Below are 71768 nucleotides of genomic sequence, written 5' to 3'. Positions count from 1 at the left end.
CACAAGCACCGACACATGCACACACATCACATAGATACTTTAGATGTATGGCTAGGATATGCATGTTTAGATGTATGTTTAGGATTGAATGTTTAGATGAATGCTTAGGCTTTACACTTATGAAAATCATTTTCCAAAAACGACTTGAACAACATCACTCAAATCATTTTCACAATAAACCTTGGGATCCAAAATCCCATTGCTTTTCTCTTTTATTTTCTTAATCAAATTTCAATGAAAATTAATCATACTTGACTCTTTTTTCCAAAATCACTAATCAAACCTCTCAATTTCACAATCTCATGCCCTTGAGGCCTCTCTCTCTCATTCTTCAAAACTCCAATTTTCAAACTTAAAATCAATCAACAAAAACAAAAACATTTTTTGGAAGAGAACTACGGTGGATATGATCCCTTAAAAGGGTACGTAGGCAAGGAACAATATTCCTTCAATTCAAATAAAATAAAAATCCAAACATCTTCTCCCTCCAATTCTTCACTTAGTAAACTCTTAGGTGTAAATGTCATTTTCCAAATAACATTTAAAAATAAAGCGCGCGCGTAGAAAGTAAAGATGGTTCCTATAGGTTACTATAGTCGTTATGGGTGCCTAACACCTTCCCTTAGCGAAAACAACTCCCGGACCTCGATTCTCAAGGGTTTTGCTTACTTTTTCCCTTCCCAAGAAAAAATGAGATATCACCGGTTAAAAAGGTTCAAACGTAATCAATGTTTGACACCCGAAAACCAAGATAAAACAACCGGTTTACCCATAGCCGAAGGGACGCCTTTTGCGGGACTTGAGCATCCTCCTACTCCATTGGATATTGCCCGTGATCTTCATCTCAAGACCACTGACGTCTCCAAGAATCTTGTCACTAAGGCTCGCATCCGAGGGTTCACTTCAAAGTATCTACTTGAGAAAGCCAATCTCAAGACTACTTGTCAGGACACTCTTGAGGCTATTCTTGCACTACTCATCTATGGGCTTATCCTTTTTCCAAATCTTGATGACTTCGTGGATATGAATGCTATTATGATCTTCCGCTCCAAGAATCCGGTTCCTACTTTGCTGGCTGACACATACCATGCTATTCACGATCGATCTGGCAAGGGTCGTGGATGCATTCTTTGCTGTGTACCTCTCATCTATAGGTGGTTTATTTCACACCTTCCGAAGTCTTTCCATGATAATCCAGAGAATTGGACTATTTCACAGATGATCATGGCTCTCACCCCTAATGAAGTGGTTTGGCTCACTCCCGCTGCTAGAGTCAAAGAAATTATCTTCGGTGGTGGGAAGTTTCTTAATGTACCTCTTCTTGGTACCCGAGGTGGAATCAACTATAACCCGGAGCTTGCCTTGCGACAATTTGGTTTCCCGATGAAAGAGAAGCCCATCCACCTTGCTACATATCCTTACTTCTTCCATTACTCTAATGCTCCCACAGGAATAAGAGAAGATTTCATAGAGGCTTGGTCCAAACTTCGGAAGAAAGAGGTGAAGCATATGGGTGTGAGGTCTGGTATTGCTCATGAGGCCTATACTCAGTGGGTGATAAACCAGGCTGAGAAGATTGGGATGCCTTACCCCACCATGAGATATGTGTCTGCATCTATTCCAACCATGCCTTTGCCTCTACTACCACCTACTCAGGAGATGTATCAGGAGCATCTAGCCATGGAGAGTCAAGAGAAGCATCAGTGGAAGACTAGATACTATGAGGCTGAGAATTTGAACATGACTTTGGATGGAAAAGATGAGCAGAAAACTCATGAGGTTTTGACATTGAAGAAGGAGTTGGCTAAAGCTAGAAAAGAAATTGAAGAGAAAGATAAGTTGCTTATGAGGGATTCCAAGAGGGCTAGGGGTGCCCGTAACTTCTATGCCCGATACTGCAGCTATGAGTCTGAGTCTGAGGATGGTCCTTCCACTCCCTATGCTTGAGGATTTCTGTTTCCCATTGTTATTTCCAGTTGTTATTGTTGTTTTACATTTCAAAGTCTATCCCTTGGCTTAGTATTTCAAAGGGAGTTATCTTGTAAGACCTTGTGATGTTTGAATGTTTCAGTTTGTTTAGTAATGTTTACAAATTTCAAATTTGTCTAAAACCCTTCGATAATACAAAAAGAGTTTTTTTTTTGCATATGCATTTACACTTCTCATGCATCATATACATTCATTGGTCACAAAAAACTTCCCTGGTACTCATTGCCTCCTGGTTTTTCCGCCGCAGTCTGAAAGGTGGCTCGTGCTCGTAAGGTTTACCAACCAGCTAGAATTCATCAAACAAGATTGTACAAGAGAAGAAACATGGCTAACTTTGAAGAAGAGAATGCTCAGCTCCGTGCCGAATTGGCTGCTATGAAAGAAGACTTGGCTAAGGCTCATGACCCTATGTCCACTATGATGGCTGCACAAGAACAACCAGCCACATCTGTTCCAGCTTCTACTGAAATGATTCCATCTATCCCACTGTCTACTGTGGTTTCTGATGCTCGGTTTGTTATGCCCAATGGACGCCCTTATGGACTCTCAGCTTTCTATGCTCCCAACACTGCGGCTGGTATTTCTGGTATTGGCAATCAAGGACAGATTCCTGTGACAACTTTTGCTTCCACAAGTACCTCTATGCCTCAAGTAATTACTGTTGTTACCGACCCTGTTGTGCACACTGCGCGACAGGTAATCGATGTTGATACTCCGCGTGGACAAGACCCTATAATGGAAGCTATGAGAAAACAGTTAAGAGAGCTAGCTGGAGAACTCCAGGAGGTCAAGGCTAGTCGTGGGAACGGTGTTTCTGCCAAGGCTCATGATCTATGCCTGGTATCCCGATTTGAGGTTCCTAAGAAGTTCAAAGTGCCAGATTTTGACAAGTACAACGGATCTTCTTGTCCACATAGCCATGTCATTCGGTACGTCCGAAAGATGGCCAACTACGCAGATAATGATGCACTGATGATCCACTCCTTCCAGGATAGCTTGATGGAAGATGCGGCAGACTGGTACACTGGTTTGAGCAAAGACAATATCCATACTTTTGAGGAACTCGCTGCTGCTTTTGAAAATCATTATGAGTTTAACACCCGCTTGAAGCCGAATAGGGATTCTCTTAAGTCTTTGTCTCAGAAGTCAGATGAAACCTTCCGTGAATATGCTCAGAGATGGAGAGGGGCAGCTGCCCATGTTTCTCCTCGGCTTGATGAGGAAGAACTGACACAGACATTCTTGAAAACTTTGAAGAAGGAATATGTTGAAAGAATGATAGTCTCTGTTCCAAATAATTTCTCCGACATGGTTACTATGGGAACTCGTCTAGAGGAGGCCGTCAGAGAAGGTATCATTGTTCTTGAAAAGGGTGAGTCCTCAGCTAGCGCGCCAAAGAAGTATGGTAATGGCCACCATAAGAAGAAATAATCTGAAGTAGGGATGGTATCTGGTAACCAGGCTACAGCTGCTGCTCAGTTACCTCTGCCCTACCAATATATGCAGTACTCTCAACATCCTTTCTTCCCACCATTCTACCAGCAATATCCTTTGCCACCGGGTCAACCACCAGTGCCCGTTAATGCCATTGCTCAGCAGGTACAACAGCAGCCTCCTGCTCAACAGCAACAGCAGCAACAACAGGGTCCTCGGCCCAAAACTTATTTTCCACCAATACCAATGCGGTATGCGGATCTGCTCCCATCTCTACTCGCTAAAGGCCACTGCGTCACCAGACCAGGCAAGCCTCCGCCTACGCCATTGCCTCCCAGGTTCCGACAGGATCTCACATGTGAATTCCATCAGGGCGCTCAAGGCCACGATGTTGAGGGTTGTTATACTCTGAAGTATGTTGTAAAGGATCTGATAGACAAGGGACGGTTGACTTTTGAAAATAGTGTCCCTTATGTTCTTGACAATCCACTTCCAAACAATGCTGCCGTTAACATGATCGAGGCTTTCGAAAGAGTTCGTGTTCCTTGAGAGGCTCCCACTTTAGATGTCCGTAATGTTGCTACTCCTTTGGTGCCGCTACATGTCAAACTTTGCCAAGCTTCTTTGTTTAATCACGATCATGCTTCCTGTTCAGAATGTCTTCAAAATCCTATGGGTTGTTGTGTGGTGCAAGGTGATATACAAAGCCTAATGGATAGCAAACACTTTATTGCCAGTGATGTTTGTGTCATTGTGCCAGTGTTTCATGATTCTCCTACTGGGAGTGGGCCCCAGGCAAGGAATGTTGAACCCTTAGTAATCAGGTTACCTGGCCCGATATCTTAAGCCTCTACTAAAGCAATCCCCTACAAGTATGATGCAACTATGATTGAGAATGGGGTAGAAGTGCCTCTGGTATCCCCAGCTACAGTTGATAACGTTGCTGGAGAAATTACAACTCTGAGAAGCGGAAAGGTCCGTCCACCCTTGTTCCAAAAGAAGGTGGTTACACATGTTGCCACAATAACTCCACCAGTTGCTCCTCCTATTGACAAGAACGCCGGCCCATCAGGCCAGTCTATTGAAGAGTCTAATCTGGACGAAATTCTGAGGCTTATTAAAAAGAGCGATTATAAGATTGTAGACCAGCTGCTGCAAACTACGTCAAAAATATCCATTTTGTCTCTGCTCATGAGCTTAGAAGCTCACAGGAAAGTGTTAATGAAGGTACTGGAACAGGCCTATGTTGATCATGAAGTCTCCGTGGATCAGTTCAATGGAATAATGGGTAACATTACTGCTTGCAATAACTTGGGATTTGGTGACGATGAGCTCCCCGAAGCAGGGAAATACCACAACTTAGCTTTGCACATCTCAGTGCACTGTAAGTCTGACATGATATCCAATGTGCTGGTGGACACTGGATCGTCCTTAAATGTCATGCCTGAGTCTACATTCAGACAGTTGGGTCATCATGGAATTTCTCTAAGGGGAAGCAGCTATTTGGTCAAGGCGTTTGACGGATCTCGTAAAGATGTTCTTGGAGAAGTATATTTGTCAATTACCATTGGTCCTGAGACATTCCAGATCACTTTCCAGGTCATGGACATCAATGCTTCTTACAGTTGTCTCCTCGGAAGACCGTGGATTCACGACGCTGGGGCAGTAACTTCTACTCTGCACCAGAAGCTCAAGTTTGTGAGGAATGGTAAGCTTGTCACTGTGCATGGTAAAGAAGCGTATCTGGTTAGCCAAGTGTCATCTTTCTCTTGTGTTGAAGCAGGGTCCGCTGAAGGGACGTCATTTCAAGGCTTGGCTGTTGAAGGTGCAGAGCCCCGGAGAGCTAGTGCTAGTATGGCTTCATTGAAAGACGCCCAGAAAGCTGTTCAAGAAGGGCAAGCTGCTGGCTGGGGCAAAGTGATACAGATTTTGGAGAACAAGCGTAAAGAGGGCCTTGGGTTCTCCCTGACCTCAGGCGTTTCAACAGGAACTTTCTATAGTGCTGGGTTTATTAATGCTATTGCTGAAGATGCTGCTGAAAGTAGTTATGTGCCTACGTTTGTTGTACCAGGAGGCACCGTGAGAAATTGGGAGGCCATTGATGTTCCTTTAGTCATGCATGCTTCCATGTAATGTGTCTTGTTGCTCATGCTTTTCTTTCAAAATAACAATCCTTTCGCTCTGCCCGAGGCAAAAGTGATGACCTTGTAAGGGCATGTTTGTTTCGGAATTGCCGTTATCAATAAAAGTTGTCGTCTTTTCCGCGACTCTTTGTTTTTGTACTTTTTAGTGCCTTTTTCTTGGAAATAATGGTAATGCCAGAAAAAACCAAAACATCTGTATTTTCTTATTAATTTCAAAAATCTGCATGAAAAACATTTTTCTAAAATCATCCCAATCATATTATACAGATTGAACCATAATAAACCCGTTGAACACAGTGACCCTATGGTTCCTCCAAATTTTGAATTCCCTGTATATGAAGCTGAAGATGAGGAAGATGATGAAGAGATACCGTATGAGATCACTCGATTGCTTGAGCAAGAAAGAAGAGCCATTCGGCCTCACCAGGAAGAGATTGAGCTTATCAATCTGGGTACTGAAGAGAACAAGCGAGAGATCAAGATTGGTGCTGCACTTGAGCCAGAAGTGAAAAAGAATATTACTCAGCTTCTCCATGATTATCCAGATGTCTTTGCATGGTCCTATGAAGATATGCCGGGTCTAGATCCCAAGATTGTGGAGCATCGGATACCGAAAAGACCTGAATGTCCTCCTGTCAAACAGAAATTGAGAAGGACCCGTCCAGACATGACTCTTAAGATCAAGGCTGAGGTGCAAAAGCAAAGTGATGCGGGTTTCCTCATGACAGTCGAATATCCTAAATGGATTGCCAACATTGTACCAGTACCAAAGAAAGATGGGAAAGTTCGGATGTGTGTTGATTACAGAGATCTAAATAAAGCCAGTTTAAAAGATAACTTCCCATTGCCTCATATCGATGTGCTCGTTGATAGTACTGCTCAATCCAAAGTGTTCTCTTTTATGGATGGTTTCTCTGGCTATAACCAGATATGGATGTCGCCTGAAGATAGAGAAAAGACGTCCTTCATCACTCCATGGGGAACGTTCTGTTATAAAGTGATGTCATTTGGCTTGATAAATGCTGGTGCTACCTATCAAAGGGGTATGACTACTCTGTTTCATGATATGATTCACAAAGAGATTGAAGTATATGTTGATGACATGATTGTGAAATCAAGTGATGAAGAGCAACATGTCGTGTATTTGAAAAAGATGTTTGAAAGATTGAGAAAGTACAAGATGCGGTTGAATCCTAACAAGTGCACATTTGGTGTAAGATCTGGAAAGTTGCTACGCTTCATTGTCAGTCAAAGAGGCATTGAAGTTGATCCTGACAAAGTCCGAGCCATCAGAGAGATGCCGGTCCCTCAAACTGAAACGCAAGTCAGAGGTTTCCTCGGACGCCTGAATTACATTTCAAGATTTATATCTCACATGACTACTACCTGTGGACCAATTTTCAAATTGCTCAGAAAGAATCAACCTGTTGTGTGGAATGATGAATGCCAGGAAGCTTTTGATAGCATTAAAGAATACTTGTTGGAACCACATATCCTTGTCCCGCCAGTGGAAGGAAGGCCTTTGATTATGTACCTGTCAGTGTTAGATGATTTCGTGGGTTGTGTTCTCGGTCAACAAGACGAGACTGGAAAGAAGGAACATGCTATCTACTATCTGAGCAAGAAGTTCACCGACTGTGAAACTCGGTATACAATGCTTGAAAAGACTTGTTGTGCTTTAGCTTGGGCTGCCAAACGCCTACGTCATTATATGGTGAATCATACAACATGGTTGATATCCCGAATGGATCCAATCAAGAACATCTTTGAGAAGCCTGCTGTTACTGGAAAGATTGCACGTTGGCAAATGTTGTTGTCTGAATATGACATTGTGTACAAAGCTCAGAAAGCAATCAAAGGAAGTATCCTTGCTGAGCATCTTGCTTGTCAACCTCTTGATGATTACCAGCCGATCAAGTTTGATTTCCCTGATGAAGAGATATGTATCTAAAGGCAAAGGACTATGAAGAACCACTGATCAATGAAGGGCCAGATCCCAATAGCAAGTGGGGATTAGTCTTCGATGGTGCTGTCAATGCTTATGGTAAAGGGGTTGGGGCCATTATTGTAACTCCGCAAGGGCACCACATTCCTTTCACTGCACAAATAACTTTTGAATGCACGAACAACGTGGCTGAATATGAAGCATGCATCTTGGGCGTTGAAGAAGCCATTGATATGAGAATTAAACACCTTGACATCTATGGAGATTCTGCACTCGTCATCAATCAGATAAAAGGTGAGTGGGAGACTCATCATGAGAAGCTGATCCCTTACCGTGACTATGCAAGACGTCTGTTGACATACTTTACCAAGGTTGAGTTGCACCATATCCCTCGGGATGAAAACCAGATGACGGATGCCCTTGCTACTCTGTCTTCCATGTTTCGTGTGAATCACTGGAATGACGTGCATGTAATCAAGGTACAGCGTCTTGATAGACCCGCTCATGTGTTTACTATTGAAGATATGCCAGATCGGGCTGATGAAGATGTGAATGATGGAAAACCTTGGTATTATAATATCAAACAGTTCTTGCAGAATCATGAATATCCACCCGGTGCTACCAATAGGGATAAAAAGACTTTGAGGAGATGGGCTAGTAGATTCCTTCTGGACAGAGAAATCCTATACAAGAGGAACTATGATATGGTCTTATTGAGGTGTGTTGATGAACAAGAAGCTGAGAAATTGATGCACGATGTACATGACGGCACCTTTGGGACCCATGCTACAGGTCACACTATGTCAAGAAAACTGTTAAGAACCGGCTATTACTGGATGACTATGGAGCGTGACTGCTATAGACATGCCAAGAGATGCCACAAGTGTCAAATCTATGCTGATAAGATTCATGTGCCTCCACATGCCCTCAACGTTATATCTTCCCCATGACCTTTCTCTATGTGGGGCTTTGACATGATCGGAAGAATTGAGCCAAAAGCTTCCAATGGACATCGTTTCATTCTAGTGGCGATTGACTATTTCACCAAGTGGGTTGAAGCTGCTTCCTATGCAAATGTGACCAAGCAAGTGGTAGTGAAGTTTATCAAGAATAACATCATCTGTCGATATGGTGTTCCCAACAAGATCATCACTGACAATGGTTCCAATCTGAACAATAGCATGATGCAAGCTTTATGTGAAGAATTCAAGATTGAACATCACAACTCTTCTCCTTATAGGCCTCAGATGAATGGGGCAGTTGAGGCCGCTAACAAGAACATCAAGAAGATTGTTCAGAAGATGGTCACTACTTACAAAGACTGGCATGAGATGCTACCTTTCGCATTGCATGGTTACCGTACTACAGTGCGCAGTTCAACCGGGGCAACACCTTTCTCTCTGGTGTATGGCATGGAAGCAGTTCTCCCTCTGGAAGTGGAGATTCCGTCTCTTCGAGTGATTATGGAAGCAAAATTAACTGAGGCTGAATGGTGTCAAAGTCGGTATGATCAGTTGAATTTGATAGAAGAGAAACGCATGGATGCTATGGCTCATGGACAGTTGTATCAAGTACGAATGAAGAATGCTTTTGACAAGAAAGTCCGGCCTCGTGAATTCAAGGAAGGCGAACTTGTATTGAAAAGAAGGATAAGTCAGCAACCCGACCCAAGGGGCAAGTGGACGCCTAACTACGAAGGTCCTTATGTTGTCAAGAAGGCTTTCTCTGGTGGTGCTTTGATCCTTACACACATGGATGGTGTTGAACTTCCGAATCCTGTAAATGCCGATATAGTCAAGAAATACTTTGTCTAAAAATATGAAAAGAACAGCGTGGTAGGTCGAAAACCCGAAAGGGCGGCCTAGGCAAAAAAGCGCTTCCCGGTGGATCGAAAACCCGAAAGGGCGATCCAGGCAAAAGTTAGGGACGAAAAAAATGAATATGAAAAAGCTCGCTGAGATTGTACGCAACTCAGGCAAAAATGAGCGTCTCGATGAACCGAAAAACCGAAAGGGCGGTTCATGCAAAAATGAGATTGATAATAAAAGACAAGTAACTATATCTGGCAAATCACCATCACCCCTTGGGGCATCTGCAACTGTCAATGATCGTCTTTATCAGAAGCTTCTGTACTTGTGAATTCAAAATTTCTATGAAATGTAGTGGTCGTCGTGTTCAATGTACCACCAACCGATAAAATTACCATTTTCCAAGCTTTGTAAATCCGTGGAGTTATGCCTTTGGCTGACTTTCACCCTTCTACATCAATTTGAGCCTGTGCTTTTGTTTGAAATTCTATTTTTCTTTCTATTTTCAATGCTATATACAAAATATTTTCTTTCTATTTGAAAATGTCAACGTCTGAATCAAACATTTTTGAAAATTGAAAAAAAATATTTTCCGTCTATTTTGAAAGCAAACCTGAGCAATAGGGTACATTCCAGTGAAACATGCATGAATAAATGTGTGTCAATGTCTATTCCAATATATGTTACAAGCAGGTTGTTCCCCAGGATGATCTGTGGTCAATGGCAAGAATGAAAAAACAGAATGAAAATGAAAGAAAAATGGAAAAAATGCAAATGAAAAGCTCGCTAAGTTGAAAACCCGAAAGGGCGGCTTAGGCAAAAATGAGCACCCCGCTGATTGACAACCTATGAAGGCAATTTAGGAAAAAATGGGGCAATGAAAAGAATTTATTCCCGGTGAATCGAAAACCCGAAAGGGCAGTTAAGGCAAAATTGGATTGAAGAATGAATCTATCAAAGAATCTTCCAAGGTCCCTCTTCTACAGGTTTTGTATATGTAATGTGATGATATTGCCCTCAGCCATGGTTTCGATACGTCTCTCAACGACGGTCTTTCCAAAGAGGATTTCTGTGTGTATATGTTATAGCATGCGCCACTACGTGCCCAATTTTCCAATGCTTTGTCTGTCTCTGTGAAACTTTCTTGCCAAACTCTAAACCAATCATGCATTTCCAAGCATTCATACATGCATAATCATGCATTTTATGTGCTCATACATTTGATAATATTGTTATACCATACATACATGTTGCATTTCCAATCTCAATTTCAATTTAACTCAATCTCAAATTCCAATTCAATTTCAATTTCAACTCTCAATCCAATGTCTATGTCTATGCCTATGTCTACGTCTATGTCTCTGTTAAACTCTCAATTCAATACCATGTCTATGTCTATGTCTCTGACTATTTTCAACTTCCAATGTCTCTTTCAATGTCAACTTTCAATTCAATTCAAATCAATGCTAATTCACTCTCAATTTGCTTTTGGGCCAACAATAATGGTCATGTCTATCTTCAAATCAAGTCAATGTTGGTCTACCCTCAATTTGTATCTTGTTAAATCAAAACTCCAATGTATCTTGCTATATGTCTTGTTATTGGTCAAGTGGCTAGTTCGATCCAAAGAACAGCTTGCACCTACTTATATGCCTGTGTTTCCGGTCAAATGACGAGTTCGATCCAAAGAACAGTTTGTACCCGGCTTATGTTTTGCTATCGGTCAAACGACAAGTTCGATCCAAAGAACAGTTTGCACCTGCCTATATGTTGTGATAGTGATCAAGCAGCAAGTTCGATCCAAAGAACAGCTTGTATCAGCCTTTTGTCTATGTCTCCAGGCCAAACGACAAGTTCGATCCAAAGAACAGTTTGTACCTGCCTATCTGTTTGTGTTTTCAACCAACTAGCAAGTTCGATCCAAAGAACAGCTTGTATCTACCTATATGTCTATGTTTCCGGTCAAGTTACAAGTTCAATCCAAAGAACAGCTTGTACCTGTCCTGTATTTCTATTCCCACTCAAGCAGCGAGTTCGATCCACAGAACAACTTGTACTCACCTCCTGTTTGTATTACATGGTCAAGTGGCTAGTTCGATCCAAAGAACAGCTTGTACCTACCTTTTGTCCCCTGGTTTGTCTACCCTGTCAATGTCTACCAAGGTCCCCAGTGATATGACATGCTTTGTAGACTCCAGTTGTTTGTCTTGCATTCATAATCGAAATGCTGCATGGCATTCATGTTTTTGAAAATGTGAGAGCGTATTTTTATGTCCAAAAACAGTGCAAATGTTAATATTTAAGTATCTTCGTCCCGTCAAATCAAAGACTTCGTCTCTTGACCCTCCGGACAAAGAAACTTAAATAGGGGCAGCTGTTATACCCTAATTTTGGACCTAAAAATACTTGCTCAAAATGTTTTTTTCTCTGACATGTGTCTATTACTATTGAATGATTGCCAATTTGATACTCTGATATTTTACTATGTTCTAGCTGCATGTTTTACTGTCTTTGCTTTGAAGAAATATTCAATTGTGACTTTGTCTATGTTTTCTTGCATTTTGAACCATCCAAAGGGTCTTTCTTGCATTCCAAGTCATTTGAAATTGTCTCTGATCAATTGCATATTTCTCTGCATCTTATTTCAATGTTATTTGCAAAAACTCATAAAAAGGGCATTTTAGTCATTTCATGCATCCAAATTCATTTCAGTCCTTGAAAATTGTCTCTGAGCCTTTTCAATTTGTTTATATAAATCTATGTTTCATTTCTATGTTAAAATCCATTCCAAAATTGCATCTGAGTCACTTTGAGTCAATTTAGTCCCTAGGGGCATTTTGGTCATTTCACATAAAATTTTGACAGAGAGAGGTTACTTTGAAGTACCTCATTTGTGTAGTTGGTTCATTTTAGTCCTTTTTGTGTTTTTTATTTGGTTTCACTTTACGTTGTTTTCAATTTACATTTTTTACCCAATTTTATTTTTAATTGCATTTTAGTCCTTCAAAGTTTTGAAAATTGCATTTAAGTCCTTTTGGTTTCAAATTTGTTTTTTAGTCCTTTTTCTAAAATTGCAGTCCAGTCCCTTATTGTTTTAAAGTCTGTTTTTTAGTCCTTTTACTAAAATTGCAGATTGGTCCCAAAGTTCCAAAAATTGCAGAGAGGTCCCTAAGGCAAGAAACTCAGCAAGGCCGAGCCATTTAGTCCAAGTACACATGTCACAAGCTCATTGGTTCAGATATCACACTTGGCATATAAATATAAGCCAACTCATCAATGCACAGTAACAATACCATTCATTCAGTGCCAAATCATCACAAATTGTTTCTCTCTCCATTCAGTTACGATCAAAGCACAAAAAATTCCAAGAACACAAAGAACATTCATCAAACCCTAATTTTTTCCAGAATCACAAATTGAACCAAATTGAAGTGAATTTCGTACTAGTTCTCAGTGATTCTCTGCGAAAATCATCATCATCGAACTGTATTTTTTTCCTCTTCTTGCAATTCAAGCTCAAGGCGATCACAAGAAGTAGATTGAAGAAGAGAGGAAGAAGAATCGAAGCAAGTTTTGAACCAGTGAAGAAGAAGAAGAGAAGAACACTGATTTATTTTCGGTTCAAACTTACCAGAAGAATCTGAAGCGTTCTTGAGACTCTTTTCGTTCGAATCTCCAATTAAAACTAGGTAATCACCAAAAACTTCTTCGTTTTCATCGCAATAGCTCATCGAAGATCCATAGGAACAGATAAACGGTGAATCAAGGTAGATAAATAAGTTTCAAGACTTGTTCCTTCGAAAACTTTACAAAAAAATGAAAACTGAACCCTAAAATGTAAATCTACGAAGATTCGCCGTTTATTTTGTAAATCCAAGCTCATATTCATGATCAGTGTAGAAAATAGTTTAGATTAGGGTTTCATTTCAAGAAGTTCTGAAAAGATTTGAAAATGTTGAAGCCGTGAGATTCAAGTGTAGATCTGTTCATATCTAGGCTTTATTTCAAAAAACTAGTTCCAGAATCATAAAGAGGAGACTCAGACGAACACAACGATGTGAAAATTTCCAGAAAAAGTATTCAGGTATGGCGGCGCCACCGGCGGACCACCGTACCTCCGCCGTTGTGTTCGTCGGAGAAGATGATCGGAGAAGAAGAGAGTTGCAGAGCTTCTCTCACTAGGAGAGAAGTTAGAGAGAGAAAGAAGGGAGGAAATGAGGACAATGGTGGAGCAAGGCTTATATAAGCCTCAGGGATGCTTCCTCACCGTTAGATCTAGGTTTAGATGGAGCTGGACCAATCCAACGCTCCTGATGCGTTTGGATAGTCCAGATCCATCAAGGACCTTGGGCCTGGGCTTCTTTGTACTGGATTTCGTTTTCTTGCTTTGGTTTTGCTATTTCAACACTGATTCTTGCTGTTTGAACCCCTACATGCTTGTTTTTGTACTATAGAATTCCTAAACAAATTTTTTCAATATTTTCTTGTTATTTTCAATGAATTTTGATGTGTTTTACATATTAATCTTGATGAAAATACATGAAAATAATTTGTTCTTTGTTAATTCAATTCTTTTTTCATTCTTTGTTAAAAATCTTATTAAAACTTCTAAAAATTTTGGGAATTTTCTTGCAACTATTTTGACACTTGAAACTTGTTTCTCATGATATTTTGGCATGTTGAAAATTGATAAAAAAATATATGTGGAATTTTCTTGTGATTTTGTGTTGTTTTTTTTTCTTGTCTTTGTCAAATTTTGTGGAGTTTCTTGCATGTTTTGATTCCAATTCTTTTACTCATAATAATTGTTGCTTGTTGAGTAATTTTGAGGTTTTGTTTGTTGTTCAATTTGGAATATTTGGTGTTGTTTGTGATATATGATAATTGGTTTCTTATATGGCAAGTTACTTGAATTTTAATATGTGAATTAGTGTAAAATAGACTTAAGAATATACCATAACTCTTTGGCTTGTGATTTTCTTGTAACTCTCATATTAGGGCTGAACCTAAAACTCTTTGAAAAATGTCATAATGTGAGGGTTATGAGCCTTTTGTTTGCTTGGGGTTTTGGGTATTTTGCTAAGTGTATTTTGTCACTTTTTCTTGCCATTTTACCATGTTGTTATGCCTTTTTCCTTGCCTATTTTTCTATCATTCTATACCTATTATTACTAACCACTTTATTCATTGTTTCATAAGCATCCCTCATCATCTTCACCTCACTTTCCATTTCTTTTCTATTGCACTTTATTTTTGGCTTTAATTCATTTTATGTGAGATTAAGTTCTCACAAGAGAAGTAGTTTGTATTTAGGCAAATGATGTAAAGGACAATGGACTCTAATGATGTACACCGACACAAGCACCAACACATGCACACACATCACATGGATACTTTAGATGTATGCCTAGGGAATGTATGCTTTAGATGTATGCTTAGGGATCACGATACCTAGAAAATTTCTCTTTTCCAAAAAACATGAACAACTTCACTCAAATAATTTTCCAAAGAAACTTTGGGATCAAAATCCCAATGAATTTTCCCTTTATTTTCTTAAACAAAAAAACCTTAATGAATTCTTAATCATACTTGGACTTTCTTTTGCAAAATAACTAATCACACCTCACATTTTTCAAATCTTATGCCCTTGAGCCCTCTCTCTCTTATTCTTCAAAATTCCATTTTCAAAATTAAAATCAACCAACAAAAACAAAAACATTTTTTTGGAAGAGAACTACATGGAGTTTGATCCCTTAAAAGGGTATGTAGGCAAGAAGTCAAAACTTCTCCAAGTCCAATAAAACAAAATTCAAACACTTTCCTCTCCTTCCAATTCTTGACTTAGTAAACTCTTAGGTGTAAATATCATTTTTCAAATAGCATTTAAAAATAAAGCGCGCGCGTAGAAAGTAAAGACGGTTCCTATAGGATACTATAGTCGTTATGGGTGCCTAACACCTTCCCGTAGCGAAAACAACTCCCGGACCTCGATTCTCAAGGGTTTTTCTTATTTTTGCCTTCCCAAGAAAAAAATGAGATATCAAAGGTTAAAAAGGTTCAAACTTAATCAATGTTTGACACCCGAAAAACCAAGATAAAACAGATGGCTTGTGATTTCTTGGATTGTAGAGAAGCTAATCTTCCGTTCAAATACTTGGGCCTTCTTGTTGGAGGGAGTGCGAGGAAAGTTTCTACTTGGGATCCGATGTTGGAGGTTCTAAGTGGGAGGTTGAACTCTTGGAACCATCGATATATTAGCTTGGGAGGGATAATTGTGCTTTTCAACTCGGTGTTAAATTCGATTCCGATTTTCTATCTCTCTTTCTTGAAAATGATGTTGAAGGTGTGGAAGATTATTGTGAAAATTCAAAGAGAATTTCTTTGGTGTGGTGCGGGAGGAGGTAAGAAGATTAGTTGGGTGAAGTGGAAGTCGGTTTGTCAAGATAAGAAGAATGAGGGTCTTGGTGTTAAAGATGTAAGGTTGGTTAACGTAAGCCTATTGACAAAGTGGCATTGGAGATTGTTAGACGGAGAAAATACCTTATGGAAAGAGCTGCTAAGGGAGAAATATGGTACTTGTTTTGTTAGTTTGTTGGAGGGGGGTGAGGTGGTGGTCCCCAATAATGCTTCATTGTGGTGGAAGGAGATAATGAGATTAGATGATTTTGGTGGTCAAGGTTGGTTTACTTTGGAGCTCAAGAGAAGCCCTGGGAATGGGTTAAGCTTTAGCTAGCGCTTTGAAAGCGCTACTATAAATGCCGCTGGTAAAAGTAATATAGCACTTTTTTCTGTATAAGCGCTACCTAAAGCAGTATTTACATAGCGCTTTTTGACAAAAAGCGCTAGCAAAGATTAACCTTAGATAGCTCTTTCAATAAAAAACGCCATCTAAAAGGCGTTTAAAATAATGCATTCCCTAGTATAACATAGCGCTTTTGTTTTAAAAAGCTATGTAACACTAGGTTTAGATAGCGCTTTTTCTCAAAAAGCGCTAGCAAAGATCATCCTTAGATAGCGCTTACAATAATAAACGCCATCTAAAAGGTTTTTAAAATAACGCTTTCACTAGTAAAAAATAGCGTTTTTTGTTTTAAAACGCTAGGTAACACTAGGTTTAGATAGCGCTTTATGCATGAAAAAAGTGCTAGGAAAAACATTAATATGTTTTTTTTTTGGACAAATTTTTATTTTTATTTTTACAGATACTATAATATATATATATATATATATATATATATATATATATATATATATATATATATATCTAAGGGAAATATATATATTTTTGGCACATTAAAATTGAGACTATTATTTATCAAAAAAAACTTAAACATATAATAAAAAATGTATGTATATATATATATATATATATATATATATATATATATATATATTTATATATATATATATATATAGCATAAAAGTTTGAAATGTATAGCCACTAAAATGGTAACATGGATATCTCTAAGTTACAACTAATTAGTTAACATAAAGATCAAAATCTTCTATGGCAGCATGTGTCTTCATCTATCTTCTTGGTCGTCTCAACATTTTTATTCAAAAAAAGCAGGCAAATCATTATTCATTTCCAAATTTCGTTCACTCTCCACACCTGCGTATATATAGCATAAAACCCCATTAAGCAATAAGCAACCATATTATATTAGAGACAAATTCAAAGTACTACTGATCATAGTACAAATTAAAGCAAGATTATAAATTAAAATCACCAACACTTCTAGCAAATATATTTAGAAACATGAAACTCACCTTATCATAAAAATATCACATAACCAAAAGGCTCATCGTGAACTGACACCATTCTTCTTGGATTTCTCTTATTTTATCTTTTGAGTATGTCACACACTTAAAACCCTCAATGTACTGCATATATTATAACCAAAATATAACCATGTTACTTAATAAACTTAAATAGTATATACAAATATTTATACTTTAATATAAAAAATAACATATACTAGCTTTGGAATCTCATTTAAATTTGAAATGAGAATCTCTTTCATAAACCTCATCACAAAGTACCCGCAATCTATACCATTTTCTTGGCGAGGACACTACAAAATATAAAATAAGTTTGTATAAATAAAATTATTTATATTATATTCATACAGTAATTGTTTAAGGTTGTTATATGTTATATTATCAAACCTGTACTCGGACCCATGATATGTTGTTAAATTTATTCTTTGATACTTGAGCGTCCCTTGCAGAGCGAAATACCTTTAGAACTCTACAAATTATAAATGTAAACTTTAGATTACATACAACTGACCATATATATATAGTTTTCATATACGACAACTGACCATAAATATATGTATATATATACTTACGTGTCAAACATACTCTTCACTTTTGGGTAATTCATATAGTCATTGAGTAATGGATCCATATAATATATGATTTCCGATATGGGATTAATGACAAATAACACCCAATGTGCACTACACAAATGTCAAAGTTAATTAGAAAATCTTCTATAAACGATGGTAAAAAGTGAGGAAAAAATATTCAAAAACAAAGTTTCAAAGAAAATCTTACATAGGCTGATGTATATAAAATGGTAGAATAAATAACTTGCGCTCATCTTTATATTTCAAGAATTCCTTAACCATGTATGCTTTGACCAATTCTTGTTCTGCTTCAATTAACACCAAGGATATTCGATGGGGGGATAAGAAGGAGAATTTCCTTGGGAAATCAGTGTCGCGCACAAACTTCTCATACAAGTACCTAGAATGAAAATGTAATATTAGATACTATATATTAAATGTTATACAAATAAAATAATTTGTTCGGTCAATTTAAAGTTATTCGGAGTACCTGATATATACGCAGACAACAGAGACACCTGTTTCTATATTTTCAAAAAACTCATACATTTGTTCTTTGGTAATGTTTTCATCATACTGTTCTTCACCAAAAATACCTTCCTCCATAGTTATCTGACGCGTATCTAAGTTTTTCATTTGCACTTCCACCAGTGATTTAAAAGCTGACACCCATGATGGACGACACTTTGTAGAGTTAGGCTTTTGATGTTTGGTTTTTGCAATATCTTGTTTTTGTTTTGTGATTGGAATATTGCTATGTCTACCCTTATTAGTGACTTCTTTCAACTTTTGTGCTTGAGACATATTTCTTGGTTTATCCTTCATGATTTTAGTGCCTTCATGCAATTTTTGTGTTTGAATCTAAAATATTACTTGTATAGTTAATTTAGTTAATGATTAACAAATGATTGAATAGTAAAATGAACATTTCTTGTGTATATCAATATACTTGTTTTTTTGAAGTGACCGACTCGTCACCCCTCCTAATCCCGTCATTACCATTGCCTTTATATGTTGCAGGAATCTATGTGAAATTGATTCAGTCAGTGATCAATTTATTTTTTGCACATGAGTGGAGAAATAAAGGCTATCTTTGATTAGACACAGTATCACAACTTCATAGAAGTACAAATTCTACCCTCATTTCAAAGAATCACAAACTATACTTATCAGTACAAACAATAAATGAGACTAGCAAGCTAGTTACTAACTAAAATTCTTTTTGAAACCTACTAAGAGAAATAAGTTTGTTTCAAGTAGATAGCACTACACCTAAAATTGCAACACACAGAGAAATAAATTGCAATCCGAATTGCACAGTAATTCATGATGTAGAAGTAAAATCATTGAACATAACTAATTCGAAAAAGGAAAATATCACAACCATGTACGTTGCTAAATGAAAGCAAGAGAAATTTACTTTACCTCAAGATTAAGGGAAATGAGGTTTCTTTGCCATGCCACATATGTTCCTATTGCATCTCTAACCAACCTTATATCAGCAACATCATCAGGTATGGGCAACTCTGCATCCTGTTCTAAAGCAACATCAATTGATACTTTCAAATACCCATCAGGGAGTGGCTTATGGTGAAGTTTATCTCCCAAGATGTTGTTTACCATTCCCTTAGCGACTATGCGATAAGTAGGAGACAACAAGTACAATGAACAAGGTGATATACCCTAAACCAATAGTCAACATAAAGCTATTAACAAATATAATTAGCAAACTACTAAATGAAATATATACAAGTAATTAATTAAATACCTTGGGAATATTCTTCAAAACATCAATGTTGGTACTCTCTTTGTCACTAGGGATATGCATATCCTGTTGAATTCTTGAGATATCTTTTCCCCTTTCCTTTTTCAATTGATCAAGGTCAGATGATAGGTTTTGAATAATGGCCAATAATTCTCTAGTACTGGGATTTTTTTCACTTTTCTTTTGACCTTTATTAAGAACTGTTTGAGTGACCCCTAACCCCATACCCCTTACACGACCAGAATACTCACAGACATTTAATGCTTTGCTAAGTATGTCCCTACAGCTAGAAGTTTGAGAAGATTGAGATAGAGTCACCTGGAATAATATATGGTAGTACAGAAAAAATAAGATCGTCATAAAAATAATACTTACAAGTTTTATATGAAGTAACAATAAATTTTCAGAATCAAATTAAATAAAAATAATACTTACACATTCTTCATATACTTTCTGGACACTTTCATCAACCGTTCCATCCTTCTTCACACGCCCTTCCCTCCACCTTAAACATTCATCAATGTCTTCTTCTTTAGAGTTAGTCTCTGCTAGCTACAAAATGACAAAAAATGCTTACCAATTAGAAGTATTGTTACAATCTAAAACGTCATGGTATGGTTTTTGATTAGATATACTCACTATTTTTTGTGTTAAGCGAGCATATTCCATACGCCCCCTGATGTATGGGTATTGGGGGTTTAACGCTCTCTTTCTATTTGTTTCACTCAATTCCTGTACATACAAGTAGCATTATCAAAACATGGTATTCAAAATTATATATATATATATATATATATATATAATATAATATAATATAATATAATATGATATAATATCATAATAAACACTTGTCAATAAATTATTCTAACTTTAAATTCAACAGTATTCCATTTAGCTTTAAAAGTCCCCCATTCCTCCGGAGATATCAAGCTTTCGTAAAGTGCTTGACGATCGGCATCTACAAAATTTCCATCAGCATCTTTGAGATACTTTGTTGTTAAATAAGATCGAAAACATCTATGTAATTTTCCAGCAAGTTGAAGTACATATTTCTTGCGTGATTCATCAACATTAAGGAAATAACTCTACAAAATAAAAATAAAAAAATGTATAAGTAAAAGCACTTATATGCAGTCAAACGTCAACTACTATTTGATACCTGTATGTCCTTAAAAAGGAACTCTTTGTGGGGATTCATTGATTTGTCTTTGGGGTTCCAATGATCACAAGTGATTGGAATGTGTCTACGAACATCGGCACCAACGAAACTTGCAAACGATGCGGACTAAGCCCCAATTGGTTGATTACGAATATTCCATGACACCTAATAATTTCATAAAACAACTGTAGGTATGTCTAGAAGAAAGAAACCACATATAATTTAATTTTAAACAAATTGTTGAACAACCTCATATTTGACTCCTTTATCTCTTGCGCGGATGATATTTTTCATAAGGGTTATCCCACGCGTGATCTCACGCTCAATAGAGTTGCTTCCATCATTTTGGGAGTCACTTTCATCATTGTCACTTTCCACATTGTCAGGATCATAGTCCTTGTCTTCATCATAATACTCCATTGATCTGCAATAAGAAAATATAAAAAAATTACACAAATGCGTTCATGGTTTAATGAACATTCATAATAGAAATACATTCATAATCATGGTTTAATGAACATTTATAACAGAAATACGTTCTTCAAACAAAAGTAGAAAATAGAAGGGTGGGCATACTTTAATCACAACAAATTACCAAGGTTTAATGATCATTCAATAAGAAACAATGAATACAATGAATTTTATTACACAAAGAAGCTACTAATTAGAAGAGTATGAAGAAATATTATCTTCAATAACAACTGTAGAACTTAAGAGTTTTTGGATCTCTTTCTTTTTTTTGTGGCAATACGTTTTTTTTTTGCTTGACTACGTGGAATGATGGATCGATGGAAATTCCCTCATCATGATCATCTCTCACATACAAATCATCATCTATAGTAGGACCAATTTCAGGTGATCGTGGATTTGCTAAGAAAGGATCATCCTCAACGTCCTCATCATCTTGATTTGTATTGTTATCATCTCTAACTTTGTTGGTCAAAAGTACCATAGACCATTTTACATTAGCGGGATCAGTGACATAGAACACTTGTTTAGCTTGTGATGCTAAAATGAAAGGCTCATCTTCGTACCCCACTCTACTAAGATCCACCTTCAAAAAACCAGACTCATCACTCCGAACACCATTTTTATTATCAACCCACGTACACCCAAATACAGGAACTCGAAACATTGTGTAATCGAACTCACGAATGCACTTGATAACCCCAAAATATGACAGATTTGTGTATGCTGGGTTTGTCTCCTCGGCACTTGAGATGTGCATCGACTCAGCTACTAGGGTGACACCACTATTTTGCATTGTGCTTTTATCATCTTGTTCTTTGGTATAAAATGTGTAGCCGTTAATTGCATATCCAGTGTAAGAATGACATGTGAATTTGGACCACGTGATAAGAATGCCAAACGTTCTGAAACTGAAGCAGGATCTTCAGACAACTTTGAATAAATATGATTTTTAAACCATGTTACAAAATTTCTATTATGTTCCCGTGCTATCCAATTTTCACTTCTATTTGGGTTCAAAGTATTCAGTACATCCTTGTGTTTTTTAACAAACGGCTCAACCTCATCATCATTGTGCAAAATATACAATTGTACTTGCTCCAATTCAGTCTTCGATATCGTCACTAGTTTTTTCCAAGTAACCCTTTTCCAGTTATTCTTTCTGACGTATGATACGTATTAGGAAGTCCAATGGATTCAACGTTGGACAAATATTCAGTGTGAAATTCAATAGCTTCTTCAACGATGTACCGTTCAACAATACAACCTTCTGGCCGACTTCAATTTTTCACATAGCCTTTTAATATTTTCATATAACGCTCAGTAGGGTACATCCATCTCATATAAGCCAGTCCACACATTTGTGTCTCTTTCACTAGATGAATAGTTAGATGAACCATAATGTCAAAAAATGAGGGTGGGAAGTACATCTCAAGCTCACACAAAGTAACACTAATTTCTCTTTGCAATGTTTGTAAGCTCTCTGGATTGATCACTTTACTACAAATCGCCCTGAAGAAAAAAAAAATTTAGTGATTGCACTTCTAACGTTTTCAGGCAAAATGGAACGTATACCTATTGGTAACATGTGTTCCATCAAAACATGGCAATCATGAGACTTCAAACCCCTTATCTTGAGGTCTTTCATAGATACCAAATTACTAATGTTTGATGAGTACCCTTCTGGAACTTTAACTTCATGAAGAAACTGACACAATACTTTTTTCTCCTATCTTGATAAAGTATGAGCCGCAGGTGGTAAAAATGTACGCTTTCCGTCTTTCACGGGTGCCAATTCAGTTCTAATTCCCATATCGATTAAGTCCAACCTCGCATTAATGCCATCCTTCGACTTTCCAAGTACATTTAGTAGCGTACCAATAATGCTATCAAATACGTTTTTTTCAATATGCATCACATCAAGGAAATGTCTTACATACAATGACTTCCAATATGGGAGTTCAAAGAAAATTGACTTCTTCTTCCACCCGCTTTTAACAAGATCTTTTGCAGAAGGTTTGCCAAATTTATTGCTCATATCCTTCACCTTTTCAAATAGTTGATCACCCGTCAATGCAACTGGAGCTACACCTTTTTCTGGTTTTCCATTGAATGCTTTTTTCCACCCACGGTAGCGATGATTAGAAGGCAAGAATTTACGATGACCGAGAAAGATATTCTTCTGACAATCCTCCAACCGCAGCGTATCAGTTTCCTCTTCACAAACAGGACACGCTTTCTGACCTTTAACACTATATCCTGATAGATTTCCATATGCTGGGAAATCATTAATGGTGTCAAACAACATCGCCCTCAAATTGAAGTTTTCTTTCTTATATCCATCATAAACCTCCACTCCTGTCTCCCACAAATGCTTCAAATCATCAATTAAAGGTGCCAAGTACACGTCTATATCATTCCCTGGTTGATTGCGCCCATAAATTAACATAGACAACATAATGAACTTACGCTTCATACATAGCCATGGAGGCAAGTTATAAATCACCAAAATCACAGGCCATACGGTGTTTGGGATACTTTGAAAACCATCTGGGTTCATTCCATCAGTAGACAGTGCCAAGCGTAGATTTCTTCCTTCTTTGCCAAAATCAGGATAATCATGATCAATTTTAGCCCACTGTGGCGAATCTACAGGGTGTCGAAACTTCCCATCTCTAATTCTATCATATTTGTGCCATGTCAAATGTTTTGCATCAACTTCACTACTAAACATGCGCCTGAATCTCGGTATTATAGGAAGATACCATACGACTTTCGTAGGAATAGATTGTTTCTTATATCGAGAGACATTACATTTAGGACACTCATTTAACGATGCGTATTCATTTCGAAACAAAATGCAATCGTTAGGACAAGTGTGTATCTTTTCATAACTCATGCCAATCGAGCACAACATTTTTTTGGCTTCATAGTTTCTACTGGGAAGAACATTATCCTTTGGCAACATATCTATTAGAAGGGTTAACAAGTCTGTGAAGCTTTTATCAGACCATCCATTTCTCGCTTTTATATTGTACAACTTCAATACTGCAGACATTCTTGTGAATTTGCTGCAACCATCATATAACGGTTTCTCTGAATCACTAACCAATCTCTCAAACATTTCAGGACAATCCCGAAGATCTTCTTCAACTACATCTAGCATTTCGTCAACTCGATCACCGTCAAATGTATTTGTGTCAAATTCATTTGATTCAGATGTCTCATTATTCCCCAAATCAACGCTATTGTTACTCATCTCACCATGCATCGTCCAACATGTGTAGCTTCGATCAATTCCGTTCCCTAGTAAATGATTTCGCAGCACATCCCCATTACCCCTTTTTCCATAACACCAACCTAAGCAAGGACAGATGATTCGATTGCGGTCAGTGGCATGTTTCACGGCAAACTTAACAAACTCTTCTACTCCACTTTCATATTCCTTTGAAAATCGGTTGGCAAACATCCATTTTTTATCCATTGTTTCTTAAAGTTAATTTAAGAAACAATTGATTTTTCAATCTACAAAAGGGTTACAAAACTATTACGCCTACAATATCAACATCTTATGCCATATATAACAACACATGAATATATTCTACACGTTGTCCCAATTCATGTAATTAACTAAAATAATCAAAGCACAACACTAAAACCATATACAATTCAAACTTGTTAATTTTAATTTTTTATCAATCAGAAAATAGAACAGAATACAGCGCAAATTCCTCTCAAATTCCATAACTTTCAAATAAGAATCTCAAGTCTAGGCAGCATGGCACATAACAACCAAGGTCGGATTAAACAAGTACTTCAGAAAAAGTAATTTCTAGCTAGCATTGTGACATGAAACAACATCTATTAAACAGGTAATTCTATATCATAAAAAATTATTACAAAAATTTATAAATTCAGAAGCTGTGACAAAAATGAATAAAACCCATAACAAAAAGAGAGAAATTACAAAAAGAGAGAGATACCTGGAGAAATTACTGGAGAAAGAGAGAAAGAGCCGTCAGGTAGAGAGCTGTGATGGAGAGAGTCGTGAGAAAGAGAGATGTAAGGGAGAGAGCCGTGAGAGAGAACCTACGGAGAGAGAGGTAGCTGTTAGAGGAGTGAGAGTCAACCAAGCAAATTATGTTTCTTTCAGACACCATGTTTTCCACGTCCAATTAACCTTAATACACAGTATATAGTTTTATGATAAGCATAATGATACTCATGTGATATAGTGGATTATGCACCACTCATTCAATCATTCAATCATTAGGGTATTTGTCTGCTAAAAAAATAAAAAATGTAGCAGCTTTGCATTGAAAATATATTTTTTTAACTTTTAAAAGGTTGAATTTATCACTTTTCAACATGATATTTCTATTTTTGTTTCCTTAATCAATGCTCCAAGGACATTCTTTAACATTTTCCTTAAAATAAATATAAATGTTAAACAATTTTTGCATAGGATACAATACAAACACACAGATGAAAAAAGGGATTTCTCTAATCTATGGAAAAGCCCGGCTCCCTCCAAGGTGATAGCTTTCTCTTGGAAGCTATTCCTTAACCGGGTGCCAACTAGAGATAATCTTAGTATTCGGAATGTGCTACCGGTGGATGTTCCTAATTCTTGTGTTATGTGTGATAGGGTGGTTGAATCGGCTTGTCACCTATTTATTCATTGTGATGTGGCCATGGAGGTTTGGTGTGAATTGATGAGGTGGTTTGGGAACACTTTTATAACTCCGCCGGATTTTTTCATACATTGGGAGCGTTGGAGTGGTTTGGAAAAAAAACAAAAAAAATTTGAAGGGTCTTTGGCTAGTTTGGCATACTAATATGTGGGTTTTGTGGAGAGCAAGAAATGATAAAATTTTCAATAACTTGACTTGGGACGTTGGGGAAGTTATAGAAAAGATTAAAGTTTTGTCTTGGCGATGGCTGTTGAATCGGATTAAATCTTCGATTTGTATGCTTTATGAATGGAAGTGGAATCTGAAGGCTTGCCTTCTAAGGTAACTTTGGGATGGGGGCGTGGTGTGATGGAAGTGCAGCTGGCTCAGTTTAAGAGTTTTTTGGTGCTACTGTGTGGTCAGTTTCGCCTGCTGCAGGTGCCTGCTATGTGCCCGTGTAGCAGCTGCTCTCTGGCCTGTGGGGGAATTTTTTGCTTTTTGCACTGCTTGCTGTTTTTTCGGTTCCCTGCTGCCTGCCTTTTGGGGTTCCATTTAGCCATGTTTTGGTAGGATGGGATTTGATGGTGCTGTTCTATCTTTGTTGGATTTTAGGGTGCTGTTGCGCCACTTAGCCATCTAGTGGTGTTGGGCTGTGTTTTTTATTTCGTAGAGGTTCCACATATATACGTTCCTACCTGGGTTAGGTGTTTCGCATATATACGGCACCTTTGTATTCCTTTCCCTTTAGTCCTTGATTTAGTGATTCTTTCACTTGGCGTAATAAATTTTGGTGTTTAAAATGAAAAACAAAAACCACTCCAGAAATTACAGAACCAAAACAACGTGAAGAAGAAGAATCCAGCTTTAGAGAGAAAGAGCAAAGCTTCAAAATTGCAGAATTTGCCCAACAAATAGAATAGGTAGCATTGTTTAAGTTTTATTACAAAATTTGCTCACATAAGCAAGAAGTGTATCATGGATCGGTTAAGTTTTATGAGGAAAAAGGAGTGATGTTGTTAGGTTTAAAATCACCCATGTCAGTTGAAAGAGAGTAGCACTGCTATAGAGTTAGTGTGAAGAAATATAAGATTTCACTAAAAACTTTTGTTTCGCGAGATATATAGCACCGTTGTTTATAATTTTGGATCTTTTAATCTCATGGCAACGATCATAATCATTTATATATAATTAATTTAGTGATTGTATAACTATCATGCGAGTAGTTCGATCTCAGATTAAATGCCATTAAACTAAGTAAACACTGTATCAACTGTAATATTTTGGTTTTTGCACGGGAGTTACATACATCGTTTGATCAAACTACGATTTTATCGTATATGGATGTGTAACTTAGTACGTTAGTTTATGGAACCAAAATAAACTCATATTATTTATTTATTTTTTTTACAAAAAAATAAACTTGAAATTATGGCGCGTTAGCTTCCAGATGTTCTATATGATGTTCCAACACTAGACACAAAATACAAATGTTGAATGTAATGTTTAGAACATCGTGCTAGCAGAATTAAACAAAAGATGCAAACGAAAAAGACAAGAAAGTAAATGGCACAGGTGAATTGTTAACGCAATTCGGTGACAAACACACCTACTCTGGGGGCTACCAAGCCAGGAAGGAAATCCACTAGTGTAGTCCTTATTCTAAGTTCTCAGCAAACTCCAAGTTTACAACTTAAAGACCTAGGACCTACCCGTATTGACTTCAACCTAGGAACTCCTAGATCTGAGATACCATCTCACTTTCGCTCAATCAATCACAACCCCTGTAATTATTTGAACACAAACAAGAAGGATCACACTCCAATAAACAGAACCTACTCTTTGCTTAAAAGCTTTAGAGCCATTCACAAATACAACTCAATAAACACATTCCTAAACTTGTACCAAGGAGACACAAGAAAGGCTCACAATTAACACAGACTCAAAACCTTGAAAACTCAATATGACGGCTTCCATGAAGAATTAAGTTTTGCGTCCTTCCTTATATAGTCTGAAGCAGTACGGGCTTGACCTTCTTATTGAGCTTCAAAAAACAATGTTGGTCCATCAAAATATCTGCTCACAAGGATCAGAACCAAATCACAACTTTCCTAAAGTGTTGGAGCATCTTTAGGAAATAAACAAAGTCTCCTAAAATGTTGGCACATCTTTAGGAACAACAAATACACATCCAAAGTTTCCTAAAATGTTGTCACTACTTTAGGAACAAATCGCACAGCTGATTCTGGACATAAAGCACGCGTCTTGGCCGACAAGTAGATAGACGTGGATTCCTTAAATAGATAAAGCGCACGTAAATCTTGCCATATAAACAGGGCACACTAAATCGTGCTAGGATGTTGGAACATCGTATCCAACATCATGTATGAATATTTGTTTTAGCAAAAGTGACGGCAATACATAAAGAGCAATGCTATTTAGTGGGAAAGAAAACACAGCGAATGCTTCCCGACACAATATTAACCAATGACAGTTTGTTCTTTGGCGGAATACAAGGAGGTAGTTGCTGAAAAAATGGAAATCAAAAAACAATCCTCCCTATCCAATGGCTATAAAAGATTCGCTATGTTTCACGAAATTTTCTTTCGCTGTATTTAGCTTTATCCATACATAAATATCCAACAAAACTCATATATATGGAGTGTGATTCTACTAACTATTTATAGAAAAAAGAAATAACTCAAATAGTCGTATATGGAGTGTACACCAAAAAATAGTGTCAAGTATTTTGAAACATTGAAGGCTTCCCAAGCATAAATACTTTTTTAAAAATTTCTTTGACAAACTTTTGACATGGTAGTTATGAGACAATTTGACTTTTCGACTGACTTCACGAATGCTTATCTTCGAGTCCATCTATACTGGTCTTTGAAGATGCTCTTCGATTTCTTCTACTAGAAGTAGAGAAAGATGCTCGGAATCGCACTTTTCAGGAATAGCCTTAGATGTTCTTGGTCTTCAAAACGTAACTTGTTTTATCACCAACTTGTTGCAGTGAATGTTTCTAATATACAATGAGAAATGTCTTTTTTATCATTGGATCAAAAATGCTTTTTAAACATGAAGAAGTGTCTTTTTTATCATTGGATCAAAAAAGTCAAATCATATCTCATTTAATTTAATGGTGAGATTTATTGATTCACGATGAAAACTATGTTGTATTTTTGAGTTGATATTATATTTCAAAAGTTATTAAAATTGTTCATTATTTGTTGTTGATTTAATTTAACCATGTGATATTTACTTAGTCAAAAGGCTTACTTGTCAAATGTATTTTATATTTATTTTTGTAACAGTTGATGCTTGACGGTTTAGTCAGAGGCTTAAATCTCATTCCCAATTATTATGCCTCATTTTCCTTAATATAAGGAACAACTAACCACAACTCTCACAGATATATCCTTCATTTTCTTCTACAAATAAGCCTCACGTAACTTACTACTGTACATAGTAATTGCCATTGCAGAAAAAATATTCGCATATAGTATACACATACACACTCTCTCACTTTATGTTTCTCTATACACAATTATTTTCTATCATCCAAAATATTGAGTTTCTAGGTTACATCTTCTGTTATCTTTGAGATAAATTTGAGTTGTTATGTCACCTCAGGTTGTGATTCATAACGGGAAGATATGTCCTTATGAGGCGGATAAAATCTTCTAGGAATGTGACTAAATCATGCCTCAGGTTACATAACCGTGTGTTGTTTTGCAGGTTTCCTCTAATTTGATTTGTGAAGATTTTGATGAAGTCGTGTCGGCAACCAAATTCGATAAGTTCCGTTTGCTTTATTTCACTTTAGTCATATTTATTTGTTATGATATTTCTCTTTAATTTCTTATATGTTGTAATCCAGCATCTAATTTTCCAACAAACTAGCATGTGCATGATGCAAAATTTGCCTCACTTATACACTATAGAATTGATCTAGGATTTTTATTGCCCTCTGATCGGTGTTCATTTGTTACTTTTTTAGGTGTTTGTTGGGGATTTATGGCGGACAACTTTTGGTGTGCATTTTCTCTCTGTACATTCGTTATTCATTTTCTTATATATATTTGTCATTAAAAAAATTAAGCTAATAGTAAGTAATAGTTATTGCTACCATATCTTGACCACCACAATTTCCTATTCTACTTCAAAACAAAGGACCTTTTAGTTTATAATTTCTTGATACAATTGATAACCCCTGAAATCTACTTATGTTAGTTTTCATGACAAAATTACTTCTCTCCATGTCTATTTTCACTTCATGTGATATCTTTTTGTTCTAACTTCAATCTCTTTAAATTGTAAGAACCCAAATCCAAATATAACTTGTTAGGCACGGATCTACGTTGTGGTAATTGGGCGTTGTTGACCCCACTTGTTCATTATTTTGTAACCAATAGCTATGTAAATTTAGATGATCCTATATACAATTTCGTATTGCCTCCACAAAAACTTGTTTAGTGCACTAAAGACAAGTAATTACACCATGATACTACTTAGTATTAAAGGTGAGGGAAGTGTCTTTGTTTTAAAGGAAAGAAAGTGATGAGGAGAGAAAGGTGAGGGAAAGAATGACTTTCTTTTGTTTGGAACTCCCTAAAAAGGGGTAGGAAAGAAAGAATATATGTGGGACCCACCTCTGAAACCTTTCCACACATAAGGACAGAAAGTTTGAGAAACACAAACATTATATTTGAAATGTCCAAAATACCCCAACTTTTATTATTTATTTTTTGCTAACATATTATTTTTGTTTAAGGGTATTTATGATAATTACTAAATTTAGGTTTTTTTTTCCTCCAACTTTCTACTCCACTTTCTCTTGTACCAAACAACCAAAACAATCCTCTCACTTTTTACTCTTTTTCATTCCTTAGACAATCTTTCCTTTCTCATTCTTTCCTTTCACTTTCTTTGTGCATCCAAACAAAGCCTTAAAAGCTAAGGAAAATGTGGATTGAGTTCCCGATAAAGAAAAGTTGATGAAATGGTAAGTGAGAAAAGTTTACGTTAGCATCTGACTCTAATATCTTTTAATTTTGGTGTCTTGTTAACAAGTGTTTATGAGACAATTTTTAAACATTTTAAATTAAAAAGTATTTATTAAAAGAGTCAAACATTATAATTTCCAAAGTATGTACACAAATTTCTATATTTTTTTGTCAAATAGATAAATCCCTACTCTTAGAGATAAGGATAACAAACAAACCTTTTTTTTTTTGAAGGAAAGGATAACAAACAAACCTTAAACTATCGAAAAAATGAATAAGAAATCAACGAGCTTTGTCAACAAAAAGAAAATCTATGAGTATTAAAAAGCTTAATCAACCATGCGGCCGCCCCTAGCATTATCAAAAGCAACTTTAAGCACTTAAAGTTGCTGTTGAGTTAGACATTAAGTGTTAATCTTAGTTTAATTAAATTAAACTTTCCCTCACCTATGCTTTTGTATTAAAAACTAACCAAAAACGAGTAGTTATTTTTCAGATAATAGTAATCCAAAATTGGTTGACCTATGAGGCCATCACAACCGCAAGCTTTCGAGCTTTATGCTCCAACAGCACCTTTTTCTTCAAATTATTTTTCTTTATATTATACTTTCCCACTAATAAGGACACGTGTCTTTATGTTGACATGGTCACTGAAAAATAATCAACAGTTAACATGAGCTTTTTTTAAAGGAAAAAAAAAGCTCATGTTAATCGTTGATTTTAAAAACTCATGAGCTTTTAAAAACAAACTTAAATATGCAAAATGTCCTATAAATATTAAGCGTTTTGGTTTTAATCTTTGTAAAATTTATTCAGTTTGGATTTGATCCTTTAAATAAGTAGATTATTTGATTTAACCTCCCAAAATAAAGACTCAAATGAAAATTATAGAAAACAATTTCAATATGACCCAAACAAAATATTTCTATATTTGCATGTGTTTTCTATATTTGCGTTGTTTTGTTTTGTTTTGATGATGTCTTTTGCCCTCAAAATGTTGTAATGGTGTTGTAGCATTTTAGGAAACCTAAGTAATTTTTTTTGGCAGGGTTACAAAGTAAAAAAAAATTAGAAAAGAAAGAAAAAATATAAACGGAAGGAAATTTAAGTTTCAAGCTTGTCTCTTAAAATGAGTGATTCCATGCTTGATGGGGGACGGTCCCAACAAACGGTTGAAGTCGAATGAAAGCCTTCTTTAGCCATAATGTCTGCAGTCTGCACTCGTATTTTGCTCAGGCAAACTATGCACTAAACAAAAGTAAAATTCTCTTCTTGTTGTAAGGCCTTTGAGATTTGAAGAATGGTTGAAGCATGAACATGTAAGTTATGGCTACTGAAACCAATGAAGATATTCACTGCTTCCAAGCAATCATTTTCAGAAATCACATTGTGTAGCCTCGATTATGAAATATGCCAATCGCTATTTGTTTCGCACACAACTCAGCCAATAGAGCATCCACACCAACCTAAGTATTACCTTCGTCCCTAATTATAGGGCCCTTTTGAAAAAATAACGGGAATTAAGAAAATTAAAATGGTAATAAATTTGTTTGTAATTGTTATTGTTTTTACAATTTTATCCTCGAAGAGATAGGGTTAGTGTATGTTTTCAACATAGTATTTAATGATGATTGTAGAAAAAGATATAAAATAAATAGGGGTGTGTTGGTAAAAAAATTAATTAATATACTTGGAAATATCAAAGGGGTCTTGATTCCCTAACTGTTTGTATCGTTTGAAGTTACCACATGTCCTGATTATCATTTATACTTAAATTATTAAATTGTTTTTAATATTAACATTGCTAAGCAATCATTGTGAGAATAATATTAATTGATAACTTTTGTGACAACTTTCTCTTTCATACTTTCATTATGATTTTACTTTCTCTTTATTACTTTGGTTTTTGTATCAATACTTCATTTTCTCAAAAGTTGTCATATAAATGAATATTCAAATATGCTTCAATAGGTCTATGTTGAATGCTATCACTTATTTTATCAAAGAAGAATGATTAGAAAGACATACCTTACTAATGACCTCTTACACTTCACAATACTATCAAGTTGGAATCATGTATCGGAAAACACTACTGAATTTGATGGAAACTATTTTAACCTAATTTTTAGAACAACTAGTAACAAAAGATTAAATAAGAAAACAAAAAAGAAAGACAATGAACATACGATATTTGTTAAAAGAAAGACAATGAACATACGATATTTGTTAATACAGTTCGACCAATTCTGCATACCTCTACAGCTATAGAGAAGATAAAGTTCCGTTTCTATTACTGTGATGAGAATTAAGGTTTTAGTGTTACAAGTAATACGAGGGAGTATTTCTTTTATAACATCACAAAAATATCAAATCTACCATACACTCTATTTCTATTTCTATTTTGATTTATACCCCTCTTTTTCCTATCTTTTATGGTAAAAAACCTATCAGCATTGTCTCCTTGGACGCTGTCATTCACAACATAGCCAATCAACTTGCACCACGTTACCCAAAATTCCACTAAACACCAGTAAAAAACACACAAAAAACCAAAAGAAGTTGACGTGTCATTGCCACAAGTAGGGTACACGAAAAGTTATATGCAACTTAGAGAATCTTGAAAAAAAATGTTTGAAAAAGAAAATCTATTACAAGCCACAAAAACTTGTGGCCAAGAATCAAAGACCAACGCTGACGTGTCACACAGCTTTTAGCTTAAACGGATCAAAATCCAATTCGTCGTGCACTCATTTCATTGCCAACATTTTTCCTCGAAAAAACCGAAACATCTTTCTTCAAAACAAACATAAACCTTAACTAATAACTGTCTCGCGCGTTTTTTTAACTTCCTTTTGTTTTTGTTTCGTTGTGTATGTTTGGATCTTTAAGAAAAAATGATTGAAACTAAGGACCCTGAAATTAAGCTCTTTGGGAAAAAGATTCTTTTTCCTGGGGAAGGTGAAGCTCTTATCACTGCTGGTGAGGAAAATGTTTCGCCGGTGGCGGCGATGGATGTAGAAGAAGAAAGAGATGAATATTATAGTGAGTCTGAGAATGAAGATGAAGAAGAAGAAATCGAGAAGGTACAATTTTTTTTTTATAAATTAAAGTATGATATTGCACGCAATTAATTGTAGATACTAAAGATTTTTATATGATTAAGGAGACCTTTTTGTTTTCTGTATCGTGCATGTTTGATATCACGGTGGTTTTGTCAAAATCATAGACTGCAACGACTGTGATACTAAACATGCACCACGAGTATCTATTTGTTGTGTTTATTGAAAAAGTCAATATGATTGGAGATGTCTTGTTTGTATGATTTTTTTTTTTTTACATGATTGTTTGTATGATCTTATTATAGGTTATTTTCTTATCTCGAGCTTTATCTCTTTAAGATGTCAAAATTAAATAAATTTGAGCATAGGGTAATGGATTGGTTTTTCTTTATCCTTTTTTACAATTTTTTCTATATGGTTTTGATTTTTTCATGTTCTGAAATTTACCCCTTTTTGAAAATCTTTGTAGTAGTATTTAGATTTTTAGGGAATTTTCAATTTTTACAAGTTTTTTGATTAAAAAAATTTAGGATCGTGTTTTCTAGTTCAATTTTCTTACTTACTTCCGAAACAGAGTTTTGGAAAAAGACTTGATTAGTTTTTTCTTTTTAATTTTTACATGAAGTTGGTAAGGACTTGAAATAAAGTTTTTGATTTTTTTTTTATGTTTTGGTTAATTTTATTTTTCATTTAATCACCGATTAAAACCAGACAACAAACAATTTCAGTCAAATATACTGAGACAGCAGGTATTTATTTTACATTAAAATAAATTGACTAGACCTTCCTATGAGCAGTATATAGTTGAAAAGTTCTACTTCTACTTAAGTCTTTTTGTTTATAAACTCATTTATACTTTTACTTAGTCTGAATATCTAATTTATGTTTATATACCTCAATTGATGCAATATATATTTTTCAATTATAATATTCAGTCACACAGAAATTATATATATCTAATTCATATGAGTTACTAAATTTAAATTATTTTCATACTTTGATATACTTTTATTATTTAATAAGCATGTTAAATGTAACCAAAAAAATAAGCATGTTAAATTTCTTCAACCTTTTCTTGATGTTCTTTTTGTTTGAGTTATAATCTAATTTGAATTTATAAAATTGCAAATTATGCACTTATGCTCTTGGATATGCAGGACTAATACTTCAGATTTGGAAAAATGTTTGGTGTCTGACTTTGACACCACAGCGACACATACAATAGTTACATTAAATCATTTATATTGTCTCAAATAATTAGCGGTGTCAACATGTTAGTGTTGATGCTGTGTCTCATGTTCATCATTAATCTTTAATGAAAACATTGTGTCAAATTAATAGGATCCTGAAGCAGATAAAGATGCTGAGAAAAAGAAAGAAGCTGATCCTCCACCAGATGCCGCAGAGATCAAGAACGACAACAACAATTCCGCAGCAACATTGGGTATTCAGAACCCGAAAACACCTTCCATAGATGAAGAAACTTCAAAATCCGAAAATGAACAAAGTGATACAACACCAAACAACAACAACGCTCAAGAGAAAACACTAAAGAAACCAGACAAATTACTCCCGTGTCCACGCTGCAACAGCGCGGACACAAAATTCTGTTACTACAATAATTACAACGTCAATCAGCCGCGCTATTTTTGCAAGGCGTGTCAAAGATATTGGACTGCAGGCGGAACCATGAGAAATGTTCCGGTCGGTGCAGGGAGAAGAAAAAATAAGAACAACTCTTCCTCACATTATCGCCACATCACCATCTCTGAGGCTCTTGATGCAGCAAGAATTATTTCTCCTAATGGAACTCATCATCTTCAAAATTTGAAAACCAATGGTAGAGTTCTCAGCTTTGGGTTGGATCATCCACATATCTATGATTCATTGTCAAATGATCTCAATCCTGCAGAGAAAAAGGTTCTCAACGACAATCGAAATAATGGTGATTGTTTTTCGAGTGCATCTTCTGATACAATTTCAAAATCTATGGAGGAAAGTGGTAAAAACATGTCACAAGAATCATTGCCAAGCCAAAATAATGGTTTCATTCCTCAAGTTCCATGTATGACTAGTGCTCCTTGGCCTTATACTTGGAGTTCCGGCGCAATTCCCTCGCCACAAACTTTGTGTCCTCCGGGATTTCCCATGTCATTTTACCCTGCTCCTTTTTGGAATGTTCCTTGGTTTCCGGCTCATGCTCCCGCGGCAACTCCAAAGTCTAGTCCGAAATCTCCAACACTCGGGAAACACTCGAGGGATGATGATAACAACAACGACGAAATTGCTGCTAAACAAGACCATTTGCAAACAGAAGAATCACCAAAACAAAGAAATGGGTGTGTTTTGGTTCCTAAAACATTGAGAATTGATGATCCAAATGAAGCTGCAAAGAGTTCAATTTGGGAAACACTTGGAATTAAGAATGAAGGTTTGAGTAGAGGTGGTATGATTAAGGCTTTTCAATCAAAGAAAGATGGTAAAAACCATGTTCAAACCTCTCCAATGTTGATGGCTAACCCTGCAGCTTTAGCTAGATCACTTAATTTCCATGAGAACTCTTAAATAAGAAATAATCCTTTTTGTATTGTGTTTGAGAATTGAGGTTAGTCACTTCTTCTCTTGAGACGGTGACCATCTTTCTCACCAATGTGCATTTGATTGGACTTGTTGACCTTGGTTGGTAATCTCAGCACAAGAAAGGAGAACTAATTTTGTCTCTTTTTGTGTAACCCTATGAATAGGTGTTTATATTTTATGTGCTTAGCTTGTTGGGTATGAGTTGTTGTACATATAAATATATGTGAAAAAACTTTCTAGTTATGGGAAAGATCTTTACTAAGTATAAGCTCTTCACTCTTGAGATGTTTACTGCAGAAGAATCAATGCATGCTCTAGGTAATTCACAATTTCTCTAAACATGAACATCACAAGAGGAATCTCCTTTTTCCATGATATATGATTGAAAAAGAAGTCCAAAACTAGAATATAACCACACACAATGAACACATAATTAGTGGATAATGGATACTCTTGTCATATTCATGTCTCTTGTGCACTTACAAATCTACATAATGAGGGAATCATCAATTTGATCCTTAAATTTGGATGATGGTAGTTTGATCCAATAACTAAAATAAATTCAAGGAGAATTTAAGGAATTGAAAATTGTAATTTATTTTAGCACAAAATCTCAATTTTTTCAATTTTATGTGATACGTTAAGGACTAATTTGTTATTTTATGATTAAACTTTTAAAAATTACTGTTTTCTATATAACTCGGATATCCTTCGGCTTTGCACACAACTGCAGAGACTAATATTTCATGTTAGGTAAAACCTCGATGAACGGCAAAACTCTTAAAAAGATTTCCTTAATAAATTACTGAATTCTAAACAACAAAAGGAAGCATTTTGTTTTGTTTTTATCCTAAGGAATTAATTATTCCAAGAAATGCCCTTGGTAAAAGAAGGGTAGAATTGTGTGGGATTTATATATTGTAGTATTGAAGACTCACAAAGGTCTCCTTGGAGACTTGAGAGGATAAACTAGTTCCTAAACTTTGCCAGCTAGCTCTCCTTTTTCTTCACCCAAGGATCTAAACAACTAGCATAAAAGCAGGACCACTAGAATAAATTTTCTTTATGTTTTCCATTTCTTTCCCCCTACCCCCACTGAAGTGTTTTCAGGGTGGAAGATATTGCCACCTGTTTTAATATATGGTTAAATTAATATAATTATTTATCCAATTTTATTAAAATTAAAAAGAAGCTTCATATTTTCAATAAAGGCTGTATAAAATAATTCTACACCATTGATTCCCTCAAAAATAATTTTACACCATTGATAATGAAAGATTGATTATTTTAAGATAACATAAGGTGTCAAAGATAACGACTCCTCCTAGTCTTCCATACACACGGCAATTGAAGGTTCAAACAAAACATATTTTGTCAATAAATAATGTTATTTGAACACCCATCTACTTAACAACTTATAAAATAACTATAAATTTTCAAAGAAATGTAGTGATTGACACGAAAACCAAAACAATATAGAGAGAAAGTTAAAACATTATATAAGTATAAGAGATAAAGTTGTTACAAAAATTGTCATAAATTGGTTATACAAATATCATTTCTCTTTCTCTATATAATAAAAACAAAATATCATTGTACCGAAAAAAAAAAAAACACAATACTATCATATTTTATCAACAAAGCTAAAAACATAAAGTCGTATACTTCCAAATCCAAATGATTACAACTCGCGAAATAATGTCAAATTGGGGTTTTTTTTCCTTGAAATAAAATTTGGCTTACTATCTAAGTAATACTTAGAATATTTATTTGTATATTTTAATACTACTTTTTACACAATCTTGAAAAAATTGTTTTTTAATAAAGTCTCGTACAAGATCATAAGGATTTGATAAATTATTATATAATAATTAAACACTTGTATATTTAAAATATTTTCAAAAACCTTTTTATCTACAAATTATTGAATATTCTTCAATGTATACACACCACGTATTGAAATTATATTAAAATATAGGGTAACGTTAACCAGTGCCCCTGGAGCACTGGTTAAGGGAGTAAATATAGTAATATGACCTTGGAACTTGTGCAGTCAACTCATTCAATGTTTAAAAAATATTATTTTTAATTTAAAACTTTCTTTTTCTGGTTTTTTTAACCAGTGCCCCGGGCACCGGTTAACATAACCCTAAAATATATAGACTAAAAAGTTATATTAAAATATGTTAGATATTACAACTAAAATTGTCTCACAACTTTGGTGGTGGATCCATCAAAACCAGCTCAACTTGTGTCGATAACCAGTCAGGCATATGAAAGGATAGATATTTTCTCTGCTTCAATTAAATCCAAGCCACAAATTGTGAATAAGAGGAGTTGGGATGGGTCCCTTAAACGCAAAAACAGGACACATTGACATTACATCCTCTTCCTCTTGTCATTGCACCCTTTGTTACTTTTGTCTTTTTGGTTCTCTTCCTTTTTGCCCTTTTCTTTTTCTAAAAGAAAGCAACCATTCATTTATTTTTCTTGATATGATGTACTCCCTCCGTTTTAAAATATAAGTAAAATTTATTTTTTAGATTCATTCATTTAATGATGTATGTAATACATATTATGGACCACATACATCATTAAATGAATGAACCTAAAAAGTAAATTTTGCTTATATTTTGAAACGGATGGAGTATATGTCAAATTTTCATTATTAGGGAGGCAAAATAGTTTGTTAAAGCATCCACAATTGAGACATTTAATTTTGAGGTTTTAAACAAGTCTCATGTGTATATATCACTATTTTATAAGTTTTTATAATAATAGTATCTAATAAGCATTCAATCACTCTAATGGAGACCTCTAACAAAAGGTCTAAATGGATCACACTAATAACTATTTATCATTTGAATTTTAACAAATAACAATACAATAATATTTTAATAAAAAGTATTGCGAGGTCCACTTAAGAACGAGGGTCTTAAGTGAGACCTTAGGTTTTAGAAGACCCAAAAAAAACTCCCCAATGGGGGTACCTATTAGGTACCGATTCTTAAATGGTGAAGACCTCACCATTGAGGATGATCTTAGTAGTAGACATGATTTTCAATGAGAAATGATATTTGAACAACAATTTTTTGACAACTTTTGTGACAACTTTCTCATATTGATGTAAGAGGGTTTCCTTAGTAGTTTTATAAGTATTTTATTATTGAGTCTTGTTAACGAGTGTCCATGGGGCACTCTTTAAGCATTCCTAATGAAGAAATTATTCTTTAAAAAAAGTAAAGACTTCAATTTCCAATGCAATAACTGCAGAAACTTTCATAAAATCTTACTTACTACTTTAGGTGCTTAAAGAGTGCTCCGGAGGCATTCGTTAACATTTCCCTTTATTATTTCAGCCTAATTTTATTAGGGTGGTGTTAACTTGTGCCTTGAGGGCACAAGTTAACATTTCTCATTTTATTATTTGTTTGTTTTTTTTTAGTTTGTTAGTTTTAACCCATCAGTGTTTTGTTATTTCCCTATTTAAGCTTAACAGTTGTAGCCAGAGAGACAACTTTTATTCATTCAATAACTTTTATTCATTTAATAATATTTTAGAGAGTTTTCTCAATTTTTGGTGGATTCCAGAACTCTATTTGCACGAGTTTGTCGCTTGCAAACTTGTTACTTTTCAATCTAGGTTTAGAGCTTGCTAATCCTACACTTATGACTGTGTCAGTTGGCATCATAGCAGGTTTCTCCCGTTCTTTTCCTAACGTGATTAGCTATGAGAGATCAACCGGTTACAAGGGAAGAACTTGACAGTTTAATTGCGGCCTCCAAAGCTCTGTCAAATCAGATGGCGACGTTGACAGCTAAGGTTGACAACCGCAACAACAACAATTGCAACTACAACAACAAAAACAATCTGAACAGGAGAGGAGAACCAATTCCATCATCTTAATAACCCAATTGAATCAATTTTATTTTCGTTATCATTTACTTATTAATATTTCAATTTTTCATAAAAATAAGTTTTAACAAGTTAAGTGCTTATCCAAGTAAGTGATTATCGAATTATAGGTTAATCAACATAATAAATCGATATCATTCTCAATGCAATGATCAAATGTACACCCTCCGGTCACTATTATAAGCAAAAATTAACATTTTATATTCATTCATTAAATGATGTATTTGGTCTATAATAAAGACTATGTACATCATTTAATGAATGAATCTAAAATTGTGATTTTTGCTTATAATAGTGACCGGAGGGTGTACAAGGTTAACATAATAATCACGTTGTTCAAATACTCATGAGATAATTAAATAATAATATATTAGAATTAAAAATGAAAGTCATGCTTAATAGTATATCCTAAGCTAAGACATCAAGCTAATTTTCACATCCTAATTATTGTTTAGAATAAAGCGGCTGATAAATTATGAGAAGCATACAAATCACTTACTCTTAAAGCTTATTAGGTCTTGCTAATCACTAATCCTAATTTTTTTCCTCTAATATCATGCATTAACTTCTGTTAGTGTTAACCCTAAAAACTCTCTCTCTATTCCACTGATTGAATTTCAAAGACCATGATTTTAGGAATCAGAACAACGTGCCATTTTGATGCAATGTATGGCATTTAATTTCAACTATTGTTATGCCGCATAGAAAAACGGTGCCTCTCCACTCAGCCTATTTTTCGTTTTCCCATACATGTTCAATGCTTTTCCCATCTGCTTTGCTATCCTATATATATTACTAAGTTATTTTGCTGATCATTTTCATCTTGGTTGTTTGTTCTTACTGTAAATTGCTAACATAACGAAAAAATAAAGAAAATATGTCTTGCTCTAACCCTGAAACGTTGTTGTCCTACCATGCACTAACTGGTAAAACAAGTTTAGCTTTCATAAAACAAGTTTTGCTTTCATTTTGATTTGAATATAATTTTTTTTCCTCTAACTCAATTTTTAGTAGGACCTTTGGTATGCAACCCTGTTACTGAATTGGACAAGGCGGTCAACAAACTGCGAACCAAATACCGTTCCTATATTGTTGAATATGATATTGAGGACGTGGGTTTAAATATTTTTTCATATTATGTTCATACGTTTTACCGCTGGTTGGACTATTTTGACGTTTATTCTTTGTTTTTTTTGTTATAGGGTGTTGTGAGATTACCAAACCCCTTTGGAGCTGACTTTGGGGATGAGATCACCTGATATGCCACTTTGATTGATACAAGAGAGAACCAGTTCGAACTCTTGGTTGAAAAAATTTAACGGTGAATTTTTTTTTTCTAAGGGATGGAAGGCGTTGGGAGATTTCTATGGGATTCGACTTGGAGCATGGATCACCCTGATGTTTGTTGGTTTGGGGAAATTTGCAATGGTTTTTTGAAGGACAGGTTGTGAAGGTTATCAAGCCTCCTTTGTGTGTTGCTCCGATGCATTTTTTTTGTCGACAGAACAAATGTTGCACCAATATTCAACAATAATATGCCTCCTTTGACTGCTAACCTTTCATTTCGCCATGACAACAACAATTTTGCTGTTAATATGATGAAAAAACTAACTGAAAATGATGTTTCTAAGGGTTTTTTGGTAGGTCATATGGTTTGTTTATTTTTGTTTTAATCAGTTTTCATCTTTATGATTTACATGTCCCTGATCCAAATTACTGTACGTGATGTTCACTTTAAATGAAGGTGTTGCATTTTGGACATTTTGTGGATCAAGCTTTGGACAAGGCAAGAACAAACTTGAAGCTGGTTGATTAGTGTGGAAATTTGTGGCAATGTGTCTTGGTTTTTGCTTCTGCATCATATGGTCAATGCATGATTGGTGGTGGTTGGTGACGCTTTGTGGAGGCGCGCAATCTGACAGATGGTGTTCGTATGGGAATTGGGGCACCTGCGGCTGGAGACAATGAAACTCTCTTTATTAGGCTTTATGATAATTAGTTATTGGTGGTAGGAAAAAAAGAATAATGGGAAAAGTTGTCTCCTATATTTTATGTTATGTTGTTCTGCTTATTTGTTTCAAGTTATTTTGTATTTTCTGGATTGTGACTCTTTGAGTCGAACAGTTATATAATGAATAAATTTTTTGCTTGACAGCATTGTACTTTGTTGAATGAGTATGCGTAAATCTTAAGGAGTTTGTGTAATCAATCATTTTATTTTGAACAAAGTACACATTGTTGTATTTTATCTGTGAACTAGTAATAGACCTGCGCATTCGCACGGGTCGCGAGCCATTACGATAATTATCATTGCAATCAACATATATAAGAGAATAATACAAATAATTTGGTCAAAGATAATTTGAACAAAAAAAAAACTTTTAGTCAAGAAACTATACATAGCCAACTTCCAAAAGTTAAAACAACTTGTAAATGTTAGTAGATGTAAAGGTTTCTCTGACTTCTGACGTATACATAGTAATATTGTTGCTTAGAATTCTCTACCTATTCTTTTTCATGATCCACTAAGTGACCCCTCAATGGGAATGTCGATTGAAAATTGGTATTAATTTATTGAAGGCCTATACGAAAACATATACTTCATTCCACCTTACTGTTAATTTAAGTGTGTGTTCTAATACCATAACCATTGTTACTTCATATTTCGAATGCCAAACATTGAACCAAATTTTGGTGGATCTATAAGAGTATGTAGTATCTGATATATATGTTTATGTATAAATTATATGTAATTTTTAGTTGTGACCTATCATAAGTTTTAGTTGTTGTGCACATAATTTTAGCAAGTTAGTTATTGCTAATTATTGCCTGTAACTCTTATCTGTTTGTTTGACTGATTCCAAATAATTTTCACAATTATTTAGTGTGTTTAAATTCGTGCCTTTACAAAATGTGACATCAAATGTAGTTTACGAGAAAGTATTTCGAAATGTTTGATGTAAATGTCACTTGATGTATAAGAAATACAAACTTCACCATCTTATTACTAGACTATTATCTAGCCTTCTTATATAATATTTAAGAAGAGAGATTACAAATATATTTATGTTCTAATATGTATTTTTGTCTGTCTTAATTTTTAACTTTTCCAACTATCTAAAGTCTTATTATATTATCGAATGACATACAGCTTATAAGACCCGTGCGGCGCACGGGTCATCAATCTAGTTAATCAAAATATTGAACACACACACGCAATTTAATTTTATTACCATTTTTAAAAAAAAAATTAATTTTATTGCCAACGTTATAAGGACTTGCAGAGTCACACACAAAAGACAAATACAACAGAGAAAATAATTAAATAAATAAATAAATACAACTTATTTATAAATTAATATCAAATATATGATATGGAATTGTTTCAAAAATTTTATTTTTTTAAAGGATAAAAAATATTTATTTATTTAAATCGGATTTAAATAAAACAAATATATGATTTTGATTTTTGAAATTGTTTCAAAAAAATATATTTTGGATTCAAATAAAATGAAAGATACAGTTTTGAAATTGTTTGAAAAATATATATTGTAGATTCAAATAAAATTAAAGATATAGTTTTAAAATTGTTTCAAAAAATATATTTTAGATTTAAATAAATTCAAATATATGGTGTTGAAATTATTTCAAAAGATATATATTTTATTTAAAAATATCTAACAAGTGCACATAATTTAGTCTATAAATAGAAGTCACAGGGTGCTGAAGATCGTATGACTTTTCAGAAACTCTAGTCTCTCTGAAGCTCTTTTATTGACTTGGCTAATATCTCGTGATTGAAAGCGTTTCCACAACAAAGTTTCTTATCACTGATTCCAAATCAATCCAAAACATCTCATTTAGTGACTATTGTGTTATCTACCGAGTCTCCGTGTTACCAAGTATTCGTCAAAACTACCTATTTTCATTAGCTAACTTTTTTTTTTTTGTTCTTTTCACGAAGCCTTCTTGATCATGTATTTCGCTATGTATAGCAATGCTCTTCGAAAGTTGGTTTTTTATTATTTGTATATTCATTCATTATTTTTCTCTCATATATTGTAGGTCTCAATAGTTGACATGTTAGGGGGTCCAAATTCGTTCTATTATAGGTTCAGCCTAGAAAAGGTCCAAGGCGATTTCAAAAAGCCCACTAGGGTTATGGTTATTTTCGTTTTTTTTTTCTTCTTTAAATGGGACAACAAGCGAAAAACCCTAATACGGTTCACAAACAACTGCCCTAGCATATCGTGTCCTCTTACATGCGCTTTTTGTGTTCTTTCTTCCTACTCAGCACAGCATATTATTCCAACAGTACTTTACTTGCTCTCTCTTTCTTTTTTGTTGATTTGCTACTCTCATTGATTTATGATTTGAATCACCGTAAAAGTGTTTTGCTTATATGCTGTTTTTCATTGACTGTGTATTTTACACGATCATGTTTGGTAAACAGTTCTTTCGATTCATATTTGGAAAACCTTGTGCATAATTCATATTTGATGAATATATGCATAGATCTAGATATACAGTCCCAAGAAACATGAGAGCAAAAATTCTCGTGCTTTGAATTTATTTCATAAGCTTTATCGTTTAACAATATTAGGGTTTGATTTAAGTATATTTCTTTGATTTTTTATTTTTTTTTAATGTATCAGGTGTTAGATTTCATGGAAAATCAAATGAATCGTGCTAACTTTTGGCTTACACCAAAGAATCAAAACAAGGACCAAAAAGCTCCAACTTTTCTCAATAATGAACTATCAAGTCTTCTGGATACCATATCTGTTTCTTCTTCTTCTTCTTCCTCTTCATCTTCTTCTTGGGATGAATATAACCCATTGACAAATGAAGACATCACAAGTCAACTTCTGCTTAAACCTATGCCGTGTCGGCTAAGAATCCCTCCAAGTCCAGCTCCTAGACTTTTGCCAAAAGTTATTGCTTTCACTGTTCAATGTGCTTCCTGTTATAAATGGAGGTTGATTCCGACGAAGCAAAAATATGAAGAAATACGTGAATATATCCTTCAAAATCCTTTTGTTTGTGAAAAAGCTCGTGAGTGGCGACCCTATATATCTTGTGATGTTCCGGAGGATGTTTCTCAGGATAACAATTTGATCTGGGCTATTGACAAGGCAGACATTCCACAAACTCCACATGGATGGCAGCGATTGCTACGAATCAGAAGTGAAGGAAGCAGCAAATTTGCAGATATGTATGTATAAACAAAACATATGTAGCAATACCACTATTATGAATTTTGGCTATGAATTTCTAATTTGTTTATCATCATTTTGTTACTCTTATGATATGTTTCAGATATTATATAGCACCATCAGGCAAGAAATTGCGCTCAATGGTCGAGGTCAAGAGGTATGCTCCTTCTGCTTTGCTATCTCTTCAATGTGACGTTGAAAGCTACCTTGTCTTAATTGAATTATTGTCAGTATCATTATTAAAAATTGGCTTTCTTCTTTCTTATATTTTGCTCCCGATGCTTGTGTTTTAAGGTTCTTGGCGTATCATCCAGAATACGAAAAAATTGGTGTAACTCCTGCACGGTTCTCATTTGAAGTGCCTACGCCATTGCAAGAAAACTATGTAAGGAAGAAGCGTTCTCATGCTAAATCTGTCGAACCAAAGAAAGGTACATAAAATAGTAACTAAATCTCAAGGGCTCAAATGTATGATTTTAACTTGATGCATAAAAGTTTAGGTTGGTAAAGTGTAATTGCACCCTTACACGTTCCCACTTCTATTCTTCAGTACACCATTTTTATGTTATTGTTAATCTAGCATCTTATTTTTGAGGCACTAAGAATATTTGTGTATGACGATATCTGTGATGCAGCGATTCCTTTAGCTTGGGCAGGTCCAGAAGACGATACTAATTCGAATGACCCTGTTAGCCCTCCTGCAAAGAAGCGAACAACTCAGAGTGTCCTCCATAAGAAGAACATTAGTTCACTAGTTAAAACAGAAGGAAGGACCTGATCAAATCTCTAAATCCCTTTTTTTGAGTTGCTTATGACATTAGATCAAACCTTACTCTTTAATATGTCTTACAAATATTGAAATGTATGATTTTTTTTTATTGTTGAAAATGAACTGCTATATTGGATTTAAGGTATAATGAGTTTGGGTTGAGAAGTATTTGTCCTAGTCTTTCGAGTCCGCTATAAGTTAACTTAGAATATCAATAATATCTCTGTTCATAGTAAATATGTATGAAAGGTCATCCATACACCTACTTCACAATTAAAATACGATTATGTTATGATTTCTATAATTGAGACGACATGGAAATTCGAAATTGTGAATAAACCTTAGAAGGTAAAATTTACTCGTAAATCTTAAGTTTTGGCCTCTGACAAATTCGAAATTGGAATTTATTGCAACAGTTGTTTTATACTTTGACATAAATTTATACTCTATCAATATCTTCTCTTTAATTACCTTTTTTCTTTATGAATGTTATTTGGCCTTTTTCTTCCTCTTTGATAATCCTAACTCCTGTCATGGTTTTTGAATAATGATACGCATGTTATTTCCCAGTTTTAAAAAAAATCCACCATTTTGTTGGGTTGCCTGGAATCAGAGTTTTGAATAGTGGTTGCAATAACGTTTTCTGTCATGTCGTGATCCTTGTTGTTGCGAAGAATCACATTTAAATATGGCCAATGCAGTCTCAATTGTGGTTACTTTGAGGTACTAAAAAATTAAAACCGTTATGTCGCAGTTTAGATTGTAGGCAGACCTTCATTTTAAACTGTGACTGCTATTATGAAATTTGCATTCTCAATTTTGCAAGGCATTGTGCTACAATAGTGCTAACAAAAGTTTAATTACAAGATTTCCATCAAAACTGTTCCTCGATTTAACAAGCTATTTTCTATGCTTTGTGATAAAGATTTGTTTCATTATACCAACCATTACTCACTTGTATCTATTTTCAAAACCAGACCTTTGTAGAATGAGAATGGCTATCACACGATAGGCATAATATATGAATTTAATTAGTTAATCTCATTATAGATATTGAATTTGCTGCAATTTGTCACTGATCGAAGGCTTTCCTTATTTCTAAACCCTCTGGAAGTCACATTGGACCCTGGCAGGTCTGCTTGAAATTATTTATTTGAGAGTGATCTTATGGAAACAACTTATGGACATGTCATATCCGTTGTCAATTTGTTTTCATAAACTCTTTTTAGGTTAGTTTATGAAAATAGCTTACATCTTAAGAGAAAATAATTTGACTTTATTTTATCTTTTGTTATCAAAAAAACTTATACAATAACACTTAGAGCTCATACTTTAAGCGCGTTAAGTCAATCTGAGTAGACCTATATAAGGGGCAAGTCCCCCTTCACTTCTATTTTTTCCATTGCTAATACTCAAGACACAGACCTTTTTAAGGGAAACTAGGTTTCTCCATGCTTGGAGCGATATGTGTTGGATGATGATACAGTTTATGAAATTTGATCCTGTGAACCAAGTTGGTAATTTAATGTAGAAAATGGAAGTAAATTGAAATAATTCAGAATATTGAATGAGATATAGGTTGATAATGATTTTTTAAGTCAGTTTCGTCCAACCTAAATTCTAAAATAGTTTTAGAACTAGATCAGAGTCTACTGAGATACTCGTGGCCATTGAAAGTCACGGTTCAAATGCTCAGTCCTAGGCATGAGGAAGTCTCGAGTCTCGTTAGATGAGATATGTTCCAAAAATGGCTTTCTAAGTGGCGGGTGTCCCTAACGATAGAGAACTGTTTCAAAAGGGTTAAGCTAGATTTAACCCAAATTCAAAGAATTGTAATAGATATTTAATTTCTATTTATTATGCTTGATAATCTAAAGAACAATGTAAAACCACTTAGTTCCTCTGTACATAGAAATAGATTAAGGATCTTAACAATCATGCCCAGATGTCTTTCAAAATTCATCCATTCAGGATTACATTAGAATAACATAGGCTTTCATGTCATTGGATACAACAAACATTTTAGTTGCCCCCACTTAGTGTTTGAACAATGGTGTTGTGCCATGGGTCTGAAAGGTGCTGCAACAGGTTATCAAATGGTCCTTTTCCTGTCACATTGTGCTGAATGACAAATCCCAAGAATGCCAACATTGCCAATCTCCCTGCAAACATTTGAAATACACAAGTTTAATTCCATAGTTTCATAATCAAAAAGACAGATTAAATATAATTTTCATCCTTATGAAATTGATCAAATTTGATTTGTTAATTAGTTATGGTCAAAATATATTTAAGCAAAGACTTTTTTTTAAGAAGCTATATTGGCGCCGGGGAGCATCGAACCTGAGACCTTAAGGAGGAGCACACTCTCGGGTCTCAAGTCAACACCATCAAGCCAACCTAGGTCCCATTTAAACAAAGACTTTAATGCAGTATTTCAGGCATAGCTAGAGATAATAAAGCATTTACCATTAGCAATTTCCTTCTCTTTAGCCTCCAAAGTTGGTGCAAAGTTCAAAGGGTTAAAAATTCCACCCGGGTAACCAACCTCACCCTTTGGCAAGCTGTATTGCTTGAAGATAGGATCTTGGTTAACACTACCAGGGTTCTTGATGTCTTGCCATCTTCTAATCTCGACGTAATGGAACAAAATGAACTCAATCACAAAGAGTGTTGAAGATGAAGCAAAGTATTCTTCTTTCCCAGCATCGTACCATTTTGGAACGTTGATGATTCCAATGTTGGTGAACACTTCAGGGAGTAACATCCCTGCAACACCTAACATAGCCCAACGTCCATTCACAAGCTCGGCTTGAACAAACCATTTCAAGTTCTCTGGATCCTCGGCTAGTCCCAATGGATCGAATCCGTTGTCTCCGGGAAGACTAATATCAATACAAAACAAACACATGAACAAGTTAGTCTAACTATACAGAATAGAGAATACATTCATTTTCTGTTTTACAAACTAAATTACTTGCCTTCATCAAGTGTACACTTAAAAAAAAAAGTGTCTCATGTCGCTTAACAACTGTCTAATCACAAAGTGAGTTGTTCAATTTAGAGTGTAGCTAGATCATATTCAAAGACTCGACGACTACTCTAAATTGAACAACTCACTTTAGAGTATAAAGTGAGTAGTATCAACAATTGATTAACAAATGAAACATGAATATTTCAAGTACATAACAAACATTAATTTGTTAAAATAACACATCATAAAGAGTGAAAAATGCATCTAAATAATATATGAATGAAACAACTCTTTAAGTGAACATTTATTTACTTAACATACACATTGAAAAGTATACAGTAATATTAAACAAAGTAATGTCTATTTCTTTTATTTAATTTAATAAATTTTAATATTTAAATCAATATTACTTGACAGATCCTATACTAATAAAATAATAGCTATGCATAAGCTCAACTCAAGGGGGTATTGAATATTGATCTGTATGTTGGAGATATCATATCGAAGATTTGTCTAGCGCATCCGACATGTTTCAGTGTCACACTCGCTGCATTGATGGAACATCGACACATATAGTTACGCTCAAACACTTTAACTTAATTATTACTAATGTCTACATGTCTCTGTTAGATGTCTACGTCTGTGTCAGTGCTTTATCTGCAAAATAGTATACTAATAATAGATTTGATAGACATACCTGCCAGTGAGGTAACCAGGGGAAGCCAAACCAGGCAACCACTCTCCTTTCTTAGCTTCAACCTTAAAAGAAGCAGAAGGTGAACACCCCATTGGCCTAATAGACACTTCTCTGTTCAACTTACCGGAAGAACCAGTAAGGAACCTTGATTTCAAACCACATGGCCGGAATATGGCTGCAGAAGCCTGTGTAGTAACAGTGGCCATGTTCAACTACTAGAAATAATAGTAGTAGTGGCAGTGACAAAGAAAAAATAAAGGTTGAAAATGAAGATGGAAATGTTTTAGGTTGTTTTGTTTTCAGCATGGCATGTTTCATATGTATTTCGGTTTGGAACCATTCTTGTGGTTGTTGTGATCTGTTTATGATCAACCGTTGGTTTTGGTGATATTTTAGATCGGACGGTTGGCTTGTGCATTGGCTTATCCTTTTATCTTAATTTGTTCATTGTTGTTGGCTGGGAAAAGATTCTGTGGGGACATGAGATGTAACGATGGATGATATATGGGAGAGATTGAAATATCATAGTCATCCAATTATTGGTGGACATCTGGCTGGTTAACATTCTTTTCGATTCAGATATATCTTATATATTAAGTTGAACCATATTTACAAAAAATATATATATATATATATTTGAAAGTTCTTTGATTCTTCTTGGGTTTTGTTTGGGAGTTTGGAGGGGAAGGAAAGAAAAGACTTTAGGAGTGAAAAATAAGAGGGAAAACGAAAAAATCTTTTAAATTTTTTAAAAGGAAATGTTAACTTGTGCTATGAGGGCGCATGTTAAGAATTCCACTAATAGAAATTATGTATTGGAAATTGTATTAATTTATTGCTTAAAATGTTTAATATTAATTTTTTTTTTCAATAAAATTCTTACCATTAATGGAATGACATTAATAACCGACCCACACTATTTGTATAGTCTGGCAAGCCTTAATCAATCACAAATGCAATCTAGAATCAAATCCTGGATTATTTTAACGAATCTATGTCTCATGGATGATATTAGTAAAATGGGGGTGGGATTAACATTAGTTCGGTTAATCGGTTCTTTGGATTTCAAAATCAAGAATCAATAACCGACCCATACCAGGTTGATTCGGTTTGATTTTGGACCAAACATGACAAGATCAAATACTTTTTCAGTTTGGTTCGGTTTCATTTTTCAGAGCTTGTTTTAATGATAATGGACTCGTCAAGACTGTTGAATGATATACTTCAAACAAATTGAAAACCACTAATGATAATGGACTCGTCAAGACAGTTGAATGATATACTTCAAACAAATTGAAAACCACTAAACTAGAAGCTTGTCAAAACTGAACTTGGTTCTTAATAGAAATTTATATTTACATCCATAAGCAATTTTAATTCTTCTTTGCACGGTGAAATTCTAGTTTTCAAACTACTGTATTGGTTAAATTAATTAATTAGATCATGTCCAATAAGATTTTTAATTGGTTCAGGTAGGAAGAATGCTTACTTGACTTTACCATTCAAGTTGATAAATGTAGCTGCACTTGTAACTTGTAAGAACACTTTTATAAAAAAATGGTTGCTAGTGCTAAAGCAGTAACACTTTGGATAGACATCTTAGTTAAGCACTTATAGATAAGCGCTTATTATATCAGTGATTATGTATAACCTATTGTAGCAAAAGATAAAATAAAGTCAAAATTGATTTTATAAAAATAAGTGACATTAGCTTATGGTCATGTCACTGTCATCAGTTGTTTTCATAAGTTCATACATACGGTCTCCCAAGTACTTATATTAGTAGATAAACTTAAATAAATAAGGGTTAATTAAGTAAATAGTCCTTATAAATATTCAGAATTTTGTTTTTAGTCCATATAAAATAAAATCACACATTTTAGTCCCTATAAAATATTCCATCAGCATTTTTAGTCCCTATAAATTTTTCCATCAGCATTTTTAGTCTCTGTAAAAAAATTTCATCAACATTTTTTGTCCCTAAAATGCTTAAGGAAAATGTCAGTGTGATCTTATTTTGTAGGGACTAAAAACAAAACTGTGAATATTTATACGGGGACTAAAAACTTAATTAACCCAATAAATAAATACAAACAGTCCCAAGGTAAGGAGAGCGAAAATTTGTTGAAACTCTTAAAACTGATGTGACATAGAATGGTTTTTAAAAATTTGATAAGTAACTCTGCGCAAAGTAAAGAAATTCTGTTTTTACATTGTTGATGCAGATATTTTATGTTTCCTTGTTAGTTGTTACAATTCTGCTCAAAGTAATGAATTGATATACCTTTCATCCAATGTAGCAGTTCATTTTCAACACTTAGTTTACTAATCCCAAAAATCACACGTTAAAGAGTAAGATGCAATTTTACACCGAAAGCAACCCAAAAAAGGGAATTTAGAGATTTGATCAGGTTCTTCCGTCTATTTTAGCTTGTGAACTAATGTTCTTCTAACTAAACTGCATCTTTATGGATGAAACTTTGAGTTGCTTGCTTCTTTGCAGGACGTCTAACTGCAGGGTCGGAAACATGTCTTCCCTCTTTCGAATTAGTACCGTCTTCTGGACCTGCCCAAGCTAAAGGACTCACTGCATCACACATATCACCATGCACAAAAAGTGGGTGCTAGATTAACATTTACTTTTTTATACACTACACCAGATGAGAGTTTCATTTCTTTCAGGTCATTAGCATAGCAGTGTAAAAACCATGACCATGTTTCGCCATTGGACAAAATACACGATAAATAACAATAATATAATACTTTTTAAGGGCTCGAGTGAAGATCAATAAAAAAAATAACATAAAAATGTATGTACCGAAAAACTTGAAGTGAAAACTTGTAAAGGTGGAAACTTTGGTGCATCAAGTTAAAATCATGCATTTGAGCCCTTGTGATTTAGTTAAAATTTTATGTACCTTGCTTAGGTTCAACAGATTTAGCATGAGAACGCTTCTTCTTCACATAGTTCTCTTGCAAGGGTTTAGGCATTTGAAATGAGAATCGTGCAGGAGTTACACCGTCTGTCATGTACTCTGGATGATCCACGAAGAACCTTAAAACAAAAGAACCGGGAACAAAATGTAAGAAAGATTGAAAGTCGATTTTAAATAATGATGATGACACTAATTCAATTAAAACAAGGTAGCTTTAAAGGTCACATTGCAGAGATAGTAAAGCAGAAGAAACATACTTCTCGACCTCGGGCATTGAGCGCAATTTCTTGCCTGATGGTGCTTTATAGTATCTGAAATATTAAAAAATCAGAAAATGAACAAAATGATGATAAAAAAATGATCAGAAATTCCATGAGGGTAGACTTTCCTAAACCAAAATTAATAATGGTGGTATTGCATTGCTACATAGGTTTTGTTTCTATTACTAATTACAGAAGATAAAAAGAATGACTATTAATAATGGATACATACATATCTCCAAATTGGCTGCTTCCTTCACCTCTGATTCGTAGCAGTCGCTGCCATCCATCCGGAGCCTGTGGAATTTCTGGCTTATCAATAGCCCAAATCATATTGTTATCCTGAGAAACATCCTCTGGATCATCACAAGATATATCGGGTCGCCACACACGAGCTTTTTCACAAACAAAAGGATGTTGAAGGTTATGTTCACGTATTTCTTCATATTTTTTCTTTGTTGGAATCAACCTCCATTTATAACAGGAATTACATTGAACAGTGAACGCGCCAACTACTGGCAAAACTCTAGGAGTTGAACTTGGAGGTTTGCTTCGCGGAGGCCGTGGAGGTCTACACGGAAGATGATCAGGGGCAAGTTGATTTTTGTTGTCTCCATTTGTCACATGGTCATAAAGGACTAACTTCTTAGATGTATCATCATTAGAGAGGTTATTTTCATCATCCGAAGAAGAAGAAGATGAAGAAGCAGAAGATGAAACATACATATGATCGGGAAGACTTCTTTGTTGATTATTAGGCAAACTTGAACCTGTTAGGTCCTCGGCTTGATTCTTGGGTGTAAGCCAAAATTTAGTCCGATGCATTTGATTTTCGTAGAAATCTAGCACCTACATTAAAAAGATAGTAAAACAATAAACCTTGATATTTTTAAACAACAAACCTAATGAAATATACTTAAGCAAGTAAAATCACATTCTTGAATAAATTCAACGCAAAGAGAACTTCTATCATCATGTTTCTTGGGATTGAATATCGATCCACTCAAGATCTACACATATCTTCCGTAGTGGGTATAACTATATTTTATGTCCAAGGAAGAGGAGAATCGCCCTAAAGAGCCTGTCTATATCGGAGGAGTCACCGGTACTCATTTCCTTTAACCAAGGGATGCATTCATTCTCCTAGCATATGAACGGTAGTAAAATATAATTTTTATGGTGGTCCAAAGTTGGGTACCAAATTGTACAATTCAAAAGTAGAGATCAAAATTATATAAACAATATTTGATAGACTAAAAACAAAAATTACACCTTCGATTATAATCACTTGTGCTATGATAGTAAATATAATACTTTTTATTATTTTAATATGGGGTTGATACATAATACAAACCATACAATAAAATAAACTAGCGGGTGGTAAATTGCAAGCAAACATCCACCTCTGCAATCTAAACTGTCTCTTCCCTTCTCTAATTGAGAGCAGAACATATAATGCCTCATACCACAATTCAAATGACAGGGGCATCTTAAAATAAGCCCTTCTCATTTGCCTCTAAAACTCATCACTAATGACTCAACTCACTCCTATATATCAATATTATTAATTTGATATTTCTCTATTATATACCCCAATTGTATCATACTACTACTAAGTATAACCAATATATAGTAATTCCCCAATTTTAACTACCCAACACACCTAATGACAAAATTATTATTGGTTTATAGTATTCTAACTAAATATATATCCTCAAGTGCAAATATACCAGCACTAATACACTAGATCGGACCCAATCAGAATTGAACGCCGGTGAAGGTCTGACCAAAGGACCATCCAGCTGGTACAACATTATTAGCTATGACGGTACGACCATCGCTAGAAGTGACTTTGAAGGAGAGACTTTGTCCATCAAGGTTAGAGTTGCTTTGCCAATTTTGACCCCAATTTCTAGACATTGATTGCCAATTAGTTTTTGAACCTTTGATGGAAACTGCTGTAACATCACCAGCTCCTCCAACGTTGGTAATTAGTACAAGGTTGAAGTATGAATGACCATTGATCGTGAATCTAATGCCTCCTTTCTTTTGGCAAGGGACCCTATATGTTATCAACAATTAATTAAAAGAGAAACTTAAAAGAGAATCAAATAAAGTGGCAAGTTAAGGAGTGCCGTCACCATGCTAGCGGAATATATTCCTAGAATAAGAACATGTTAAATATTTTTTTTTTTTGACAAAATGTTAAATATATTTTGTTTTCTTGTAAAAAATAGAAATATATGTTATCTTTTAATATAAATATAAACAAGATTTTTTGGAAGATAAAAATGGAATTTGAGAATTCACTATTTTTTTTATATAATTACTCATATATCATTTTATTTTATAAATATAAATATAAACAAGACTTATTTTGGGGTATTTTTTTGGTAGTGATTTATTTTAGGGGTATAACAAGTTAAGGATTGCCGTCGCCATGCCAGTGGAATATATTCCTAGAATGAGAACATGTTAAATATATTTTGTCTTCTTTTAAAAAATAGAAAATATATGTAATCTTTTAATATAAATATAATATAATCAAGAAAATATTGGGGGATAAAAATGGAATTTGAGAATCTACTAGCGGTGTGAGAATAGGTTTTTATTTCTTATATTTTTTTTATATAATTACAGATATTTTATTTTATTTTACATAGAAAATTATTAGAACTTAAATTTTGATATTTGAACAACAAAATGTATTAAAAAATTTATAATTCGAAATTGAAAACAAAAGAAAAGATTTTTTGTAAAAAAAAAACAAAAGAAAAGATTTAGGGTTTCTTTAAGTTGACTGACTTAAACTTATCTATCGACATAAGTTATATGAGACTGTTCAAAAGAATTCCTAAAAAAAGACTCCTAACTGTTTATCGTTGTGCTTTATGGCAACAGACTCCTAACTTTGTAATCCTTTTGGGTGGTTCTCTTCGGCACACCTTGTGCGAGTTGAGCCACTCTTGTTGAGTATATTTCATTTTGGTTTCTTAAAAAAAAAAATCATAAAAACAACTTATATTTTAAAACTACCTCGATGACGTATAACTGTTTAAATTATATAGTTTTATTTTTTATGTTTAAGATAGGTTAATAACCACAATTACTAACAAAAGAAATTAGACATTTGGTAAAATTAAGCGGTGTTGACAATTTCCTACTAAAATATTCCAAAACCACCTTGAAAATAAGAAAGAAACAATACGAGAAATTAAAATACCTTTTATAAGCAACAGGTACAATACCAGCTTTGTATTGAGCAATTTGTTGGAAAACAGGTTGAGAGAGATCAAAATGATGAAGAGGAGGGTTACACCAACCACCTGCATTATTTGGAAGTGCATTGTTTGGTGGACAAAAATTTGTTGCAGTGACCACAATTGATTTTGGAAGACACCACTTTTGGTCATTAACACATTTTATCTCAAAACATGCTCCACAGCTTAATCCACTGTTGAATAGAGCAGTGCTTAAAGCAGCTGTGTTAGTCCCATACCCTTGGCTATACAAGTTCCCATATCCACATGCTCCACCTACAATAAACAACAATTACAAAATTATATAGTTATAATATTTAAGGTTTTATATTATCCTTCCAACGGTCTTATTTATAAGAAACAGTTAAATTTTTTGGTTCATTCAATAATTTATGTACTCGGTTTAAAATATAGATCACATTCATCAATTATTCAATAAATTTAAAAAGTTAATTGATTCTTGTAAAGAAGACCGGAGGGAGTAATTGATATCCATTAATGCTGATCCATATTAAGCTTAGTAAATATATTTTTATTTGGAATACAATCTATAATATGTTGATTTTAGTCTATATGCACAATTTAAGTACTGTTTTAATTTCTAATTTAGGCCTAATTAGAGACATTAAAATATCATAGATCATTTCAATTCATAAAGAGGAGACCAATTTCTTGTGGAAAAATAATTTTCCTAACAAAATTGGTCTTGCTAATTAAGCATGTACATTAATTATGTTGCATAATTGAGAAGTGTTAATTACTCACCCATTGTGCCAGAGGCATCACCTCCTCCATAGAAGGTAGCATGAGCATTAATCCAACCATCATTGGATGCAAAGACACTTGATCCTAGAGAGAGTAATCCAACAAAGAAAAGCACCAAAAGAGCCATCTTTTTGCTTTAGAAAGTGGTGAGTTTTGAGAAAAATTCTAGTGTTAATTGAATCAATACCTCAATTGAGAGGTAAAGAAAATATGAGTTGTGAGGAAAAGAAGAAGAGAATGTGAGGGAATAAATAGATGAATGTTGGGGAGAGGGACTTGGACAGTCTATGGTATTATGTTCACACCGTTACGTACCAGAGAAAATTTCAATCGTTGATTTGAGATCATACGCTTTAAATTATATTGTTAATAATTTAATTTTAAACCTTCTTAATTATTGATTTAAAATCGAACGACTGAAATTAATAATTGCATGACCGACGTCGTAACAGAGAATCCAAATCTGTGAGGGAAAAAGAGTATTGTTGCTTAATAAACCAACGTCATAACAGAAGAAGTGACACATGTGTGAAGTGTGGGGACCCAATACCGCCAAGTTCAGCAATTTCGTATTTTATGCAATGAACAAGTTACTCCTTCGTAAACCATGTGCTTTTTATTATTATTTTTCTCTTGTACATACACTTTGCTAAGAGACTGACACGTGTAATCATTCTAAATTCACGTTTGTATTTTTGTAGAGTTTTTTTTTTACCTATACTAAATCATCTCATTTGATTAATAATATAATTCTTAATAACTTATTAAAAATATATATAATTCTCAATAATAGATGGCATGTACATTATGAACTTGGGAACTAACATTCGACAACGATGTCTCTACTAACAACTGAACAACATTGTTTACTTCGCTCATGATAAACTCAACTCACAATTTTGTAGACTTTTTTTTTACAAGTCCAAATTTAGAATTAGTACTAGGGTTTATTAGAGACATTGACAAACACTTGCTTACCGTCGAGTTTAATATCAAATCAAACTATCACCTTCTTTAAGTCTCAACTTTTACTTTATGGGGTTTGTGGTAATCCTTAAAACTATATCATTCTTTCTGCTATGAATTCGCATCTATCTCAAAGACACATTCCTTTGACCAGTGGCGTAGCCAGGACCCTGAGTCAGGGGGTTCAGACTTTTGAACTATAATCAATAGTTATATATACACACACACACACACACACACACACACACATATATATATATATATATATATATATATACATATTCAAAAATATATATTAAATGCAAAAAAATTACATGCATACTCGACAATTGTCCTCAACGTGATTTCGTTCTATGAAACACTGAATGGTCAACTCATTATCTATGTTGACCATATGTCTTTTAGGTTCAGTCAAATTTGTTTTTGGAATGTCGCATATTCTTAAATACATGGGTGTAATTTTTTTATCGTCTCTAAATATAAGATCTTATTGTCGATAACTAATATAAATTGAAAAAGTTGGTAGTATTATTAAATTTATTGATAACTTCCTTAAAAAAAAAATTGTTGATAACTAATATTGTTTTGCAAATTTAACCTTTAAAAGAGAAAAATAAAAGAATTATGTTTTTTCTTTATCATCATAAGATTTAGCACAAAGTGCTAAAAATCATAGCATAATTAATGATATGTTGCTAAAGATTTAATATAAATTGTTTAATAAAAATTAACATACCTTACAATTTTTCCTCTATTATTCCCTTGCTAATGATCAATTATAATTTTATGTTATAAATTCCACTAAAACCTTAACCAAAATCTTGTCCATACCATTTTTACTGATATATATTGGTTTTAATTGACTAAGTTGCACAGCTTGCTATCATCGGGCTTATTAAAAAGTAATATTGTCAATGAGCTGCATACATGCATAGCTAGGCGCAAACTTTCTTTCTATGAGATAGTGGTGCAAGACGTAAGTGTTGAGGGGGTTCAAGAATAAAATAACATGGAAAATTGGTATAAAGTTAACAAAGTGAGGGGGTTCACTTGAATCCCCTGGGTGTAACGTGGCTCCGCCACTGCCTTTGACATAACAACTTCGTTCCTTGAAGATCGTTTTACATGATGTAAAATTGATACCTGGACCAATAATATTTGAGTTTAATTGATTTAGTTTAAACGCAAACATGGCAAAAACCATCAATAGTAGTAGTTTGGATTAGCTAATTTAGCTTGGATTATTACACTTATTTACTACCATTTCTCTTTCATTTTCTATGTTTATAATAGTTTATGCAAGTGAAAACCGTCTTTGCCACTTGCATATGGAAATGAGTACCTTAAACTTAAATGTAATTTAACAATTGACAATAACTAGCTATCGAGCATCAACTAGTTCTTGTTTTCACATAATTCTCTGTTTCAGTCTTTTGTCATCACTAACTGAATTTGGTCAATTTGTTTACCAGTGTGTGTGAACATAGACCATTTTTTTTAAGAAACATTGTATATTAACCTTTGAGGACTAAAACAGGACGTCCGTACATGCATGTCAAAGTTTCTAGCAAATATTAAATTTCACGATTGTAACCTTTTCTAATATAATAATATTTTTATTAACCAACTTTTTGAAAAGAATTACTAGAACTAGAACCGAAAAAACGACCATAACTTTTTCATTTTTAGAGCAAAATATTTTATTAACCTCTCGCAAACCAAAATAGACTATATTTTTATAACTACTTCGTCTGATTACTATTATAAATAGATATTTATTTTTTAAATTTATTAATAATTGATGTATATTATTTATAATATAGTACATATACATTATTTATTCAATAAATCTGAAATAGATATATAATTGTTTATAATAATGATCAGAAAAACTATCCTCTATACAAGACCACATATGAATTTTTTATCGTCTATGTCGATAAATAATCTCTGTTGATAATCTGATTGACATTTTAGTAGAGTCTTTCCTTCGAATCATATTTCAGTTATCAACGAAGCTCAAACTCAATTAACAGATCTTATTTCTGAAGCTGTAAATAGATTTTATGAATGCGTATACATAAATTTTGATTACATATAATCCTATTTTTATTATGTCAGTAGAATTTTACCGGATGCTAGGAGAGTAAATTTAAATTATTTTTTTTAAAAATGTTAACTTGTGCCCTTATGGCACATGTTAAGAAACCTAAAGTGAAAATTTTGTCTAAAAAATTGTGTTAATTTATTTATCTAGAGATTAAAAATTAATGTTTTGTAATAAATATTTACTATTTATGGAATCTTTAACATGTGTCTTAAGGGCACAAGTTAGAATGACCCTTTTTTTTTTAAGAAATCAAAATGGAATATATTAACACCAATAGACTATCCCACCTGCAGAAGGTGTGCCAGAGAGGACATACCAAAGTCTACAACAAAAGTTCAAACAAAAATAATAACAATAATTAAGTACCACCCAAGCGTAACAAAGGGTTTTGGCTCCAATCATGAAACTGATAAGGGAAAGAAACACAGTTTGCTTTACGCCACCAAAAGGAAAGAAGTTTTATGTTTTCGAAAAGCTTAAGAGTTGTGTTCTCTTTGCCCTGGAAAATTCTGTTGTTTCTTTCCTTCCAAATAACCCAAAAAGTCGCAAACCAAATCATAAACATTAAAGAGCACTATGATCTTGCATGACCAGTTAGCATGATCCTTGTTACAGGATAATAAAAAATCTAGAGATTAAATTTTAATGTTTTGTATTAAATATTTATCATCTATAGAAGGCTAAAATATGATTTTGATCCCTGCAAATATGTCTTGTTTTGGTTTTAGTCCATGTAATTTTTTTTTGTTGTTTTTAGTCCCTGCAAATATGTCTCGTTTTGGTTTTGGTCCCTAACCCACTTTTGTGATGATTTGCACACGTGACACATGATGACCGAACCCATTTATTAGAAAAATAATCCCTGCAAAATCTTTAGATTTTTAAAAAGGTCCCTGCAAAATATTTTACTTTTGAAAATAGTCCATAGAGGGACTATTTTCAAAAACAAAATATTTTGCAGGGACCAAAAACAACAAAAAAAAAATTACAAAGATTAAAACCAAAACGAGGTATATTTGCAGAGACCAAAACCATATTTTAACCTTTATAGAATCCTTAACATGTGCTTTAAGAGCAAGTTAGCGTTGATTGTTAACAAGAAAAGAGAGTAAATTTGACTTGGGTATAAAATAAAGTAGTACGCCAATTAATACCTTTCACCAAACATATTGCTCCGTCCAAAGCATATTTAAAGTTCAAAGATAAATAATCGGTTTCGTATTTTTACTTTCACATTGTATCACTAGCAAAGATTGAATTTTCAAGTATTTATTGCACAGATAAAAGAAACAACAATAACCTCTTCATAACTCAATTAATCCATGTCGTAACTCGGTAGGTTCACCGAATTGACAACCTACGTTGATAACTTTAGGGATAAAAAGAGGAAAGAAAAAAAAAACGGTGGTCAAGCCTATTTACTAAACGAATTAGGTCAAGTTAAATTTTGGATCTATTTGGTAAAGTCAAGAAGCTAGCTTATAGCGAATAGCGAATAACTTATAAGCTTGTCTGACAAAAAAAGTCTTGTTTAGTAACAGTCTTTTAATAACGAGTTTATAACCTATTTTACGAGCTTATAGCTTATTTTTTAAAACGCTATTTAAAGTAACGTTTGAGTTTATAACTTATAAGCACACCTTGTGCTTGAGAATTCTCTTGCGTTTTTTTTTAAAAAGAAACTAAAATGGAATATATTAACAATAACGGAGACGCCTCTTAAGCACAAGGTGTACTAAAGAGGACGCTCAAGATACAAGACGTCTGACAATTAATTACAAAAAACAAGCGTCAGCCGATACCCAAACAAAACAAAGGGTCGGACCGCCATTGCTCACAGCCATAAACAAAAGAGGCATTATTCTCCTTTAACAACCAATAGGAATGAAATTTAACCTTTTTTGTAAGCTCTGTAATGGAAGATTGAACATTATTAAAAATTATATTATTACGTTCTTTCCAAATGAGCCAAACACACAGCAACCACAAAAGTTGTAGAAATGATCGACAACTCCTCCTGCCGCCTAAGTAATTAGTGAATTGTGAGAAATGAATGTTTAGGACGTTATGATCAACACCTGAAAAATCAAGCCACAATCTGACATGCTGCCACAAAAAGCCAAAAAATCACAAGTAATAAACAAGTGTTGCACGCTTTCAGTATATTCGCATCCCGCCACACAAAAAGTATCGTCCACCTGAATAAGGCCTCAATTCAAAAAGTATCGTCTCACCCCCTCATCCTAGCCTAAAGAGAACATCGATGCAACTGAAATCGACTTATTCTCCACTAAATCAAACAACTGGTCAAAACGCTGACAAAGAGGAACCTCCCCTAACCACCGATCCCGCCAAAACAAAGTGGCAGCCCCATCATCCACCTTTCTCGACACCCACTCTAAGAACCAACTTTCACCGTCCTCTCTAACACCATCTCTAATCCTAGCCAACTCCCTCTACCAATAAGAACCACTCCAGTCTAACCTCCCTGCCTCCTCACCGTACCTAGCAACCAACACCCTATACAAAAAACCATCTCTATCAACCAACATCCTCCAACACCACTTTCCTAACAAAGATAAATTAAACTCCCTTAACCGCGTCACCCCTAGACCTCCGTGCTCCTTTCTAAGACAAACAGTGTTCCAACCAATCCAAGAAATCTTCATATGATCCTCATCCCCCCCCCCCCCCCCCAAAAAAAATATATTTTTTAAATAAAGATTCAATGGAAGAGATAATATCTCCCGGAGCTTTGAAGAAAGAAAGAGCATAGACAGACAGAGAGGTCAGAACGGATTTTAGCAGTGTCAAGCAGCCCCCAAAAGAAAGAAAACGACTTTTCCACGAGGACAATCGAGACTTAATGGTATGCATCACAGGATCCCAAAATGCTAACCTACTAGGATTACCCCCAATAGAGAGGCCCAAGTATAGGAACGGAGCATGTCCCACCTTACAATTCATAATTGAAGCTGCCTCAACCAACCACGACTCGGATATATTAACCCAACCAGCATACTTTTGTGGAAATTAACCTTCAACCCAAACATCTCCTTAAATAGTAACAACAACGCCCACATAGCACGAACATTGGCCCAACTCTTAACACCTAGCAGTAAGGTGTCATCAACAAACTGAAGATGAGAAACATCCGTAACATTATTCGATCCCACCAAGTATCCCTCAAAGATATTACCGTTCACCATCTCAGCCATCATAACACTCAGACCCTCAGAGGCCAAAAGAAACAAAAAAGGAGAAAGAGGGTCACCCTGACGAAGACCCCTATAACACCCCGTTTTCCCAACATAAAAATTTCACATATAAATCAGAGTCATTCAACATAAACGGAATGTCACACTTCTTAAAAACCATAAATGGAAAAAATAACAATTCATCCTTCATAAATTGGTCAACATAAATATTCAAAAACTTCGCAGCGGATTTTAATTCAACAACATAATTAGTCTTGGCACGAAGGCCTCATCAAAACATCTCGTAATAATCCAAAAACTAAATCATAGTCATGTAAAATCACAAGCAGTACGTAAGGAATAGAAAATAGCCACAAAAGTTCCCATCCCGTTACATATCAGAGCACCTAAAGACACAGTGAGAGATTTCCACTCACGACAGCAATCAACAACTACTTATTCTCGATCACCTGCAAGTTACTCATACGAAGAGCAACATTTCCAAGCAGAAGGGGTGAGATTCACAAACAATAATGTTAAGCATATAATTCAACAATTATATTTAACAAAATAAACATCATCAACATATCATAACAATGGTCATGCAGCATCATTATCATCATAATAATCAACTTCATAATCAACATCAATATCAACTTCATAAATCAACTTAACAACTTGACTCGACAATGCAACTTAACTCGACTATGCAATTCTATCATCTTACTCATGCATGTGGTACCATTCTAGGGCATAAGCCCTCGTCGCTTTTGAGCATAAATATACTCCTAGGGCATGAGCCCTCGTCACTATTGAGCAAAAGCTCCTGGGGCATGAGCCCTCGTCTTTATTGAGCAAAAGCTCCTAGGGCATGAGCCCTCGTCTTTAAATGAGTATGTGATGTAGGAGGGTTTTCTTAGTAATTTAGTAGTATTTATTATTTAGCCAAATCTTAGTAATTTTCTAGAACTTTATATTATTATTTCGTTTTATTTTATTTTGGCCCACGGGTTTGTTATTTCTTTCACTATATAAGCAGAACTTATGTAGCCTAAGAGGCACACTTTTTTATTCATTAATAATATTTGAGATTTTCTCTCAATTTCTGGTGGATTCCGGAACCCTTATTTTGATAGGTTTGTCGCTTGCAACCCTATTTTCACATGTTTGTCGCTTGCAAACTTGTTCTTTTCTATCTAGGTTTAGCGCTTGCTAACCCTACGCTTTCGTACTGCGTCAGTTGGCATCAGAGCAGGTTTCTCCTGTTCTTTTTCTAACATGATCAGCCATGGGAGATCAACCGGTGACGAGGGCAGAATTTGACGGTTTACATACGGCCGCCAAAGCTCTGTTAGATCAGATGGTGGCATTAACAGCTAAGATCGGTAATATCAACAACAACAACCTCAACTACAACGACAAAAACAATCAGAACAGGAGATGTGGACCAATTAGGGTTCGTGGTAGAAACAATCAAATTATTGAGGATTCGAATTTTTCAATGGTGGAGAAAACTAATTTCGAAGAGATAATGTCGAATCACTGGAAGAAGCTGTAGATTTTACGAGAACATGCCAATTCAGCTAAATCTATTGAAAAGGATCAGAAAGCATTAAAGGCTAAACTTGACGAGGATGAAGTCAAACGAGAAGGTGAAAATCTCCGGCAACACGGAGGTCTTTCAGCAAACATTGAAGCACCACAAGTTGAAAAACTCAAAGAAGTTCAAGGAATTCCGGGAGAGTCAAGTCAATCTCCCATTTGTAAATCACGGATCGTAGATTCAACATCCATAATCACAAACGAGGAGAACCCAAAGAACTAATTTCATCGCTTTATCCTTTGAATCCATGTTCTAAATCACCTTCCCTCACAAATTCATCTTCTTTTTCCTTCAACCCTCTGATGTTTTGTGACGACAAAACAGAAAAATCACAAAGTGCAAACACCATCGATGCAGATCCAATTTCAGAAATCAACATGGAGATAGTGAAACCCACACTATTGAACAAACAAATTCCAACTAAAGCATTCTCGTCATACGATCTGCAACACTTTGGTGAGGTAAAGTTCCAATCCCTCTCACATAACACAATCGGCGGAATCGCGCAATCAGTGCTTATAAGCTTCGACAGTCTCCGATGTTATGATCCCGACTGGTTTCTAGTTGCGTTGAGTTCATGTTTTCAAAATCATACCTCTTCCTCCAATCTGCAATGCTTAAGTGAGGTAAAATTTAAACCATTCTCATCTAATCACCTGATTGCACTGCCACCGAAACCACCTGATGTCATTGGTTTGAGTGAAGAACTTCTCGCCGCTGCAAAACAAGATCAAATATCCACTTTCGCCCAATCTCCAACAACAGGAAAGTTTCCATTTGTTTCAAACGGCAACATCTACAACACAAAATTATCATTAGATGTTCAAGAAAAATCTAAACATAATGGCTTTAATGATATTTTTGCATCTTCTTTCGCTTTCAAGCCTTTAGCAGATTCGGGCCCCTCTTTTTATCAAGGTTCTGGTAGAAATATAAATCAAACTACACTTTCTCAGCAATCCCTTCATGGTATTGAAGCTTTAGTTCAATCTCAAAGAGTGGATGCGGTCAAAGTTCAAACTGAGAACAAAAGTACCCTCCATCTTAAGGCCGAGTTCTCCGACTCGCCACCTCAAAAAGATAATTCTACACAATCGGAAGAGCAATCACATGACGAAAGTATGTCGATGGAAATGAAAGGGTTATCAACAGAAGCAACTTCCTTCCTTGAACATTCGGTTGCCGATCCTAGCTCTACAGTTGTTGGTGACCGGAGAAACCCGACGCTGGTGCACATCCGTAAGTCGGAGAAGATGAAATTGGCTTATGGCTCAACATCTGCACATGTTACCACCGTCTCTGATTATGTCTCGGACACAATTGCTATGGCCGAAACTCATCTTAGGGATTGGGGTTATAACAATGATACTGATTCCATAATTCTGCAAAAACCACCACCGCAAGACTTCTCGGAGCACGCAGTTGCGCTGATTCCTCGGACCTCCGCAAGACCACCACCGTCCTCCACTCATGTTTTCGACCCTGGTCCGCACCTTGTTCTGCACACCGGAAGTGTTAATCTCACAACAATGATGGAATCCGACGAGATTATGACCAATTATTCTCTTTACTTTGAGGCTTCGGGAGTAATAAAGTATGATGATGCTGTCAAAATAGACTTCTCTAAGAATGTTGAACAGACTGTTAAACCAGCTGCCACAGGTCCGTGGGGTGCCCAGCTTTTTGACAAGACCATAGTTATTGAATCAACTGATTTATCAGATGGCTTTGTGCGGGAGCTTCCAGAGCTTACAAGTTCAACAAGACGTGACCATTGGCTTGCATTGATAGGGGAAATAATGTTTCTACATCAATTTCTATTAAAGTACAACATAAACTGCCCGATACAAACATTGGAGATGCATGCTAGGACTATATTGGGAATCATAAGGCTACATGCAGCAAGAGAAATGCTAAGAATATCACCTCATGTCCCAACAAAATTCTTAAGATTTTTCTTATATAATGAAATACCAAAGGGTGGTTATGTGCTTGAAGAGCTACCAGATAGCCTCAAAAAGGTTAATTGTGGACAGCCATGCAGTACAAGTTCTATCCTCAAGAGTGTGAACCTTGACAGACTTATTCTCGGAGTTTTAGCAATGTTGGGTACTGGTGGAGTATGTCTTACAAGAGTACTAACTGATCCACTTGTTCCTTCTTCGTTTGGGGCATGGATTAATTATGCTGGTAAAAATCACATTGGTGCAATATCATTTCTAATTGCTGATTTTTTTCCTCTTCTTTGGAGTGTTTGCTTTGACAGCTGTTCAGGCTAGTCAGATATCATGCAATATTACAACAAATGAAATGGAAAATGCGTGGCAGTATAGCAACCTCATAGGTCCAGGTGGTAGATTCAGAAACCCATATGATCATGGTATCAAGAAGAACTATTCTGATTTTTTGATCAATGGGTATAATGAAGACTTGGAGTATGTTGAAGAATCAGGTAACTTTGAGGAGGGTCTAGGAATGATGCACATGGCAAGGGGTTCAACCATAACAAATGGAGACTCACATTCTCATTCTTATGATAATTTTGTTATATCATATGATACTATTCAGGAATACTATTTAGTTGATCAAGTTCACAAATCAGATGATAATAATTGTGTTATATCACAAGATGCTATAACATGCCTTGATACGACTTCAGGTGCAAAAGGTCCATTAAATGAAGTCAGGACAAGTGATCTTGATGCTCACAAATTGGCTGTTGCAGAAAATTAAATGAGTGTTCAAGACATAAATGTGATTTCTCAAAATAATACACTTGACTTTTATCATGTTCAAATTATGGATCCACTTGAAGTCCTCCCAATGGAGCCACTTGAAGTTTATAGCTTGAATTTACAATTTTTCCTCGCTCAATACCATGACCATTGCATGCAGAGAGGAACTTGTATTGAGTCTCTTTGGATATTCAACTTTTGGCTACTAATAAAAATGATTGTGTTCATTGTTTCCTTTGAGCATGGGATCCCGGAGGTCATTTGAATATGTTTACACCAGCTAGGTCCTACCAGTTGAAGCAATGGGATCCAGGAGGGTGGAATCTTATTCATTGGAGGAGTCAACATGCATGATAAGCTCTTTATCAAAATAAGAACTCGGGTCAAGTTCTTCAGAGGTGGAGGAGACTGATGTAGGAGGGTTTTCTTAGTAATTTAGTAGTATTTATTATTTAGCCAAATCTTAGTAATTTTCTAGAACTTTCTATTATTATTTCGTTTTATTTTATTTTGGCCCACGGGTTTGTTATTTCTTTCACTATATAAGCAGAACTTATGTAGCCTAAGAGGCACACTTTTTTATTCATTAATAATATTCGAGATTTTCTCTCAATTTCTGGTGGATTCCGGAACCCTTATTTTGATAGGTTTGTCGCTTGCAACCCTATTTTCACAAGTTTGTCGCTTGCAAACTTGTTCTTTTCTATCTAGGTTTAGCGCTTGCTAACCCTACGCTTCCGTACTGTGTCAGTATGCATGGACTCAACATCTTACAACTTAGACAACATGAACGTCTTATATGACTCCAATAATTTGAATCAACATCTCACATCTTAGACCGACACATGTAGCTTTAATCAATAGTAAACAGCAACATGGCAGCACATCAATAATTTCAAGATATAACAATATCAAAATGTAATCATCGTCTCAAAACATCACTTATAATTCACATAACGCATATACGATTATATATATATATATATATATATATATATATCATCAGTAACAAAATTAAATCATCTTATAACAACTTCACATATCAACGTTAATATTATATTCAAACACCACCAATTCATCATATAACATCGTATTCAAACATCAACAATTCATCATGCAATTTTGTAAAAACATAATAAATTATACATAACATATTTCCATGTCAAACCAAGGATACTAGAAAGATATCACAATTATCAACAACTTTCATGTTTATACCAAAAACTAATTTTAAACAGAGACATGTGAAAAAGACGTAAAAACATGAAACAGAGAATGCTATCACCGTACAATTTCGTTAAGACCTCCTCGGAGTATTTTCATCATAACTCAAAAACTAAAAGTCATTTTCATGTCAAACCAAAGCCACTGGAAAGCTAACAAAATTATCTAAAAATTTGATGTTTACACCCAAGGCCAATTCTGTACCGATCAATATCAGTTTTCGTTTCGAAATCGAAAAAGTTGTGCAGAAAGTCCATAAAAATTCACTATGACCTACGTGCAGTAATTTGACCATAACTCAAGTTCTATAAATCGTTTGACGTCATACCAATGGCATTAGAAAACTAACATCCATACCTACAAATTTCGTGTTTATACCTAAGACCAATTCTGTACCGATCAATACCAGTTTCTATTTCAAAATTCGAGACAGAGATAAGAAAAAAATCAGGAAAAGCAACTTATATTATTCAAACTTCACATTCATTCAAAATCATCACAATCAACAACAACAACTCAACATAATTCATACCCGATTCATAATATGACATTAACAACAACAATCAATAACAACAACAATCATCAACAACCACAAATCAAGAACAACATAACATAAATCATCAATTATCACTCTTAACCCTAATTCTCCAATCTTCAAGAACTAAACCTACAACATGTTAAATGGAATTTCCAGAATCATAGACTCAAGATTATTGAATGATAGTCCCACCCTTACCTTAGATTGATTGATTGCAAGGATTCTACAAACTTCTCTTCTCTGGTTCTTCTCTTCTCTAGGTTTCTCCTCTTTCTTTAGGTTTCTCCTCTTTCTCCCAAAAACAGTTTGCACGTAATCCTTATTTTCTAACTCTGACTCTCCTCTTTATATAAACCTTAACCTATTTATTTTCTCTTAATTCCAATTCTGCCCCAAAGCCTCATTATTCTAAATAATTATATTTTTCCACTAAATATATACTTCCACTAAATATATTCTTCCACTAAATATATTTCTCCACTAAATATATACTTCCACTAAATATATTCTTTTACTAAATATATTTCTCCACTAAATAATAAAATAGAGGCTACTAATAAATATCAACACATAATAATAAAAATATCACTTATCAAACATATTAATTAAATTATAACGGAAAAGACTCTAAACTCAAATAAATAAATAAGTAATAAAAATAGTGCGTTACAACCCCTCTCCAACGGAAACTCATTAGTCGGAGTTCCATTTACTAACACTGAAGCGATACCTGTAGACAAACATTCTTTTATCCACTTCCATCACAAAACCGGAAAAGACATTTTACACATCACCGCATCCAAGTAATCCCACTCTACCGAATCATAAGCCTTTTTGAAGTCCACTTTAAATAAAAGAAGCTCCTTTTTCAACTTTCTTGCTTCATCAACCACCTCATTAGCAATAAGCACCCCATCTAAAATTTGTCTATCTTTTACAAACGCAGTTTGAGTCTCAGAAATAACCTTCCCCACCACCATTTGATTGTCAAAAAAAAAATTATGATCTTTTATTCCATTTTTACCTTTATTATTTTAACTAAACATCATATTTACCCTTTATCATTTATTATACTTAAAAAAAATCACTACTAGAAAGCATACGCTTCTCTTTAACACGTTCAGTGCAACACCATTGAAGTAGTGACATATGATTTTCCTAAAATAAAATAATAAAAGTGACCTACGATTTTTTTTTTTGAAAGAGAAGTGACCTACGATTTTTATAGGCGTATATATAGATTACGTATTTTCCCGTAAAAAAAGGCTAAAATATGGTTTTAGTCCCTGCAAATATGTCTTGTTTTGATTTTAGTCCCTGTAATTTTTTTTTTGTTGTTTTTGGTCCCTGCAAAATATTTTGTTTTTGAAAATAGTCTCTGACCCTACTTTTGTGATGATTTGCATACGTTGCACATGATTGCTGAACCTATTTTGTAGTTTTTGGTCCCTGCAAAATATTTTGTTTTTAAAAATGTCCCTGCAAAATATTTTGATTTTGAAAATAATCCCTCCTTGGACTATTCTAAAAAACAAAAAATTTTGCAGGGACCAAAAACTAATTTTTTTTTACAGAGACTAAAACCAAAACGAGGCATATTTGCAGGGACTAAAACCATATTTTAGCCAAAAAAAATAGATTACTGTTATGAATATACCTATTAGTGGATGTCCATCTCTTAACCTTCCATATGATTGTAACTCCCACTATAGGATGTCCATCCCTTAACCTTTCATATGATTGTAACTCCCACTAGCGAGTGGATTGTAATGTGATCTTCCATTTACCTATATGTGTCCTATAAATAGGACCTATATTGAAGTGTAATGACACACTTGTGAAGTGATACAATATACTCTTTTGTTCTCCCTTTATCCTTTTCTCTCTACTTTTCTATGTTGTACAATATGTTGCAATGCTATGGTTCAATTTCATAACACGTTATCAGCACGAGGCTCGAAAAGTACTTTAGGTAATATTGATTCTCGTTACTTCTTTTTATGATGTTTTGTTGAGATTGCTCATCAAATGATATTTGGTTTTAGTGGATGATATTTTTCTTGATCCATGTTAGTTCAACGTAAGAAAATTTTCATTCTTCATTCATAATATATTCATGCTAAATAGTTTGATTGTTCTCCTTCAAACCTCTATTTGCTAAATGTAATTTTTATGATTATGTGAGCAATGGTATTAATCTTTTTGACAATTGCCGCAG

At 34.6% G+C, this 71768-nt stretch overlaps 7 protein-coding genes and 1 pseudogene across 7 annotated transcripts; 2 read left to right on the top strand and 6 right to left on the bottom strand.

The window, feature by feature from the left end:
• Positions 1-16731: 16731 nt before the first annotated feature.
• LOC146937175 (uncharacterized) lies at positions 16732-25212 on the bottom strand. Its single transcript, XM_085751611.1, has 11 exons — positions 25050-25212; positions 23423-24591; positions 19100-19198; positions 18624-18698; positions 18165-18535; positions 17883-18074; positions 17675-17785; positions 17490-17571; positions 17300-17395; positions 17091-17204; positions 16732-16932 (listed from the first exon to the last, which is right to left on the bottom strand). Exons 2-10 carry the CDS (start codon positions 24548-24550, stop codon positions 17106-17108), a joined length of 2253 nt encoding a protein of 750 aa, XP_085607737.1. The 5' UTR covers positions 24551-24591; positions 25050-25212; the 3' UTR covers positions 16732-16932; positions 17091-17105.
• LOC146937177 (uncharacterized) lies at positions 19431-20799 on the bottom strand. Its single transcript, XM_085757370.1, has 5 exons — positions 20599-20799; positions 20309-20524; positions 20079-20171; positions 19875-19991; positions 19431-19757 (listed from the first exon to the last, which is right to left on the bottom strand). Exons 1-5 carry the CDS (start codon positions 20635-20637, stop codon positions 19431-19433), a joined length of 792 nt encoding a protein of 263 aa, XP_085613496.1. The 5' UTR covers positions 20638-20799.
• LOC146937176 (uncharacterized) lies at positions 20827-22620 on the bottom strand (annotated as a pseudogene).
• Positions 25213-33490: 8278 nt separating the features above from the next.
• Positions 33491-36646, top strand: CDF3 (cycling DOF factor 3). Its single transcript, XM_085751616.1, has 2 exons — positions 33491-33828; positions 35146-36646. Exons 1-2 carry the CDS (start codon positions 33640-33642, stop codon positions 36367-36369), a joined length of 1413 nt encoding a protein of 470 aa, XP_085607742.1. The 5' UTR covers positions 33491-33639; the 3' UTR covers positions 36370-36646.
• Positions 36647-44942: 8296 nt separating this feature from the next.
• LOC146937173 (methyl-CpG-binding domain-containing protein 2-like) lies at positions 44943-46332 on the top strand. Its single transcript, XM_085757770.1, has 4 exons — positions 44943-45515; positions 45620-45673; positions 45811-45947; positions 46152-46332. The coding sequence occupies exons 1-4, from the start codon at positions 44947-44949 to the stop codon at positions 46292-46294; spliced, it is 903 nt and encodes a 300-aa protein (XP_085613896.1). The 5' UTR covers positions 44943-44946; the 3' UTR covers positions 46295-46332.
• A 1825-nt stretch (positions 46333-48157) lies between these two features.
• LHCA4 (light-harvesting chlorophyll-protein complex I subunit A4) lies at positions 48158-50246 on the bottom strand. Its single transcript, XM_085751615.1, has 3 exons — positions 49957-50246; positions 48755-49170; positions 48158-48447 (listed from the first exon to the last, which is right to left on the bottom strand). The coding sequence occupies exons 1-3, from the start codon at positions 50160-50162 to the stop codon at positions 48308-48310; spliced, it is 762 nt and encodes a 253-aa protein (XP_085607741.1). The 5' UTR covers positions 50163-50246; the 3' UTR covers positions 48158-48307.
• Positions 50247-52114: 1868 nt separating this feature from the next.
• On the bottom strand, positions 52115-54428 carry LOC146937171 (methyl-CpG-binding domain-containing protein 2-like). Its single transcript, XM_085751613.1, has 4 exons — positions 53385-54428; positions 53150-53203; positions 52875-53011; positions 52115-52543 (listed from the first exon to the last, which is right to left on the bottom strand). The coding sequence occupies exons 1-4, from the start codon at positions 53975-53977 to the stop codon at positions 52410-52412; spliced, it is 918 nt and encodes a 305-aa protein (XP_085607739.1). The 5' UTR covers positions 53978-54428; the 3' UTR covers positions 52115-52409.
• An 18-nt stretch (positions 54429-54446) lies between these two features.
• Positions 54447-57408, bottom strand: LOC146937170 (expansin-A15-like). Its single transcript, XM_085751614.1, has 3 exons — positions 57178-57408; positions 56376-56688; positions 54447-55214 (listed from the first exon to the last, which is right to left on the bottom strand). The coding sequence occupies exons 1-3, from the start codon at positions 57302-57304 to the stop codon at positions 54911-54913; spliced, it is 744 nt and encodes a 247-aa protein (XP_085607740.1). The 5' UTR covers positions 57305-57408; the 3' UTR covers positions 54447-54910.
• Positions 57409-71768: the final 14360 nt, after the last annotated feature.

This window comes from Medicago sativa, chromosome 3, assembly GCF_051527215.1.
Source record: "Medicago sativa cultivar Bolivia chromosome 3, Bolivia_mono, whole genome shotgun sequence".
In the NCBI taxonomy this organism is placed as follows: domain Eukaryota; kingdom Viridiplantae; phylum Streptophyta; class Magnoliopsida; order Fabales; family Fabaceae; genus Medicago; species Medicago sativa.
This window is presented reverse-complemented; position numbering and strand designations above follow the sequence as displayed.

Excerpts from the sequence above, each read along its gene's own strand:
- LOC146937170 (XM_085751614.1), bottom strand. The coding sequence starts at position 57,304 with ATGGCTCTTTTGGTGCTTTTCTTTGTTGGATTACTCTCTCTAGGATCA. Across the intron at positions 56,689-57,177 it reads TGATGCCTCTGGCACAATGG|GTGGAGCATGTGGATATGGG; the intron begins GTGAGTAATTAA and ends TGTTTATTGTAG. Across the intron at positions 55,215-56,375 it reads GTACCTGTTGCTTATAAAAG|GGTCCCTTGCCAAAAGAAAG; the intron begins GTATTTTAATTT and ends GATAACATATAG.
- CDF3 (XM_085751616.1), top strand. The coding sequence starts at position 33,640 with ATGATTGAAACTAAGGACCCTGAAATTAAGCTCTTTGGGAAAAAGATT. Across the intron at positions 33,829-35,145 it reads AAGAAGAAGAAATCGAGAAG|GATCCTGAAGCAGATAAAGA; the intron begins GTACAATTTTTT and ends TCAAATTAATAG.
- LOC146937177 (XM_085757370.1), bottom strand. The coding sequence starts at position 20,637 with ATGAATCCCCACAAAGAGTTCCTTTTTAAGGACATACAG. Across the intron at positions 20,525-20,598 it reads TCCTTTTTAAGGACATACAG|AGTTATTTCCTTAATGTTGA; the intron begins GTATCAAATAGT and ends TTTATTTTGTAG. Across the intron at positions 20,172-20,308 it reads GGAATACTGTTGAATTTAAA|GAATTGAGTGAAACAAATAG; the intron begins GTTAGAATAATT and ends TTGTATGTACAG.
- LOC146937173 (XM_085757770.1), top strand. The coding sequence starts at position 44,947 with ATGTATCAGGTGTTAGATTTCATGGAAAATCAAATGAATCGTGCTAAC. Across the intron at positions 45,674-45,810 it reads TCAATGGTCGAGGTCAAGAG|GTTCTTGGCGTATCATCCAG; the intron begins GTATGCTCCTTC and ends TTGTGTTTTAAG. Across the intron at positions 45,948-46,151 it reads ATCTGTCGAACCAAAGAAAG|CGATTCCTTTAGCTTGGGCA; the intron begins GTACATAAAATA and ends TCTGTGATGCAG.
- LOC146937171 (XM_085751613.1), bottom strand. The coding sequence starts at position 53,977 with ATGCATCGGACTAAATTTTGGCTTACACCCAAGAATCAAGCCGAGGAC. Across the intron at positions 53,204-53,384 it reads AGCAGCCAATTTGGAGATAT|ATACTATAAAGCACCATCAG; the intron begins GTATGTATCCAT and ends TTAATATTTCAG. Across the intron at positions 52,544-52,874 it reads ATCTGTTGAACCTAAGCAAG|TGAGTCCTTTAGCTTGGGCA; the intron begins GTACATAAAATT and ends TGTGTGATGCAG.
- LOC146937175 (XM_085751611.1), bottom strand. The coding sequence starts at position 24,550 with ATGGATAAAAAATGGATGTTTGCCAACCGATTTTCAAAGGAATATGAA. Across the intron at positions 17,572-17,674 it reads GTGAAGAGTATGTTTGACAC|AGTTCTAAAGGTATTTCGCT; the intron begins GTAAGTATATAT and ends TATAATTTGTAG. Across the intron at positions 17,396-17,489 it reads TATCATGGGTCCGAGTACAG|TGTCCTCGCCAAGAAAATGG; the intron begins GTTTGATAATAT and ends TATATTTTGTAG.
- LHCA4 (XM_085751615.1), bottom strand. The coding sequence starts at position 50,162 with ATGGCCACTGTTACTACACAGGCTTCTGCAGCCATATTCCGGCCATGT. Across the intron at positions 49,171-49,956 it reads CCTGGTTACCTCACTGGCAG|TCTTCCCGGAGACAACGGAT; the intron begins GTATGTCTATCA and ends TATTGATATTAG. Across the intron at positions 48,448-48,754 it reads AGAGAAGGAAATTGCTAATG|GGAGATTGGCAATGTTGGCA; the intron begins GTAAATGCTTTA and ends AAATGTTTGCAG.